This window comes from Clupea harengus, chromosome 20 (genome assembly GCF_900700415.2).
Source record: "Clupea harengus chromosome 20, Ch_v2.0.2, whole genome shotgun sequence".
NCBI classification, from domain to species: Eukaryota; Metazoa; Chordata; class Actinopteri; order Clupeiformes; family Clupeidae; genus Clupea; species Clupea harengus.
In genome coordinates, this window is record NC_045171.1 from 17,649,926 (window position 1) to 17,719,427 (window position 69,502).

At 42.6% G+C, this 69,502-nt stretch overlaps 7 protein-coding genes and 1 long non-coding RNA gene across 11 annotated transcripts in view; 3 read left to right on the forward strand and 5 right to left on the reverse strand.

Moving 5' to 3' along the window:
* Positions 1-4,728: 4,728 nt before the first annotated feature.
* LOC105906248 (vacuolar ATPase assembly integral membrane protein vma21) lies at positions 4,729-6,872 on the forward strand. The gene is made up of 3 exons (XM_012834365.3): positions 4,729-4,937; positions 5,213-5,322; positions 5,513-6,872. The coding sequence occupies exons 1-3, from the start codon at positions 4,876-4,878 to the stop codon at positions 5,656-5,658; spliced, it is 318 nt and encodes a 105-aa protein (XP_012689819.1). The 5' UTR covers positions 4,729-4,875; the 3' UTR covers positions 5,659-6,872.
* A 1,362-nt stretch (positions 6,873-8,234) lies between these two features.
* On the forward strand, positions 8,235-15,180 carry LOC105906224 (RING finger protein 148). Its single transcript, XM_031557857.2, has 7 exons — positions 8,235-8,855; positions 10,290-10,528; positions 11,753-11,824; positions 13,052-13,134; positions 13,919-14,006; positions 14,164-14,320; positions 14,733-15,180. Exons 1-7 carry the CDS (start codon positions 8,468-8,470, stop codon positions 14,834-14,836), a joined length of 1,131 nt encoding a protein of 376 aa, XP_031413717.1. The 5' UTR covers positions 8,235-8,467; the 3' UTR covers positions 14,837-15,180.
* Positions 15,181-16,916: 1,736 nt separating this feature from the next.
* LOC105906250 (gap junction alpha-3 protein-like) lies at positions 16,917-21,834 on the reverse strand. Its single transcript, XM_012834366.3, has 2 exons — positions 21,257-21,834; positions 16,917-18,602 (listed from the first exon to the last, which is right to left on the reverse strand). Exon 2 carries the CDS (start codon positions 18,576-18,578, stop codon positions 17,490-17,492), a length of 1,089 nt encoding a protein of 362 aa, XP_012689820.1. The 5' UTR covers positions 18,579-18,602; positions 21,257-21,834; the 3' UTR covers positions 16,917-17,489.
* Positions 21,835-21,949: 115 nt separating this feature from the next.
* On the reverse strand, positions 21,950-33,031 carry LOC105906252. Its single transcript, XM_031587135.2, has 9 exons — positions 32,604-33,031; positions 31,411-31,549; positions 30,112-31,327; positions 29,780-29,937; positions 29,426-29,592; positions 29,167-29,321; positions 28,810-28,892; positions 28,619-28,699; positions 21,950-24,218 (listed from the first exon to the last, which is right to left on the reverse strand). Exons 1-9 carry the CDS (start codon positions 32,709-32,711, stop codon positions 23,374-23,376), a joined length of 2,952 nt encoding a protein of 983 aa, XP_031442995.2. The 5' UTR covers positions 32,712-33,031; the 3' UTR covers positions 21,950-23,373.
* Positions 33,032-38,976: 5,945 nt separating this feature from the next.
* LOC116225182 (transforming growth factor beta activator LRRC33-like) lies at positions 38,977-42,190 on the reverse strand. The gene is made up of 3 exons (XM_031587137.2): positions 42,124-42,190; positions 41,151-41,326; positions 38,977-40,984 (listed from the first exon to the last, which is right to left on the reverse strand). The coding sequence occupies exons 2-3, from the start codon at positions 41,292-41,294 to the stop codon at positions 39,068-39,070; spliced, it is 2,061 nt and encodes a 686-aa protein (XP_031442997.1). The 5' UTR covers positions 41,295-41,326; positions 42,124-42,190; the 3' UTR covers positions 38,977-39,067.
* A 197-nt stretch (positions 42,191-42,387) lies between these two features.
* LOC105906221 (tumor necrosis factor ligand superfamily member 13B-like) lies at positions 42,388-46,148 on the reverse strand. 2 transcript variants are annotated; one of them, XM_031587140.2, is made up of 6 exons: positions 45,385-46,148; positions 45,166-45,214; positions 44,947-45,003; positions 44,613-44,725; positions 43,827-43,977; positions 42,388-42,679 (listed from the first exon to the last, which is right to left on the reverse strand). In XM_031587140.2, exons 1-6 carry the CDS (start codon positions 45,847-45,849, stop codon positions 42,564-42,566), a joined length of 951 nt encoding a protein of 316 aa, XP_031443000.1. In that variant the 5' UTR covers positions 45,850-46,148; the 3' UTR covers positions 42,388-42,563. The 2 variants fall into 2 exon arrangements, with proteins under 2 accessions (XP_031443000.1, XP_031443001.1); XM_031587141.2 differs by having other exon boundaries at positions 45,166-46,148.
* A 113-nt stretch (positions 46,149-46,261) lies between these two features.
* LOC105906220 (ectodysplasin-A-like) lies at positions 46,262-61,167 on the reverse strand. Of its 3 annotated transcripts, none has more exons than XM_031587139.2 (8): positions 60,564-61,167; positions 54,236-54,338; positions 51,530-51,568; positions 50,966-51,142; positions 49,578-49,612; positions 49,357-49,408; positions 47,935-48,056; positions 46,262-47,314 (listed from the first exon to the last, which is right to left on the reverse strand). In XM_031587139.2, the coding sequence occupies exons 1-8, from the start codon at positions 60,864-60,866 to the stop codon at positions 47,054-47,056; spliced, it is 1,092 nt and encodes a 363-aa protein (XP_031442999.1). In that variant the 5' UTR covers positions 60,867-61,167; the 3' UTR covers positions 46,262-47,053. The 3 variants fall into 3 exon arrangements, with proteins under 3 accessions (XP_031442999.1, XP_031442998.1, XP_012689789.1); XM_031587138.2 differs by having other exon boundaries at positions 47,935-48,065; XM_012834335.3 differs by having other exon boundaries at positions 47,935-48,065; positions 54,236-54,335; positions 60,564-61,166.
* A 5,064-nt stretch (positions 61,168-66,231) lies between these two features.
* The window catches only part of LOC122128557, a 9,147-nt gene continuing 5,876 nt past the window's right edge, over positions 66,232-69,502 (forward strand). The window contains exon 1 of the long non-coding RNA XR_006151437.1: positions 66,232-66,433. This is a non-coding gene — a long non-coding RNA (uncharacterized LOC122128557). The remainder of the gene's footprint in view (positions 66,434-69,502) is intronic.

Genomic DNA, 69,502 nt, shown 5'->3' on the forward strand with positions numbered 1-69,502 from the left:
GACGGCAACAACACAACATAATGCGGCCCGGGCCCAACGGCAAGTCTGGAGACGCAATTTGCAGAATTCACAAGAGTCTGATGTGCGAAGGAGCCTGCAGCAGTACTTTCTGCACCCCCACACCATGCAGGTGAGCCAGCCAACTCACTGCCTTTTTTCAGGCAGTCCTGGGAACATGAGTCAGTGGATAAATCTCCCTCAGCTGTCAGAAGGCATTCATCAGCCGCAGAAGGGGAGGAGGACGGATATGGAAGTAGGGAAGGGGGTGGAAGGTGAGGACCTATCAGTTACTGAGTGTCTGTAGACAGTGGTGCAATTCACAGTACTGCTTGTCAAGAAAAAATAAATAAATAATAAAATAAATAAATAAAGCACGGAGAAAAAAACCTGACAGGATGGCGCTAAAGAAAGGTCGCGAATCAGAGCCGGGCTTTCTGTATCGAATGAGTTATGGTTCATTTTTCATCGGCTGCAGACGGACACAGGTTGGAAATGGTGATTTAAAGGCATCCGGCTGACTACAGTTCCACTCTCAACAATGGGGCGTCCAGTAAATAAAGAGCCCCTGGGCACACACACGAAACAACAGAACAAAAGTTCACTTCCTCGTCCCACCGCGTGCATTTAGTTACCCTGGCTAACAGGGTGCGTACTTTTTTTTTTCATGCAATCACTCACATTACATTTGATCACAAAGTGGATGCTTTCATCCATAGATGCGCACTGAACAAGAAGGGCCATATGACTGCTCCCTGTGGGGTTTAAGTGAGTGCCTGACCTTGGCCTTGACTTTAGTACCATCCTCAGCTAGCTGACTAATAAGAATTTAATCCACTTCCTCTGCCTCCACCCTGCTGGAGAAATTGTTTTCTGGGGCCTTTAGTCTACAAATGGCTCCAGTTTCACCAAATCAGTCAAGGTGGCACGCAGAAAAATCTGCTGTCTCACTCTCTCTCTCTCTCTGACACTAAAGCAGAGTATGAGCGCCATCATAGGTTAAAAAATGTACGCTGGGGGAGGGGGGTATTGTTCCGATATTTTCTGAGATTATAAAGTCAAAGATTTGGAAAGGAAAAGACAGGGAAAAACTAAAGGGGGAAAAGTGTTTTGGCAAAGGACCACTTTGCAAGAACAACCTCATTACACCACAAAAGTAATTGTTAAACAGGAAATGCCACACGTACATGCTATTGAAAAGGTGCAACAGTATGGAACATGGTCAACAAAAGACTCTTGGCTCTAAATTAAATTGATAGTGGGTTATCATTAACACCCAAGGCAAAAGTGGATATAATAAAATACAATTGATATAAAACAGGACGCATGCTGTGTAGCAGGTTCCGTTGATTTTAAAGGGAACGTTCTGGCTATTGCTGCTGTGTAGCTTCAGTTAGACAGTAACTGTTCCATTTCCATCCCATTGGCGCAACTTGAAAATGCGTTATCAGCCAGAGTACCTCCGTCTATCTTATTTGCGCCACAAGTAGTTATAGTATGAAGAGAGTACTATGGGGAATATGTGAACACTGTCGTTCGGGGACACGTGTACGCAAATTTACGAGTTTTTGTCATTCTCTTACTGTCTCTCTCTCGATGTTGAAGTTGAAGACTTGCTGAAGTAGTGCATGCTTCACAGGAAAGGTGAAAAGTGGTGTTTGGCTGAATGTATGGCTTTAGAAGCAGCCCGAGACACACAAACCCATCAGGCCCAAGATTCTAAAAAGGAGCCATGATGCACTTTTTTTGTTTGCGCAAGAGCGTGTTGTTCCACCTTTGCAGTGCATAAACTGAATACAATCCCAGTAAAACAAGACCTCCTGAGGCTGGTCCCTCTAGGTGAGGGATTGGGACACAAACAGGAAATGGGAGCGTTGATTGTTTATATCAGAATGGGCTTTTTATTTTTAGACAAAACATATGCAGAGGATTAGTAACGATTTCCTATTGCTTGTGTTTACTTGAGAACCACTTCCCATGCTCTCTGCAAGCTCATAGTAACCTCACACTTGTGACACATAACTATGCAGTGGTCAAACCAGAAAATGCACATTAGCCTACATGACAAGCGATATTTGTGTGATTCTATTAGAAAAATATCGCAGCGTTTATTTTGACGCATATTTTACACAACTCAATATGCATCACAACCATCCTCGGCAACTGGCTGTTGGGTGCTGACTGAAGGATTGATCTGATGAGTGGGCATGAACGAATCAGAGGGGAGTAGGTCTACCCTGTCAATGTTTATTGGGAAAATAATGCAATTTTGAAACACATACGTTTTACTCAGACGTGACTGATACCCCTTCTGTGCTGCAAGTCACGTATTAGTGATAAAATCTGAACTGTTTCCCCAAGGTCGCTGCATTCATGAGAAACCCTTATAGAACCGCACAGACCCCTCTTGGAGCCTGTCCTAAATGTGACCCTGAAGACTTGGCGACAGATTCTTTACTCACATGTGCAATGGAAGTTTCCATTCACTCAAGTGGCGACTGGGATAGCGTAGCAGTACTGTGACTGTAAAAATAGTGTCCTCTTTCAGCGAGGGGAGAGAAGCGGAGGGCACCACTGCACCAGACACTCGGTGTGGCCTAGTGACGTGCGTAATTCATTGCCTGGCTGCAGCGCTCTAAACTAATTTGAAGTTTATTTCCATAGCTGAGAGTAATAACGGAACTGATTACGTTTTAATCCCGCATCTATTTCCAGAGAACAGAAGTTCGTCGTTAATTCAAGGATTTAAAAATAATCTATCTTTTGAACAACAGCGATGGTTCATTTATTTGAGCCCCGTATCTGTCACCCAGAACATTAACAAAATATAACGAGCAGAATTTATAATAACCTCTCTCAGGCAATGAAACAAAATAGGCTAAAATAAAATGTATTCGCATGGGTAAGGCTTGATAGAATTAATGCGCAAGATTTGTCTACAAAAACTTCTCCCCGAAGCCAAAATGAACAGAATTTGGTCTATTTCATAATTAAAGCTTTTTAAACACATCATTCAGACACTGGGTGAGAGTTATGGCTGACCACCCCTGACTGTCTCTTTTTTATGAAACAGCCTTTAAACCTGCTGTGCAGAGGGCCCGTGTGAGAGCGGACGCAACTGGAGCAGAAAGCGTCTCCGCATAGTACAGAATAGGTTTGCCAAGCAGAAACAAGCAGAGCCCACGGAGCTCAAACTTCTGCTTTAACACTTTTATTGGTTAAGTAGTCTGCCTCTTAAACATGGTCTTGCGACAATTAGACGTACAACACAGAGCAGGTGGAGAGTGAGGTTCGTAATGCATTCTTTACTGCATAAGGAGGCGGTCGTGGGTAGCCTAAAGGTAGGTTAGTAAGAGGGTTGTGTGCAATGTGAGGTCTCAGTCTACGGGAATATGAACAATTTGTTATTAGTCGAACGAGGTACACGCTAGAATAATAACTCGCAATCCAAGTAATTCCGTTTTCTAAAACGATGCGCATGGGTTTATAAATAGGCTTGTTGGTGCGGTGCACAATACGCATGGTCTGTCGCGCTTAGAAAGAAAAGAGGGAAGGAAACAACTGCCGAATGAATTCCCAGCAGTTCGCTTCGGTGAAACAAAGATTTGGAAAAAGATGTAATGCTTTTTTGCTCTAACGTGATAACGCAGTCACGCCCTATTAACCTTAGCTCACAAACTTTTCAGGCATGGCATTTCGAGTGCTGTTATTTCATGTATTTTGAATAGAAATACATGGGCCCTGGTTACCTTCAGGATGCATGTGGATAGTGAAATGGTCAGACAGAAGCCTTTTGGCTGGCTGCTGGGAAAAGTCTTCAGCCTCTGACTGTGCCTTCTTTCAGCCAGAGCTATTGAGGACTCGGAGGGCATTTACTTAGTAGGGCTAATTTCTGTCATGACATTCCTGTGCCCATAAGCCTTGGCAACCCTGGATATTTGACACTACAGATAATGTCCCCCTTAAGCACCTTGGCTCTTATTTTTTATTTTTATTTTATGTTTGTCTGTAGTATTCTAAATCATGCGCTAGATCACTGACCTTTTGGCTGTCAAAAACAGAAGCCATGTGATAGGCCTATGCAAGACACTTGCCTTGTAGCCTGGTCCGACCACTAAAGAATTGTGGTCCGTAAATATTCTGTTGAACTGCAGTTGAGTTAGCGGCTTAGCTATTGAGCGCTGATCCAAATTAGCCCTCTTGAAAATGATTGTATCAGCTGATGCATAATCTACCATATTTGCTATTAGTAGAAGCAATAAATCAAATATATCAGACCCAAGCCATATCATTCCCCTAAGGCAAGGCCTGTACAACATCCTGCTCAAGCTAAGCCTCACATCCTCTGAAAAGTCTAGTTTTTAGCTACTCATGTGCCAAGCATTTTTCTCACACACACACACACACACACACACACACACACACACACACACACACACATCCAGACACACACACACACACACACACACACACACACACACACACACACACACACACACACAGTATGATTCAATTCTCTTTTTAAGTGAAATCTCCTTGGGGTGATACTCCACAAGCTAACAACCTAACATAAATAGTTGTGATAGTTGGTTCTATCAGACTAGCCTAATGATGAGCTGCACTGTCTGGCGCTCAATAACCTGGATATCCATTGCTATTGCAGATGGTACTACTCCTGCCCTGTAGATGGCAATAGCAATTGGATACATCCTAATGGCTGGAAAACAACCAGTAAGGAAGATTGAAGCGGATCACATGAGCGAATACGGAAGTGGACCATCGCAAGATACATGTTAAGTTAGGTCAGTGTTTTCTGTGGATCTTATATCTTAAACGTACAAGGTAGCATCGGCGGTCTTTTGACAACAATTGCCCATAATGGACAACTACGGGAAATCTGCTCTGGCCTCACCAATACAGATGGCTCCAGACTTTAGAGGGTAAGATGTCTGCATGCGAAGGGATGCTCTAGCGTTAGCTAGCGTGACGCTAGCCATCTGAGCAGCCGCTCCAATAAACTGTCTTTGCAGAAAACATCATATTCATTATTTGCCATCATTTTAGTATATTGATAGCACAATATAATAGCTATCTATTCTCTTTCATTCGATATTTTCTTAAACATGTCAATATTAGTAATCATTGATGAATTACAGACACTGAGTCTGGTGAATAGGCTACTGACCTATACAGATTTACTGTTTCCACTATCCAGGAATGAGAGCTCCTTGGTATCCGCGTTGAAGACGCTTCTCTTCTTCACCATTCTAATGGTCACGTTACCAATTGGGCTGTACTTTGCATCAAAAGCATATATATTTGAAGGTAAGTCTAATTTTGCCCTCTAACACTATAGGGCTACTAATGGTTCACAGTTTCAATAAAATTCATCATCCGTTCGATTATTTTTGTTGTTGTTTTTTTCTTACAGAGAATATGGTATTTTGGTTAGTGGCACAGTGACCAAAATTGTTACTTTCACTTCTGTCCCCCCCCCCCCCCCCCCCCCCCCCAGGCTTTATGCACATGTCCAGTTCAGACAGCTACTTCTACGCAGCAATCGTGGCCGTGCTCGCCGTGCACGTGGTGCTGGCTCTCTTTGTCTATGTGGCCTGGAACGAGGGATCTCCTCCAAAGAGGAAGGAGGGCAAGCACGATTAGAGGAAGAGACTCGTCCTCTCACACACGTATTTAAAGACAGGGGTGCTCGAGAAGGGTGGGGAGGTGGGGGAAGGATGATATGCCATGTAGCCCCTTCCCACCCTGTGTTTAAGCCTGCCATAGGAGGAGAGAGAGAGGGGTGGGGGGGATTCTCAGGCAAGTCCCTATCAGGAGGGGATGGATTCCTTGCTGGCATTTCACAGGGATTTAACAGTTGGAAGCATAGAGGATTTTATTTGCTGAGGATACACAAACTGTGTGTGTGTGTGTGTGTGTGTGTGTTTATTTGTGTGTGTGCGTGTTTACAAGGTCTTTCTATTTTCTCCTGCTCAGATTGTGTGTTTGTGTGTGTGCGCGTGTTCGTGTATGCGCGTGCGCAAGCACATGTGTAAACCAGAGCTTAGGCTGGTAGGACTGTCAGATGATTACTGCTCCAAAACGTGCATAACCTTATTGGTGTGTCATTTCACAAGCTTCCAGCAAGTCTCAAGCCCGCCTGTGTTCAGTGCTCTGTCATCACATTAGATCTGTGTGTGCAAACCTACAGGGCCCACAGCTCCGGGGCACGGGGACCGCAATTCCACATTTGGTTAATATTTCTTTGTTTCCATTCGTTTACCATTTGTTGTTTCTCTTTTCTTTCTTTGTTTCTTCCTTTCTTTTGTTCTTTCCTTTTTTTTGTCACTGGAACTGAACTGCCCAGGGGCTGAACACACTGCTCTCAATTGTGTGTGTGTGTGTGTGTGTGTGTGTGTGTGTGTGTGTGTGTCTGTCTGTTGGGATTTGTCTTCATCTGTTCTTTGTTTGTCTGCCATTGTTTTCCGGCACACAACAATATTCCAAATCATCTCCCATAGTCCAAAGAAGGCTAATTGAAGTAGACATTTCAAGTCGTGTTGTTTTGTGTTTTGCTGTACTATGCTGTTATATTTGTCAATGTGTTTGTAGATGTCGTGATAAACATGTCAAGACAGATGGCAGTGGAAAGAAAATTAAAATACGAATTTTCCTAAACCCCTGATTATATGATCATTCTTAAGGCCTAATATTTTGTTTTTGTTTCTGCGGATCAAACATAAACACCTACACCTGTCAGAAAAAGCAGAGACTGTCTGTAAACTGCATTGCAATATATAGCTCCCTCTGGTGGTGATGCTTAGCCCAGGCACTGGAAACAATAAACAGTCAGTGGGCCATATGACCATGTGAAATTATTAAGGTCACTTGCTCTATCTGTTGTGTTTCGTGTCTGTGTGTGTGTGTGTGTGTTTTTGTGGTTTTTCAAGGTGCTGAGAGATTTAGTGTTTGTCATTTCCCTTGCACACAACCCCAGCAATGACTATTTTAACTCTTAACTTTAATATATGTTGGATTAAAATTGAATTAGATATCAATATAGGAATGTATTTTAAATGTTCTATATATTGTACATGTTGGATTCACATAGTGGGTAGTGTGGCAGTGGTTGGATGTGGACGTGTATGTGTGATGTTGCTCATGCATACATACATACATACATACATACATACATACATAAATGCTGCATACTGTAAAACAATTATGGTATTCTTTCATATAAATAAAAGGGCATGTAGTTTCCCCTTCCTCACTCAAGAATGGTTTTACTATACATTGGATCTGTCTCAAACCGAGCACTTGCGCACTTCGAAAACTGACTTTCAGTGCTTAAGGCGTTCACACCGACAGAACCAGCAGAATTCAGGGCACTGAAAGTACCCGGATTGCGCACTGAAAACGGTAAAAAAAACGATGGACACTACTCACCCTAAACTGGCGCCATCTTGGCTACATAGCGGAAGAGGAGGAGCCCTTTGGCAGCTTTTCAGTTTGTAAAATTGGCTGACTGACGCCTCGCAAATCACTTCAACCATTATTGCTGGTTACAATAGCTGTGTTATCTGATAAAACAATGTCGATTTCTCGGTAAATAAAAAAAATCTAAGCGAGAAAACGCCAAAAGATTTACATACAAAACACGGCCGTCAGCGGAGTTTGGTCCGCCATCTTTGTTTAAAATGTCCAGTTGGCCTGGAGGAAGCTGCCGCACAGATTTATGGGTAAAAGGCTCACACATTTGCATCAGTCAGTGTACCATTTGAGACAACACTAATCGGCGACAGAACGCACTACAGATGCAAGTGCACTGTATTGCAGTGCACTTCGTAAAGTGTCCGGTTTGAGACATAGCCATGGACACTTACTTTGCTCCTGCTTAGCTCAACCCTCTCCCCTCTTCAAACACATGTACAAACAAGCACACACTCAGAGGCACAGAAGCACGTTATATTTTTTTGGCACCATGTATTCCTTTGGTTCTCAGATTAAGACGCTTAAAAACGTTTAACCCCAATCAATTATTCTTGCCACAAACAAACGGAAACTTCATTTCATGCATTCTCAATCTATCTCTGAAGAAAGAAAAAAATATTTTTAAACGCACGCCCACCCCCCACTCTGAATCTCTTCCTCAATCTCTCTTTGACAAAGTCTCTTTTCTGGCCGCTCTGTTTGAGACTGTCAGAGCCCTGCCCTTGCTGAGAGAACATTGCCTCCACCGTTGTTCAAGGTCCACTGAGATAACGCAACCTCTGAGCTGACGTCGAGAGGTCTTGGGTTACCACACAACCCTATCTCGTTACCTTTCCACAGGTATCAGCAGCTGAGCCAGTCACTACATGGATTTGCAGAGTGACCGGAGCTGACGGAAAGGAAAGTGGAAGAGAGCTCTGAAAAAAAGAAGAAAGAAAACGCGGCCACAGCAGAACAAAAAAAAGGGAAAGAAAGAAGGATGAGTTGGAGTGGTCGACTATTTTTCGCTTGGGTCTGCCTGGTGGCTTGGGTGGCGGAGTGCTCCGGCTTGTCTGTGCTGTACTGGTCGGCCTACGTGAGCGTGACCAGGGGTAACCTCACCACTGGCCCAGGGGAGTATGGTCTGTACGGAAGGTACTCACCCCTGGACAGAGAGAGCGGCCTGGTGGTCCTGCCGAACGAGGACCCCCTGGGGTGTAACCACACCACCTACAACATCACCCAGACGCCGTGGATCGCCCTCATCAGACGAGGGAACTGCTATTTCCAGGACAAGATCGACATTGCCAAGAGGCACAACGCTTCCGCAGTGGTCATCTACAACATTGATGGCACAGGCAGTGAGATCAGTAACATGGAACTCACAGGTAGAGTATCAGCAAGCAGGGAGCAGGGAACACAATGTGCTCATTAAGAGACATGGGAAAACACTGTGTCTGTGTGTGTGTGTGTGTGTGTGTCTGTGTGATGTGAGATCTGTGTTTTCGCAGATCAAACAGTTCCCTACTTGCATATGGGAAAACTACTTAGTTTGGGCTTCACTGACTTTTAGAACTGTACAATTCAAGTTGCATACTTGTAATGATTACTCAAAGCACCTGTAAATCCATCCAGATAGCTGTGTTTAGATAGCTTAGCAACCAGCTCTAAAGCTCTAAATATGATTGTCACAAGCTTTGTTGTTGGCCATTCCAATTCACCCTCACCTTTAACATGCTTACATAAAAACTGTAGCTGGTGACACAGTGGCATGATATCAGTCTCAGAATGAGATAGACAAACCTTAACCAACACACCACTTTCTCTAACTTTAGGTTATGTTTTTAATTTTATGCTGAAACTATTTACAGTATGGACCTTAACAGTAACATTCGACCTTGAACCAGTCGATTGGCACTGAAACGGCAGCTCATTTTAAATGCAAACATTGTGCAACAAGTCTCTCTTTGTGAAAGCTTTGTTCATCAGTCCTTTGTTACTGCTATACATCTGATGTTTACAGTTACATTAAGCAATGCGGGGTCAGGGTCCTCTCAAGAATGTTGTGTAAAACTAATTGCTGGGAGCTCAGAGCAGGCCTACACGAAGGACTTAATGGCGTTATTAGCAGATGTCATATCTCCAACTCCAATTATGTACAAATGACAAGAATCCCTTTGATCATGGGGGAAGAAATGATTCATCAATTACTCTAATATCAATCACAGATTGCATTGCTCTGACATCTGTCTTGAGGGGGCTCCTTGGCACTGACCTCCACAGCGATAACGGATATCAGTAGTGATCTACAGCACTCGGTGCCAGAATGGGGGGGGGGGGGGGGGCCTTGTGCTTTAATGACATAACAAAAAAACTGTTTGTATTAGCAAATCATTTCAAATTACACATAAAGCAGAAAAACAGAACAGGGCCTAATATGCAGTGCAACGGGTGTGTACGTGTGCGTATGTGTGTGCTCGTACGCGTGCCCGCGTGAGTGTGTGTATGACTGTGCGCGTGCGTGAGTGAATGTGTGTATGACTGCCTGTGTGTGTGTGTGTGTGTGTGTGTGTGTGAGTGTGTGTGTGTGTGTGTGTGTGTGTGTGTGAGTGAGGGTGCGTATGACTGTGCCTGTGTGTGAGTGTGTGTTTCTTCAAGTGCTTCACTGATGAAGAGACTCCCTTCTACCATGGCAAGCATGTACCTATCTCATCTCCTACATATCCTTGGTCAAAAAGTGAAATGCCACTCATGACACAAAATGCTTCTCTGACCATCATGGATTCTTTCTGTACTTATTGTCTAATGCTGTGATTCCACAGGCACTATAGACATCGTTGCAGTCATGATTGGCAATATATTCGGCAAGAACATCACCAGTCTGGTCCAGGCAGGAGAAGAGGTCTTTATCACCATAAACCCTCACGGGTTCTGGTCAACCCCCATCTGGATCTACATCATGTCCTTCAGCTTCTTCGCAGTCACCGCTGTGACCCTGGCCTACTTCACCATCCTCACCGTTAAGAGGATCCACCATTACATGACACTGAGGAGAGAGCAGGTGAGGCCTATCGAGAGGGGACGGTGAGGGGCTGTCAGCGATTCGAACCCAAGACACATTTTGTCAGATTCAGCACATTGCTCCTCATGGTTATCTAGCTGTTTGTTCTGTGTGCGTGCACTCACATGTGCGTACACAGTCGTGATGGCTCGGACCAAGCCAAAAACAATTCCAGACGATCAACACGTTGTTTCAGGAGCTAAAATATCAACAACCCTTTTGCCAGAAGCTCAAACTGTACCTTTATGTCCAAATTCATGACCCAAATCTCAGGTGCTTTATCCCTGCCTGGCAACAGCAACCTTAAGGTCACTTCACTGTTGTTGTATGTGACTGACTGACAATCCTGATTCTCTGTGTTTACCAACCTGACATATAAATTGATTGATTATTATAACCTAAAGCTATATCAGGTAAGGTTACAATGAGATCATTTAAGTTATGAGTCATAAGAAAACTGGCCTGAAGACTTGAACTCAATCCACTCAATCGCAATTTTTTGGAGTAAAAAAAGGTGTAGTCGTTTGTCACGTGTGTACACCTCTCCACATTGTTTGGTGAGGAAACTATATAGTTGACAAAAACATGCTGAGATGTGTACTTACACACCCATGCATGAGCTGACACATTGAGGCTATATTTACGCCATTAGGGGGGGGGGGGGGTGATAAGGCTTCTTGATTCAAACAAGTGCATTTTTTACGACACTGTTTTCCAGTAAAAGTCATGAAATAGTTTCCGGATGGGCTAGAGGCAGGGCTGCTCTGTGTTTGCTCAGCCTAACACCTCCTGTGGTCGGTCTGACTGAGAGTGCAGTGTTCCTGGCTAAGAGCCTGGTCAAGTCCACTGCTTTGTCCTTGTAGCCATCCACTTCTCCAGAGTGTAACTGGCATAAAAGGCTTTGTTTAAACAATAGGGCTGGACCACATCTTTGAAATGTGAACCCTTATTGATTTTTAGCCTCTGATTTAATGACTTTATGGAGGAAAGGCATTTTTTTTGCTATTGCAAGTTAAGAGATTAAACTGCCTTTGATTTAGATTTTTTTTAACATTGTTTTTGCTTTGTTAAAGCCATTTATTTGTTTTTCATTAATTAGAAAATCACACAGTAACCAGTGCCCTAACTACGGTTGTGTGTGTGTGTGTGTGTGTGTGTGTGTGTGTGTGTGTGTGTGTGTGTGTGTGTGTGTGTGTGTGTGTGTGTGTGTGTGTGTGTACCCAGAGGCTTCTGAAATCTGTGGCCCAGAGAGCGATCAAGAAGTTACAGGTTCGAACTCTGAGGAAAGGAGATGAGGTATAGTATAGTACAGTATTATACCTGTTCACCACACCTGAATACAGTAATATACCTGTTCACTATACCTGAATACAGTATTATACCTGTTTATAAAACAATTGGGTTCTATTGAATTATTTAGCTGTTTCTGATTGGACGAGAGACGTTCCATGAGTTGGAATATCCCAGGACATCCCAACTCAGACTTTTCACATCTAATAATAAATCACTCCGCCATGAAACATTCTATAGCACGTTGATACAATTAAGCGATAACCGTTAATTCAAAGTTCTTATAATTCCAAAAGACGTTGACAATGGAACTATTTTTTTTGTTGCGGAGAAACAATGGCGAAATAAACCTTTTTTAATCAATAACTTCGTGTTTAAATGTTAATTGGTTGACTATAAAATTGTTTTATAAAAGCAATATAGTACTCGTGCGAGTGGGGTAGGTAAGGGATATTCCCACGGGTGATGTTGCCTGCGCCACTCGGCCTCCGGCCTCGTGGCTACGGCCGAACACCACCCGTGGGAATATCCCTTACCTACCCCACTCGACACACCTAAATACAGTATTATACCTGAATACAGTAATATAACTGTTCACTAAACCTGAATACAGTATTATACCTGTTCACTAAACCTGAATACAGTATTATACCTGTTCACTAAACCTGAATACAGTATTATACCTGTTCACTATACCTGAATACAGTATTATACCTGTTCAACACACCTGAATACAGTATTATACCTGAATACAGTACTATACCTGTTCACTATACCTGAAGGGCTGATGCCTTTTTTGTGGCATTCCTGTGCTTGACTTCCCCATGAAAACAAGTGGCTAGAGTAACAGTGCCACCCTCTTCTTACCTTACTAATTAAAGTAGCTGATTGGCACAGTAGTATCACTACCAAGAATTACTTGACAGTTTTGCTTTTCTGTTGCATAAAATCCCCACTCAATAACAGGGAACAATACTTCTTTAAATCCTTTTTGTTTTTGCAGTGAGTAAACAAAGAAAGCAAACAATGATGTGGACAGTCATGACAAGACAAATTATTTTAACTTCCTTGTGTGTGTGTGTGTGTGTGTGCGTCTGTGTGTTGGGTGTGTGTGTGTGTGTGCGCGTCTGTGTGGGATGTGTGTGTGTGTGTGTGTGTGTGTGTGTGTGTGGGTGTGTGTGTGTGCATGTGTGTGTGCGTGTGCGTGTGTGTGTGTGTGTGGGTTATTGGCAGGAGGTGGGGTCGGACAACCACACCTGTGCTGTTTGCATAGAGGGCTACAAGCATGGGGAAGTGGTGCTGGTCCTAACCTGCAGGTATGTTACTTTACATGAGCTTCACTTCTCAGAAAATATGTTGCCTACTTGTCATGGCATTGATACATTTTTATGGATATAAAAAAAACCATCTCATATGTTTCTCTCAATCAGCCCTGACATAATGCAGCAGATTACAAACTGTTATTGCCACCCATCTCTACTGAACATTGTAATACCAATGCAGGCATGACATGAGAAAATCACAACAAAGACATCATTCTTCCAAAACACAAATTACTCTCTTATCACATAATCATTTTGGGTTACCCAGTGAATGTCCTCACATGGAAAACAAGGCAAATGGCAATGTTACATATTCCCATCCTGTCATAGAACGTATTGCCCCTTGACCGGGGCCTTCTTATCTCCTCTCCAGCTGGAAAGTTTGGGTGTGTGGTTTGTGCCTGTTGCCTCAACTGATAGTCCCGGCAGGATAAAGTTACCTATTGTTGGACTCAGATAAGACCTCAGTGCCTGGTGGGGAACACCAAACACGTTTTCGATTTCTTTACTTCAGAACACTAAATGGGCCTTGTGACCTATACTTCTTATAACCCCCTCCTTCCTTTACGACAGAATTTTTCTTAGTATTCATTTGAATGCCACTCCATTCCTTCCTCCCTCTCAGAGTCACACCTAAGTGTCACATTATCAGCATGACTCAGCAGGAAAAGCAGGATTTTTGGTTTTTATTGTCATCATTATGGGGCCGTCAGTTTTATGATGGCATTAGAAGGGTACTGTGAGAATGACAGAGTAAAATGTCTGCTTCCTCCCCAAGTCACTTCTTCCACAAGTCCTGCATTGAGCCGTGGCTGCTGGAGCATCGCACCTGTCCCATGTGTAAATGCAACATTCTGGGAGTGAAGGTCAGTCGTCTCCACCAGACTATCGCACCAGCAGACAGCTCCATTGAAACAAATGTCACTGAAAATTATCTCCTTTTTCTTTTATTTTTTTAAAACAAACTTTCTATACCTTTCTAACTCTCCAAACTCTTTTGCTGTTCTTGTGTGTCGTTCCCAGACAGTGGATGAGGAGGTCAGTTCAGGGGCCACCTCGTCACCACTAGATGTCAGGTTTTACCCAGAGTCAGGGCCAGGCGCTCTTTTCGACACCCTGGACGAGGTGTCGTTGGCAGACCCGGAGGAGAACAGCCCACCAGCACCAGAGACACGGCAGGGTGAGTGTCCTCAGTCAGTCTTATTTGCTATAGACAGGTCCTTATGTAGTCAAGTCATGTGTAACACATTAACAGTCAATATCTCTGACGTATGGATAATGACTTATCCAGTATCATGGCAGCCAAGCACAATTTAATTTTCATGAAAACAATAGTAGTACTCCTGACAATTAAAGTTTTATTAAGATATTTAACTGTAACTGTTTAGCGTGTGGTGAAACATTTGCACCGATCGCTAGTGGTAGGGATTCAGATGCAGTGATTCCAGTGGCTTTAAGACAGGAGTTACAGAGTTCAGATGCAGTGAAGACCTTTTCTCCATCATGACTCATGGATTCAGCGCTGAAGCTGTTGCAGTACAGTTATGTGGTTGCAGTCTGATGTCCTTGTTCCTTTTGCTTTGTAACTGCAGCACTGAGCCTGGATGGACCAAAGCCGTGGCCACACCAGGACAAAGACCAGTTTCACGACAACCCTGCTTTTGAAGGGGACACAAACCACATGGATTTAAAATGAAGTGGAATTAATGTATTGTGCCGCTGGTGTGGGGGGGTGGGGGTGGGGGGGTCAGTACTAAATGTTGATTGTAAAAGGGAAATGTTCCAAATCAAGACTGATCTATGAAAAGATTTGCACTTTTAAGACTAAGGTCTTTGTAGTTCACATGTTGGTTTGGTTTGATTATCAGCCCATACTGTTTCTTCAAATGAGTTATTTTCCTGTTTAAATGTGTTACAGATTCTGAGAATCTACAGATTACCTGTATAAATCCGTGGAGTATTCCATACAATTTGAAGTTACATAGACACATAGACTTGATAATATATGAAATCCAAAATAAAGAAATGGAAAACAAGGAATCATAGTCTTCTGGAATCAATTCACTGTCATGAAACCACTAACCATGTATTTAGCCATCTGTTTAAATAGTCTGGGTTTCCCTTGTCTCATTTAGAGGTTAGCACATCAACATATAAATCTACAAGCCGTGTATTTAACTGGGCAATTTACATTCCTTAATCCTTAAATGTTTGGTTGTTGTTCTGAATTCGAGACGTCCAGGATTTATTTTCCTTAGGGAGATTATTTTAAAACCAACGGCATCCTTGTGGGTGTATCCATGACACCACGACCTTAACTATCTGCCATATTTATCCTTCGCTTCGTCTCAACAGTGTCATTTTTTCGTGACCCCAGTCGTCAATATTGTCCGGCGTGAAAATTGATACGGAGCTCAAAGAAATCAATTCAGTTATGATGACTGCTAACTTTTGCAGTCTGTTGACACTCTTACCGCAAGACAGACGGGGAACGAGACATATGCATTCTGCTTCCCTCCCTGTCAGTGGGCTAATTATAACTCGGTGCAAATCTTTGAAGTGCTACTCTGTGTAGGAGGTGCGAGCTGGAATGCGACTTAGAAATAGTTGAGAAGACTGCTAATTTTACCTCTTTGGGCCAATTGGTTGGACAGTGAGGATGTTCGCAGAAGAGATCCTCTGAGGTGAAAGACTAAGTAGAGTTCAGTAACTGCACACCACGCGGCATTCACTCACCAATTCGTAACGTATATTTTTAAAAAGACGCATCTCGAAGCTCACGTATAGGTGTAGGCTACGTGCCATGCCGGCTGACTTATCAAAACCAAATGTTCTTGCTGGTGTAGCACTGATTTATTAGTAATGATTACATAAGGCTCTTGGTAAACAGCAGTAAACAGAGACAACCTCAGATAGGCCTACTGGCAGGGTGTCTGAAAAAAAAAACACAGTAGACTCCCTAAGGGAACGTATGGCTGCTTACCTTACCAGACTTAGGCAACATTTATTTTTATTGATTTACCTAGTAATGACTAACTCAAATTTAAACGTGAATAGGCCTATAACAGATTTAACCAATTGGTTACTTTCTATCTGCTGTCCGCAAGTGCCTCTCTGCAATGTGAAAAATGAACCACCTCTCTACTGCTTTAGGCTACTTCTGTGAATTTTTCGATTGATGTGTCTGACACATGCACATGTCAGCCTCCCTAAACACTTTAGGAGTGCGATCGTAAGCATTCACCGCAGGCTACACTGTAAACAGACACAGTGTCTGTCGCAATGAAAATTTATCAGGTGTCAGAAAGCTATTTCAGTGTGGAAGAGACTTCTCACAACAGTATACAGCACGTCGGAAGTTTAACCTACATTCTACTTTCAAATCCATATATCCATATGAGTGGTCATACAATATCCTCTCTAGTTTACACTTTTCCAAATGTTTGACTATAATTATTTTTATGTTATACATATATATTGTTTCAAAGATAGAGACATATCGTTTTTTACGTTTTTTAAGTATAATAAGGACCTTTATAACATTTTGTGTAGTCCTGCTCTACGACCCACTGTACTACATTTACATTGAGCCATTTAGCAGACGCTTTTATCCAAAGCGATATAAAAAGGAGAAAACAATCAAGCTACGAGTAATACCTAGTGTAACAATAAATACTACTTTACATAAGAAATTAAAAGTGCAGGAATGTACTGTAGCCAGGGTTCCAAAAGATTAATTTGAAAACAGAGCACACACACTCACCAGTCTACACCTGTAAGTGAATTACGTCAAAACCCTCTTAAAATGGGAGAGGTCAGTTTAATAAAACATTTTCCAATGCCCTTATACAGACTTGCTGAATTTCAGCTCTCTGGTTTCTTACTTCTTTCTCAGAGCAGGTCATGAAACACCATACTGCAGAGAAAGCAACACAGGGTTGTTTAAGACATCAGGAATGAATCATATGCAGCATCTACACTGAAATATGCTTTCATACCTATGATGTTTTGTGGTATTATATCTACAACTGGGAACAAAATATGAAGAGCATGCTGTTAAAAAAGTTTAATTAACTTGTTTGTAGAAATTAAATATTACTGTAGATGTGTAGGTATGTGAAAGTACCTCTAATATTGAACCAAACGGGATTATATGCAGCACATAGGAACCTATTTTGTGTCACAAACACAAACAAAACATTAAACAACAGTATTCTAAAATCTTGATCATCGTAAAAAAAAAAATACAGAATACACAACGGGAATAAGATCACATTTGATCAAGACTCAAGAGACTATCAAACAAGAGGCTGCACATATAACCCCCAAAAAGAGACAGTTCATCCATTTCAGATTTTGAGGTCATCTATTCTGGTCTTGTGGGGGGTGGGCCGAGGGGTTCGAGTTGACTTGCCCTGACGGATGGAAGCGGGCGATCCCGGGACGGACCCAGAACCCTTTTTCGTTTTCAGGTCGCATTCCTCAGGTTTGCTATTTCTCTCCATGGCAAGGTTGTCCTTGTTTTGCTTGTATGCCGCCTTGCTGTTGTATGGGTGGAAGGATGAGTCCGATCCATTCATAGGCGTGATGCTGTACCCCGGGGCAGGAGGGTAGGGCGTAGGGTCTGGGTGGTAGTAACTGTAGCTGGGCACGAAAGGTACAGCTGTAGCCTCACTTGGCGTCTTGGAGGGCGCCTCCGATGCAAGTTCCACCTGTCGGTAACGGAGTCCCTGTTTGCACTTGGTGAAGCCCAAGTGGTACATCTCCACCAGGTTGAGCAGCAGCGACAAGCAGGCTACACCTAGCATGAAGAGGATAAAGATGGTCTTTTCTGTGGGCCGAGAGATGTAGCAGTTCACGCGGTTAGGGCATGGGGGCCTGTCGCATGTGTAGAGGGGCTTCAGCTCGAAGCCGTACAGGATGTACTGGCCCACAATGAAGCCCACCTCGAAGAAGGTTTTGCAGATGATGTTGAAGATATAGGTGCGCAGGATGTCGCCCTGCAGGCGGATGTGACCCTGCTCGTCTCGCACGGGCGCCTTCTTGGTCTTCACGTCAGCAATGACCAGCTGATTGTCCGTAGCGTGTTGATGGTTCAGTAGCTGTTTCTCCCTGAGCTTCTGCTTCTCCTCCATGCGCACCAGGTGCAGGATGTGGCCCAGGTAGATGAGCGTGGGCGTGGAGACGAAGATGATCTGCAGTACCCAGAAGCGGATGTGCGAGATGGGGAAGGTCTTGTCGTAGCAGACGTTCTGGCAACCGGGTTGCTTGGTGTCGCAGGTGAAGCCCGACTGCTCGTCCCCCCACACCTTCTCGGCGGCCGTACCCAGCACTAGGATGCGGAAGATGAAAAGGACCGTCAGCCAGACCTTGCCCACCACGGTGGAGTGCTCCTGGGCACTCTCCAGAAGCTTCCCCAGTAAGCTCCAGTCTCCCATTGCTGCATATGTGCTGGCCTGGACCTGTGGGTGAACATATTGTCATTCACTGAGCGTAAGACAAATGCACGGCAAACTAGTAACACAAGGTGTGGTTTTAACAGAAATGTGAAAATGGAGCCAAACATCAATGGAGGCCTCGCTTATTTGCTTCAGAATAAACTGTAAATTTGGAACAAATGTGCTGAAGCAAGTGTGCTTGTCCTGTTGATGATTCCCTTTCATTGACTTAACCTCAGATATGAAACACTGGAATCCTCTTTTTTGTACTGAAGCAACCTTTGTTTATGCTTCCATTCCAACTTTCTGTGTGGTCAACTTCCTGCATCTGCCACATTCTGAACACCTCATGAATTATTCGTTAAAAACAATCTGACTGGCTAACTGGAAAAATACAATTACTAACATTCCTAACATTTTCACATGTTTCACATTTCACATGCTGTTTTCAAAACACTATCTATCCACTATTCACAATGCAATTCATGACCATCAACACCAAGAAATGCACTGTGTAGCTCTGCAAAAGAAAAAATGCTAAATGCTGAAATATTGTTGCTCTAAAAATGACAAAAAGTGACAATTACCATCATGGACTAACGTTTAAGACCACTCCTGATGTTTTTCTTTGGAATGCAGTGATTACATGAGAAATGAAATCGATTGCATGAGACTGCGTCATCCTTATGTTGGCGTATTGTAGTCACTTCACACAGTAACCACATCATTATGTGTTTTGCCTTTTCTAAAGACACGAAAAATGGTTAAAAAGGGCACCTCACAGACACCCAGACTTAAATGGTTTTTACTGCTTGATGGTCAATTGAAAAGTGACTACTATAGTAAGGATGTCGCAGTCAGATGTGATCAATTTCATTGCTGATGAGGGCACTTTTCAAGAGTGGTTTTTTGTCCACGATAAGTGGACTGTTCAAATGGAAGTTTTTGGCATAATTCTCGAAGGTTTAGGGATGATAATATATAACCCATAATAAAGATGTTAACAGTGGTCTCTCATCACCCAGTTTACCCCATCCATCAGGCAACCCACAGTCAAAAAACAAGAGCAAGCGAGACTTCCCGAAGGAAAGCTGACAGTTATGAAGACAGACGAGTCCGCCCGCTCTACAGAGGACATCTGTATCCATTGATTCACTTTCTGCCTTTATCTTGTCGTCATGGAAGCGGCAATCATAACAGAACCCAGACCCTGCGGGATGCTCAGTGCTCTGCAGAGGCGGAATGTTCCGAGCGAGATGGGATATCCCTGCTGTAAATTAAACCAAGGCTGATGATTTAACCCAGACAGAGGCTGCTCTTCCATTGACCAGTGACATCTACTGTAATTCTATGGGCTTGTTTTGTAACTTATTACTTACACGTATATCATTTGGTTAATGACTTTGAGATAGTTGTCCTTTACATTCTGAGAGTGAAGAAAAAGCTGAAGGTCTTGCTAAATTTTCTCTGTTGCCAACACGTGCAAGGCTAAGATAGGTTTGAAAGGGCACTGTTTCTCAAAATGGATGTGTGGGTAAGACTGGGAGAAACAGGAGAAACCTTTGTGACCAGACAGCTTAGCACTGTTCTGTGTTTATTTGCACTCAGCTGGGTTTACCAGCAGATTTTCCAGCTTCTGATGTTGTTCCTCTTTGATCTGACACAGCTCAAAATGTGATTCTCTCGTTGATTCTCTCGTTGATTCTCTGTGCTCTCTCTCTTCCAAACTTAAAAAAAAACATTAATTTCATTTCTTCCACTTATGTTGGTGTTCTTCAAATGTTTTCTTTCAAAAGCACCTTGCCCATCCTCGCCTTCCCCCTTTGGTGAGACAGTAGTGTGCTGGCAGAGAACTAACCTTTTTTCTTCACAAAGCATATTATATTAGATCACACAGAAGTTAAGGGCAATCATTTATATATGTGACTCATGAAAGAGAAAGTGTTTGTTATGCTCTGACGTGTGTTTTCTACTCTTTAAATGTATTTTCAGTTCATGAGGACAACACGCTGTTTGCAAACAAATGGCCCCAGTTTTTTAATGAATGACCTACCTCCTTTTTATTCTAATCATTCCATTTAAGTTAGCACACATGTACAGCAGCTGAATAGTGTATTGCAGCATCATTTCTTAAAAAAAAGTGCTGTGAAATGTGTCCGTGAGCCATTTTGGAAGCATGCTAGTGTGCAATAACCCATGAACCTGACCACCCCCACACCCCCCCACACCCCCACCACCTTCCTCGTTCTTCCTCAACTCTAAAACTCGGAACCACACAGGCAGCTCAGGCTCTAGTCAGTGAAGAGCTAAGACCAAACAATCCTTCAAAGTGAAAGCACTCGCCAGGATCTGTTTGGATTTGATCCGTCTAACACTAAAGTCATCTTGAGCTGCTTGTGGTTGTTCAATTATGCATTTCCTGAACAGTTTCATGGAGGTTGGAATTACTTGTTTTTTGATCAAAAATGTAAAAAAAAAAAACTATTTTAAATGATTACCCTTTACTGTCATCATGCAATTATTAACAGTTCAACCAGAAAGTTTTAAGCTTAACAAAGGCTTTTTACGTATTAAAATAATAATAATAAAAAAAATGTGATCCCGCACAGCTCTCAGACAGTGCATGTGTGTGCGGAAGACCTGTGTGTGGAGCTCACGAGGCAGCTAGGGGGACTTACCTCGTCAATGCACACATCTCCAGCGCTGGAGGGCTGTCCAGAAGCAAGAGCCCATACGGATCAGTCACAGAGGCCGCACCGCCAGTCTGTCCACAGTGGCTGACAGATGCCCTTGAATGGCAATGACCGGACTCTTGTCTTGTCAGACAGAAAAAAAACTCACCACCACCACCACCCCCCCCTTTCTTTCCACTTTAACACAAACAAATCCACCTGGTGTCAGTCCAGAACCTGTGCAGTCCCTGCTCTCTTCAGAGGAGCTTCCGTGCCTCTGGAAACACAACCGGGGAAAGAGTCTTCTCCTGGCCACCCCAACAAACCCCCACTACCCCTGCCCCCACTGCCCCCTCCGTCCCTCTACCCAGGGTTAATTTTGGCACCAGGCACACTGCCTAATGTAAACTATCAACCCCAGGAGTCACTCGTGGTAGTGAGTGACAGGCGGGTTGGCCAATGCAGGCTTGGCCCAGCTGAACCCTGGGCAGAGCTAAATATAGTTTAGGGTCTCTCCTATCAGGGGAAGGGTGGTTTGGAAACGCATCGACATTCAGGCCCTGAAGCAACGGGTGGCATTTGGACAAAACTGCGATGCGGAATGGGCCCATTCATTAGTAATTATGGCTGACACCGAAGAGAATGAGTCTCAAGTGAACATCCACATGGCATAATCACACTAATGAAAGGAGGCAAAACTGAAATGGTTCTGCATCTTTATTCACAAGTGAACAATACATTATGTACCATATTTACAGTTTTAGTGAGAAACGGAGGTCTGTACTTCAGCATTAATAGCACTGTAAACAAGAGGTGGAGGAAAGAGACAGAAAAAAAAATCTGATAAGGAGAATGTTCTTGCTAACATCTTTTACTAACCGTGAAACAAATGACTCAGTGAATAAATATATTACCCTTTCTTTATTCAAACAGGCGTTCGTGATTGTGTGGCTCACTTGATGTTGCTTAAAGAGACCAACTTGATTACAAATACTCTGAGCAATGTTACAATGTCAAGTACAAAGGCAGTGCTTTTTTACAGCATGAAAATAAGCTAAACGAAATTCTGTTAAGTGAATGCCCCAGGTGAGAGAAAATGAGACACATACTGATGGTAATAGTGAGACATGCACATCAATGAAAAGATAAAGTGGGTACCGCTGTTATAGCCTGTGCTATTCATATGTTTAACCCACGTGACCTACTGTACAAACAACAGAGCTTAGTCATGGGTCAAAGGGTCATGCCGACTAGAATAAAACAGATGGATTAGCAAGTGATAACTTCTGACTTGTAAAGAGTGACAGGAACTATGAGCAGGATTTCCATTGTATCATTTTTCAACATGTACTTGCCATTTACAGCACTGAATATGCAGAGGAGTTCAATATTTTACACCGTTCAAAATCTTTACATTTAATTTCAAAAGGGATCTAGCTATTAGTTCAGACAACACCCAAACCTAATTTTAACAAACTCAAGTATTAATGGAGATCAAAATACACACTTGTGCTTTCAAGTAGATGTACAATTTATCCATGAACACTTGTGTATTTCATCTTTCTTCAACTTCCCTTACAAAATTAATCCCAATGACTCATAAACAAGCCACAAAAAAGTGTCCCTTTCTTGTTTTAGTGCTTTTGTTGTCAAAAGAGTCAGTACTGTACCTTGACAGCAGTTGGTTTTTTTTCCGGAGAAGAGCACACTGGAATCTCACCCTGAAAATAATTTACTCTGTTTTCATGAGCCTTTGATCCTTTCTGTTGATCTGCAGTTCTTCCACAGTAATGCTTTTTGACATGTCAGCGCTTTTGACAGGAGCCACATGAAAGTAATGGACATTCCCACAATATTTTGGCACTCTTCACTCCTGCAGTTTTTTTAAAACTTCAAATCGGCTTTGACATTGAGTCACAGTGAATGGTTCCTGCCACAGAAAAAAACATAGGTATCATCTTGCCCTTGTCAGTAGAATGAATGAAGTGAGGAAGTAAATACTGTCGTTTGTAATCCAGACTGATTAGCAGTGATCGGTTAGAGTCTTGAGAGAGAGAGAAAGAAAGAGAGAGAAAGAGAGAGAGAGAGAGAAAGAAAGAAAAAGAAAAGAGAGAGGTTAGAGGCTAGCAGGCAGAACACCTCTCCTCCTTCTCTGCTGGGCTCTTCCGACCCACGGAGAATTTGCCCTTGAAAGAGTGCTCTGATATCAGCTGATTGATCTCGTTCTGTTTGTAGGAGGAGAGCTTCTGCGTGATCCAGGCGCCTCTGACGTCCTTGTCGGACCCTTGGCAGAACCTCCTGCATGCCTTGCCCACCAGATACAGCAGCTCTGCAATGTTGAGCAGGAGGCAAACGCCAGAGACTGCCAGCATGAAGACGGTGAAGATAGTCTTCTCTGTAGGCCGGGAGATGAAGCAGTCCACAGTGTTGGGACACGGGTACGAGTCACATTTCACCAGACGCAACATGGTGAAGCCAGGGTAGATGAGATAGAAGATGAAGAGGAAACCCACTTCAAAGATGATGCGGAAGAGGATGCTGATCGTATAGGTCCACCACAAACCACCGGTGATTTTGAACTTCTGGTTCTTTATCTGCTCCAGATCTTTGGCGTTGCTTCCGCGGCCTGACATCCTGAGGATCCTCTTGTCGACATGGCGACGGTGCGCCACGTGCATTGCGACCAGCAGAGCCGGCGTGGAGACAAGGATGACCTGCAGCACCCAGAGGCGAATGTGTGAGATTGGGAAGAAGTGGTCGTAGCAGACGCTGTTGCAGCCAGGCTGCTGGGTGTTGCAGATGAACATTGCCTTCTCGTCACCCCAGACACTCTCTGCTGCCACCACCAGCACCAGGATACGGAAGATGAAGATGACCGAGAGCCAGACGCGGCCGATGCCCGTGGAGTGCCTATTTACGCCGCTGATCACGGCATAAAAGGTGCCCCAGTTCATTTTCGATTCCAGGTCTGGGTCGAGGGAAACATGACAGGTTAGAGTTTAGTAACATCAAAGGATATTTCCATGGACTGAGATGACAGTGGGTTACGCATTAAATTAGTAGTAATCATTTGTAAATTTCCCCCCAAGATCCAATACCTCTGGTGCCAAGAAGGTTTTAATTAAATTTAAATGAAAACCTTTCTTCCACCAATATGCCCCAAAATTCTATTCGTGGATGGACTACTGCAAGCACTTTTTTCTTCAACATGTTATTTTAACAAAAGCAGCAATCATACAGAGTATGAGATGAGCTAGAAAGTTTGCAGAAAACTGCCTGAACACCTAATTTAAAGGTTGAAATTGACAAGGAGTAAAAACAATTAAAATCCACCGACCTCATCTTAATCACATTTCTACGCCGCATCCACAAAAATAAAAGTAAGGTTGAATTACCAGGCTACGCCAGAGTTGTAAGCAGCTTTCACAGCATCAGCTGCTGGCACACCGACCCGGAGGTATAGCGAGGACATTGAGGCAGGTCAAGCAGCAAACCCAGGCAAGAGCTGCCCAGGCGCCCAACATCTGTTTAAGAGCATGGGCGAGGGCTTACAGCCACGCACGGTCACCTGACGAGGTCCGCCAAAGCCAATGGCCGCCAGTTATCGAACCCACGTGACATTTTTCCCCACATCTCATATAATACAGCAAATCAGACACCGACCAACCACTAACCACATCTCAATCACCTGTTAACCACAGCCTGATGCCCTGAGCTTACAAATACTCCTCTGCTTGGGTCCGTTTCCATTTCAGTAGTTGAACATTGAGGGAGTTTATTGGAGTATTTTGAGTCAGTCAAGTATGAATTTGTATTTATTTATACATTTTTTGCTCAAGCTCAGATTTTAAAATGAGCCATATTAATCTTGAATTTCATTAGAAACCAAGATTCACTTCATGAAAAGGAAGCATTGTAACTTGTAATGAAGGGGAAAAAATGGAGAAAGCCATTTACCTTCGGTTGAGGTGGAACACACACACGTCCAGAAAATGGGTAGATAAGCTTAGCTAAATGACTGGCTGGTTTAGCTGACAACACCATGCCTCTGAAAAATGCTAATCACTGCCATGACACTAGCCACTACCCTGCACCGTAGAAGTCATATGCTCTTTTGCATACAATGGAGGCCTTCACAGACCCCAACAAGACTCTTTAGAATTCAGATCAAACGCCTCGACTTCCGCCTACCCCTCGTAGAAGAAAGAATCTGTGTGGTCACAAAAGGTCTTGGGCAACATTATTTATCGTGCTTGGCAGGCCTAGGAGCTGATGGGAGATTCTGACTTAAAGCACACAAATTGAGTTATTTTAGAACAGTTTGCTTCAATATGAGCTACTAATGTGCTGTAAGTGGCAGTCCCACCAGGATTTTGTGACTTTTTTTGTTATGTTTTTTTTGTGTGATTTTTGCCATCAAAATGAGAGATGTTGTGGTGGTGATTTCCAAAAATTAGATCAAGATTTGGCTACCGATTTCAGTTATGTGTGTGTGTGTTGTTATGTCTTAATTTCTTGCACTAATTTTAGAAAAGTTATCTGATTCCACAAGTTCTGAAATGGTCATTTAATCAATACTAAAATGTTATTGAAATCAAATGTCATCAAATGTTGGTTGCTAGTACTAGGCCCAACCTTTGAACTGCATTCCAAAATCACAAGTTCTTATTAATATTTAAAACAGTAATAATGAGTAATGTTGCAGTTTTAAGCCTACTCACACAAATAACCCTTCAATATGTACGAACGTAGGAAGGTACTTTTATTTTGAAACGCCATCTTCGTGCAAGACTGCAACAATCTGCCATTTAACCGTCAATGACAACACTTATAGATCCAGCTATATAGTGAATGACATCTTCAAACGTAACCTGGTCATCAATCCATCACGCACTTTACACCAAACAGATGGGACATGAAGCAGTGGAAGAGAGTGAGGAAGAACCACCATTAGGAGGCCAGTTTAAGCAGTTCAATTGCAATCGAACATCAAGGTCAATTTGATGCGCAAGTTATTCAGTAGACTAAATAATAAAAAATATGCAAGATCTCGGAAAAAAATGGGTTGACTTGCCGATTTTGTGTTGAATTCTGTGTTCAATTTTGTGTTGAAAGACGAAAAACTGGAGGGACTAAAATGGGAGGTAACGTCATTTCTCATAATAAGACAATAAGCAAACTCTTGGAACAAACAAAGTTTTATTGGTAACAGAAGGGTTTTCACTCTTCACACGCAGGGAAGGCTACACAGTCAAGTCAGCAAAACAAATCACACAATCTTGAAAACCAAAATATACTAGTTCAAAATGATTCTTTGGCAAATCCCACAAAACACCAAACCCACAAGAACGGCACAAAAATACAGTCATCTCAAGGAAATTTTAAACATCAGAGGAGAATTCAACAGGCATAGATGCAACTAAACAGCCTGAGGGGGAGAAGCTTTTACTTCCGAGGACACGGTTAGCGCGCGGGGCCCATAACACACGTAGAGCTTCAAGCGGTCTTGTGTGAGCACCCGTTCAGGAACTCTGCCAAAGGGCAAGTAGACCCCCGCCTGTGCCCCCTCCCGTGACATCGGGCCTGCGTTTCCACTGCCGTTAGGTCAACCCGGCCCCCGCGGCTTCAGACGGGACAGTTTATTCAACTCACTAGTTCACGAAAACGCCACCGTACGGAGAGCAGAGCACGTCGCACAAAGATTTACAGTGCGAGAGGCAACACGGGGAACCACGGGGCTCAGCACAAAGAGACTGCTTGTCTTCGATAATTCCAGATATTTCTCAATCAGCGAGTTAGATTTCTTTGTTGAAGAGGGCCGAATCTGCCCGCAATCATTCAATGAATGGGGGAATTCTTGCCTTTGTCAACTTACACAACCTTCTGTAACGTATCACACACGCACAACGTCTAATGTATAATGTATAAAACTTAGATTTGGGCCTACTTCTGACAATAAAATGCAGATCGTGAGCACAACAATTACTTTTTCCTGGGCCAAAGCAAACTTTAAAGACCTGGAAACTTGTACTATTACATATTGGGACTAATGCTGCAATTCAGTTTTTAATGATGAAAACTTGCATTTCAATTCATTTTCCTTCAGTATAATCATCTATGATAAAAGAAAAACTAAATGCACCTCTTTCCCTGACTTAGCACCATACGACTTCTTTCATTTCCCTAAAATAAAGTCTGCACATTTCAAGTCTGTTTCAGAAGTGAAGATGAAAACGACAGAGCTCCTGAGACAACACACAGAGGAATACCTGCTGTACTGCTTTGATGAGTGGAAGACTAGACTATAGCAGTGTGTAGTTGCAGAAGTGGGATATATTGAAGGGGAAAGAAACTCAAATGAACTTAAAATTAAATAACAGCATCAGTCTTGTTATTTAAAGGCCACACATCATATGTATGCACATGCACAGCAGTTACTTTCTGGGTTTTGAAGTGGGCCAATAGGCTATGCTATAAACAAGCACAACTATACATTGGGCCCACAATCTGGTGATACACAATTCCCATGGGATCACTTCTTTATTTATATTAAAAACACCATTTACATCTTTCACTCTCATCCAGCTAGAGATACAGACGGCCATGTTCATTTACCCCATCTATTCCCACATGCCAAACAAAAGGACAAGGGTTAAAAAAAAGAAAAAAAAAAGGTTCAGAACTGTTAATTGAAAATAAGGTGCTAAAGATTGAGAAAGTTGACAGAATTGTAGCCTGAGCTTTAAAGTTCCCAATCCTTCTCCAGGAAAGACGCTTCCGGGGTTAGTTCCTCAGGCCTGTTTCTAGAGATGTACCTTTCTGCAGAGTTTGGATAAAGAGTTCATCCAGGAGCTCAGTCTCTCAGAAGCATTAGCCATTAGGTCAGGGGCGTTTGCTTATGGACAAACTCTGCTGGACAATCAATCACCATCAGTAGAGGTAAGAACCCCCATAACTACTTCAGGGGATTCATTAGAGCATTTGATTAGCTGTGCACACCTGATTTAGCTAATCAAGTTCAAAAGGACAAATTTAAAAAGTGGGAAATTAACATGTTCAAAATATGGGGGAAACTGATTAAATAAAGAAACTAATGAATAAAACAAATTTAATTCTGCTCAAACATAATCAAGAAACACCACATAATAGCCACAAATATAATGATTACAAAATTGGCTGACCCTCAGAACTGAACAAAAATATGTAGGCTAACAACACAACATAATTATTTACCTCCACTAACAACATGTAAAGGACTTGACTTACATGCTAACAGTATGAACAACAGAGGGAAACTGTAACTTATTTTTGATCCTCAGTGAACTTTATTCATCCATGTTTTTAAATCACATCACAGCAGGAAACTTCATTTCTTGTTCTGTGCATAGCAGGATATCAGATATTTCTCCCAAGCCACTGCCTCCTTCCTTGACTGCTCCTGAGCAAGACCTGAAAACAGAACACATCAACACAGCGCAGGCCTTTTTTCAAACCTCTTTCAAAGTGAACACATTGCCCTCTAGTGGTTTGCATGTCTTACTACACAAAAGAGCACTCACTTCTCTTCAGGCCAATGTTCTTCAGCTGGCTATGCTTGGCATGTCCATTCTGAGCCAGTCTCAAAGACAGTGAGGCTCCTCTTCTGCAAGGACCAAACAAAATACTTCTTTATATATTCTTTATAAATGTACCATACAAGGCTTGGGTTAAAGACCATGTTATACATCCAATGTCAGACATCCAATATCGACCCAATAAGACAGATGAGATCCCAGTACATACAGATGTAGAATGCTCAGCTATATCATTTTTCTACAATCAAAACTTGGTCCGGGGCTGGTTGAGATGTAGATGTTTATTCTGACTTATGAATAAAGCGCACACACACACACACACACACTTGTAAGAATACTGACCTCATGGCTCCGATCTTGCCCTTCTCCATAAATAGTTCTACCGTGACTCTGATCTCCTGACGGTACAACCTGGCGTACAGAGTCCTGTTGTTCACCTTGTTCTTGAACCAGCTCACTGCCTGACCTGTCCAGACCGTTCCATCTGCTGGACTCACCTGAAGGGAACCGTGACACATCATACTCTATTCCACTCTAGTATAGTGTTGGTTTAATGAAATACTTCTACTAACAACAACAATAATAATAAACTAATACTTACATTAGCTAGAGCCACCTGCAAAGCCTGTGCAGGGTAGGCTGCCACCTCTGTACTCAACTTCCTGAGGTCCTTCAGAGAGAGGCAAGCTGTATCTCCAAAATCAACTCTCTGCACTTCTACCTGAATGTTCTTGATGCTTCCATAATCGGTGGAACAATGAAAGGCATCTGTACAAAATGCCAGGGGTAATATTATACTTAGAAGACAAGACTCTACTCAGACCCTGAAGTCAATTAAATAAATACAACAAGAGTGATTCGATCCAGCAATATCTCCATCAAATATCGGTCTCTTTGAACAACATTTCATTGGGATGCTGCCATATGAAAATGCTTCTATGATTTTTATAATTACCTCCTTTCACCCCACATATCTTAGCCACCTGGACTCGGCACCACTCTTGTTGCTGGGGAAACCAACCAAGAGCGTAGCTTCCAATGTCAGGGACCCTGTCTATCTGAGCAAGAAAGGCATCGCATTTGTTGAGGCTGAAACACAAACCCAAGCAACAGCTGATGTGAGGTCAGTGAAAGTGGCAAACCATAATGTACATGGGCAGATTCTGAGCAAACTGTTAGATTAGTGCAAGTAGCCAATTGACCAAAAACATACATAGGCATATTCTGAGATAAATATAAAATAGGGAAACTCAAATTAGTGACTGACATAAAGAAAAAAAGACATACTCCATCTCAGAAGAGAGCTGTGTTAGTTTTGAGTTCTGGTGCTGGATGTAGAAGAGGCCTGGGTCCACTACGTGTGTCACCACCACGGCCATCTCCTCAAACTTGCGAATCTGAAACGGAGGTATTGCCACAGCGGAACCTGCATCGTTCCTCAAACCCTCGTCAACGTCACCACTTTCCTCCACACTTACTCCTTCAACCTGATGGGATGCTAGGGGTCTCTCTGGGTCAGGGCAACTTTCAAGATTCAAGACCTCCTGTAGAGATGAAGGACCGCTTCCCACTACGCTTTGAGACTCTGACGGAGCATGACTCACCCCTGTGCAGATGTCGCTGATATCCCACAGCTCAGTGCTGGTGGCAACGATGCAGCTGTAAATCAATGAGCCGTCATTTACATGTTTTACTTGGAAAATTGGCCCCTTGACTTCTGGGGGCCCAGTACCTCGTTTGTCCTTTGGAGGACTTGTTGTCGTCACCTCAGTCTTTGGTTCTGTGGCTGAACCAGTGTTCATTTGGCCAGATGCCAACATCATTGGGTACGTTTTGCCTCTTTCACAGGAGCTCTTGATGAAGGTCAACAGAGTCATGAATTGAGTTTTACGGCTGGTCTTCAGGAAGGCCATGAGCTGTGAAGAGGTTTGCTTTTGGTACTGAACCTCAGAGCAGATGTCCAATCCCACATCAATGAGGTGTGAGGGAAAGTTCTGGATAAGATTGGGATGCGTCTCCTTGGTTGTCTGTCTCACAGGGACACTCTTTGGAGCAGCAAACGTTTGGGTTACCTGGACAGCTGGAGGCTTGTGTTCATTCATTGTGACAATTTTTGGCACGACATCTTTGCTTGCATTAGGAGAGTGAGGCAGACAAACGGTCACCTCTGACTTCTTTGGCAAGACATCTTTTGGCATCTTATTTTTTGATATTTTGTTTGATTCTGCAATGTGAGGTGAACCCACAACGGTGTTGGAGTCAACAGCTGACAAACGTCTATGTTGAGAAACCTCCCCAGGTACCTCGGGAGTCTCAGGCAATGCGGTCTTCTGCTGGCAGGACGATACTGTGTCAATAACCTGAACAGCTTTGGGGATGGTGACAGCCACCGGCGTGTTCTGCAACATGGGCTCACATTTAAGCATCTCGGAGTTCAACGTTCCTTGTTTCTTTTTCTTCATATTTGTCAGCTTGCCAATGTTGTGGCTTTTGCCATTTGGAACTGTGAAAGCAGAAATACAAAGTTATAACTTGCAGACACCACTGGCATACAAGTGTAGTGTGTAATGTGTGAGCGTATCTCACCGGACTGGATGTCTTTAAGCACTGTGGAGAGTAGCGTGATCGCTTCATATTTTGCATCCAATGTTTTCATAAGATATGAGTATTCCTTATATACCTGTGTTAGAGGCGATTTCAAATAACCTTCAAGGTCTGCATAGGTCTGTAATGGAAAAACAACAACTGTCCACATTTGAATTATATCTTTCATTCCTCACAAATGTACCTTTCCGCAGTTGTAAGCAGCAGTGTTTTTGGTGTGAGAATCTTCAACTCTCCTGGACCCCATTTTTTTGCCGCTCAAGTTTCAACACAGTCCAGACCATGACTAGACCAGCTAACCTCCAGAGAGATGAGCCGGTTCGTGAGAATTATTTTGTCATGTGCACAACACATTTACAAGAGGTGGACTTCTATGATGATCAAGTCTTAAGTAAATTAGCAAGATATTCTAATATCGTTTACAACACTTCTGACCTGTAAGGTTATGCCATAACCGTTATGGTAAAATAGCTAGCTTGCTACCTGGCTAACATGCGGCTAACATGGGTCATAAACACTTAGACAATTCATCAGCTGTCCTTGATTACATATTCGCTGCAGTTGGTCTTATTGTCTGAACATTTTATTGTGTGGACAATTTCTGTATACCTAAATAATATGACTGACCATTTGTGACTGCATCTGACTTTTTAAAAACTTCCCTCGCCGGAGGCTAACATCAGACAGGTAAGTAAGGCTTGTAACCAGGTCCAATCCTAATTTGGTATATGTTATTTTGTTACCTGTTGTATGCCGTCTACTGCGTAGATGTTGGCTGCCAAGTCGTAAGAATTTCGCTGCGCTGAAGCAATTTGGTGTATGCGACAATAAACACTTTGACTTTCCTGTTCATAATGCTGATACATCTGACGCACCAACTATTCCTGCCATGACGAGCAAATGAACACGTGTGGAGCATAGGCTAACTAACTACATCTACGTTACCACTAGCATGTTTAATGAGTAGCTTTAGCTCATAACAGTTGTAATAGTTTATACGATAACATGACAACGCACAGGGGAAAACACACGCCAAATCAACACCAAAGTGTACGAACGTTACCTAACTTAAATTGATTTAAATATGGAGGGTTCTCCGGGAGAATAATTCGTTCAGACACCAGAAGGCTGAACACCAGCTATTCCCCGATAAAATGGAGGTTAAGTTGACTTACCTTTAACGTGAACATTCGGAGTTCATTATCGAAATTATTTCTAGCTTTTTCAAAGAAAAAAAGCTTTGTAAAAAGATGGATGGGGAGGTATATCGGATGCGGTTCCATTTCCCCTTCTTCTGGCAAACAACCGAGGGAATAAGCTGTTGTGGCAATATTCAATTTTTAAGCTGAGTTGCACGGTTGTATCTAATCAGTCAAATGCTGCTGCATGGCTCTGTGGTGGTTGATTATGGAAATAGGTTTATGCCCTGTAGTAGCCTAGTGTCTATGTGATTAGTTCACAAAGTTCAAGTGCAGGCTGGGCAGTACTTCTTCCTGGCTCTCTGTTTGAGCGAGCGAACGCACTCGAAGCCAATACTGAACCTTGTGATTCGTCACGGGGCATCCACGACTGTCCCTGAACACGTCTTTGTTAAAGGCCTACAGGAGGCAAGGCTATTTAAAGCGCATTTTGGGGAAAATAAAAAAAAATAAAAAGTCATGCTAGCGCAAACCTCTACAGGTGGGTAAATACCCATTCAATCTTTAACCTCGTTTTAGGCACTTTTAGGTTATTTGAGAGTATTTGGTGATTTTCACATTTCATCAGTGGGATAACTTTCCCTTGGAACCTACAACTTTGAGGTTGGCACTGTAAGTTTCTGTCATGCTTTGATGTACCTCTCTTGGCTTCTTTGGCTGTACTCATGCCCTTAGAACTGAGCCTTATCCATTCATGCACTCTTTTGGTACATATTCAGTAACCTGCTCGTCAATCCTGTTTTTTTGCCTCTCCTGTGAGTCAGACTCTGGGATGTTTCACTTCATAAAACTTGATCGTAGCAGTTGCTTGTCCAGACTTTTCTGCCAGGGGTGGTCCACTCCAGACAAAAAAAAACAACCCTACCTGTGGTGTGTGGTGGACAAGCTTTTCTCAACAGCACGAAACCAAGGGATGGTCATGTGTTAAAAATATGTGGAATATGTTCAGACCTCTTACAATTTCATAAGCATTTGAAAGAGAAAAAAAAAATCTATCTTGAACTAAGCTGTGTCTTGAACTCAGGCCTTGCTGGAACACACCGGGATTGTATATCACATTTAACGGTTGCCCTATGAGGGTCAATCAATAGTCCTTAAAAGCACTCTTTTTCTAAACGAGTAGGACCTATTTTTTGCTTTGCTTTAATTGCTTCAGTTCTATGTGTTCAGCTCCTCACACTAAGAAACTTTTCCTTGTTCTTATTTGCATTCCTAACTGATATGACCACCCGCTTCACTGACATGTTTCAGGCATTTTCCTCTGTCACTGAAAAGTCTTAATTTTGTTTCCTGTGTGGTCTCCCAGTTCATGAATTGCCTGTCTTTGAGGATGAAGTGAAGGCATGGACAAACCTGGCTTTTCTCAGTTTGAATTAGTAACCCTAGACACATAACATGGATTATAAATGAAAACAACATGAAGTTAGGCTTTTACATACACCCTAAAAGCCTAAGGGAGTCTCACTTGTACAATTCTGAAGCCAGAAATGTAAGAACTTGCCAAGATGCTGCTAGATGACTCTATCCACTGACTGAGGCTCTAGTGTAAGTGAGATCTGATATATGGGAACCTTTTTGGGGGGGAGGTTTTGAAGACGCGTATCAAAGCTGCGTAAATCTGACTACAGCTGATGCTGTGGAGTGACCTGTCTGCACCCTGTCTGAGTGCTCATAAGTGTCGTCTCACTATTTGTTACTTCTGAAGCTTCTGGAGCTCTGCCATATGAAGTATCCTTCAGCCAGCCTCATCTTTTCTGGCGGGTTTATCTGAATGTTTGTATGGCGGCAAGTCCTTTTGTCTACCTCAGCTGTATGTTCCTGTTAATTATATTTATCTGAAACTGGATATTGCAAGTGGAAATTAAATGTAAGTTAATTTCCCCTTTTTTTCCAATTCACCTTTTCTAACAGAAAACTGTTTGCCATCATTGCTGACTCACTGCATTGTTGTAACCTTCTGGTTAAGTGTGATTCTCCCATTAGCATATTGTAGCCTATTAATGGATGTATGCTTATTAAAGCCATATGCACTTCATATTTGATGTTTAAAAAATCTGTCTGCGGAATAGCAATCAGCACTGTTTTCACGCAATCATTCCATTGCACAATCCAGCTTGTCCGATTTGTCATTGTTCATCAAAACTGCAATAACTTAATTTCTCTCTGAGGCTCGTGTCTGATCACATGTCTGTCACAGCCATAGAATCAGCCTAAATTTCCATTCCCAAACGTACAATATCTTTCAGTCCTACCTTAAGTGTATTGAAGAATGTCTGACTGAACTCCACTGGAGCTCCATGTTGGTGAAGCTGAGGATGGGGGGGGGGCAACCAGGCTAACAATGAGCAATGATAAAGATTGCTTGGAGGAAAGCGGGTGTTTTGGTACAGTTCTGTCTTACATAACCAGGTCCTTATGGGCTGGAATTGTCTCCCAGACTTTAAAGGGATAGAAGGTTCCAATTGTTGGATGGTTTATAGTGAAGGGAGAGCGCAGTCACCCCTCCCGACCTTGAACCCAGATCTAATGGGTACCAAACCTGCATCCTGACCGCAACGCCAAAGAGCCAGGGTCATTGGTATGGCAGTCAGAACACATACTCAACCATAGTGACGGTACTCAGTCGTATGGCCATAATCTTCTATGATGTTCAGAGCATCCATGTGCATCCTAGACAGATATACTGTATTTTTTTTTATTTCCTCTTCTAGGAAAGGACATTTGCACCAAGAATCTTATGGCAGTGGGCACAACCCTTTTCAAGGCCTTTTTCTCCCTGCCAGCCAGACTGCTGTGATTTGTGTTCTGTGTTTTGCCTCAATTGGCTGCTGAGCCAAGAGGAAGGAATACCGTGGGAAACATGCCGCCGGACCTCCCTGGATTTCTCAGGTTGACAATTGTATGCTTCATACTGCTGTCACTGGACTGTGGACTACTGTAACATTTTTTTTATTTCAAGTGTGTGGATTGGACTTGAGGATGTAATTGGTCATTTTAAGTCATTTACCTTTTGATCTGCACGCAAAAGGAGGAAGAAGGATAAAGAAAGGACGTCTCTTTTCTTATTCACCAATGAAAGGCCCTTTGATGAACAATACTGGGCGTTGTTGTGCATTGTTGTAGCGAGTGTTTTGTGGGTTTTTGGTCCTTGTGCAGCCAAAGCATGCATTTGGGATTAATTACTGCGGCTGTTTCCTTTAACCAAAGCACTTGTCTCAGAATTAGCATTGAGTGACGCTGTGGCTGTCTAAGCCCATCGCTTGTAAGATGTTAAGTTAAATCACTCCAGTGGTGTCCAGTTCTACCCTATTCTATTGTACCATATTCTATTGCATTTTATTTTGTTGTACTCTATTCTATTGTACCTTATTCTGTTGTTAGCATATTCTATTATACATATTGTACCGTACTGTAATAGCTACCATTTCAGTATTGATTTAATGCATCACATCAAGGCACATGGATAGATCTGCTCTGTTGCAGTTAGACTTTTTGGAGGGGTCCAGCTGTTTAATGAGAAGTATAAGATGGGAAGGCTCGTCCTCAGCTGGCAATTTTAAGTGAGCAATATATCCAACTTTATGTTGGGCTGGATTAATCAAAACGTCTCTCTTCAAGACCTGGCAGAGTAGGTTGTCTAATCAGTAAAAAAACGAAAGACGTGAGTGTCTACCAACTTTGGATCAAAATGATAAACCCGGAGCTTTCGCTGATCAAAACCTCAGGCTCCTAATTAACATGATCAGGCACTGGAGTTTTCCTTTTAAAAACAGTTTTCTTCTTTGATTCAGCATGACCGAGGAACAGGGAAATCACACATTTTATGTGCTTCAAGTCTAACTTTAAAGAAAGTTCACAATCTGTCTTTTTTTTTTAATGACCCATTACTCGTATACAATGCAGATCCATGACACTTGATAACGCAGGCATTATGATTTTGAATAATTTTGCACAACAATGTATTAACATAACTTGTATGGGAAAAATAAACAGGGTCCACCGATTATAATATTATAACTGTCATTGAAAGGTTTAAGCTTTTAATGCATTTATTTAATAAGCTACTTTAAAGAGATAACAAGCAGCTGAAGTGTATATTTTATGTAGTCAGCTTCTGTGGCTGTGCTTTATAGTGTTGTATACTTCTCATGACGTTTACTGTGTAGTTTTACAGCCATGTGGTGAATCAAGATGTAGTCTTACTACAAGTGCCAAGAAGAATGTTTTTGTTTCTGTGTTTGATAAAATGTTTTCATTCAGGTCATGGAAATTGTGAAATATTGGTGGTGTGCTCTGAATTAAAGATAAAATGCAGAGCCAAGGCAAGGCTGAGTCAGCCATCAAAGTCTTTATCTGTTTTTCTCACTGCCTGTGTGACATGATTTTAGAGGAAAGCTGCATTTTTTCCCCCTGCCACTCCTGACACTATCCATGATCTAAGAGGCCATTAATGAGATATGTCTCTCAATCCAGTATTTAAGACGTGGGGTAGTTTATTTGGAGCTGTTTATTCGTGCAATGTATGCAGGGAACACGCTTTGCATCTCCTAAGCTTCTTTAGTCAGTCGTGTGTGGGTAGAGTGAGGTGACCTATGGGGAATAGTAAACTCCATATTGAAGGTGACTTTAGAGAGCAACATAATCAGCACAGGACCGGCACTTTAATACTGTCAACAGATGGAGAATAAATGCATGTAACAGATCTGGCTGTTCGTTGGCTTGGCTCAACTCCAGTCTTGATGTAGAAACAAAACGGTATTTCTTCATTCATTCAAGGGGTAGCGAAGCCTCCGCACTGCGAAAGTAAGACTGTGGGAGAGAATTTTTTAAGCTCTACCGGTTTCTGTGTTGCTTTACATTGTCCATCATGGCTGAACTCTGCCTGATTCTTACACTAGTGTGAATGAGATACGTGCAGTGTGAGAGACTGTTGGTAATGTTCTGATTAGCCTAATGTGTTAATGTTCAAACCGAGAATGCTGCGCATGTTTCCCTTTAGCGTCTACTGTTAGCATGTTTGTACTGTTATCATTTTGTCTATGTGCGTTCTGCTGTTTATTCCTGTGTATTAGCTCTTCTGTGTTAGTTAGCGTATCTGTCCTCCGTGATGGTGTGTGTGATTGTAGTGTAAGACCTGCCTCCAGGTAGACGCTGACCTAGAGTCAACCGCTTGGGACTGATCTATGTTGTGGGCGGCCCACCTCCCCCAGCCCCCGCCTGTGAGTGTGAGTCTTATTTTCATTTGTTGATAGAGACTCATTATTCACAGGTGTTCATGTACCCCTTTCTCAGCCCCATTCCGCCTCCCCTCTCAACCCCTTGCACACCTTTTAGCATTTTTCAAAATGATGCAGTGATTTGAGTTGAAGTTACACTCACTGTGCACTCTTGAAAGTGTATCACTTTTGGTAATGGTCCACATATCAGGCACGGTTTATCAAATAATTTGTTTCCGTTTCTTTATTGTAGTGTATAGGATTGTCACTGTATTAAGTTTACTAGAAATGTTTCAAATATATTTTCCTTACCCAGATTACTGTCTTAGGCTGTTTTCACGGCTTGGTCCAAACCGAGGGTCATGTTTTTGTTACATTGTTTACATTGGAAAAGGTTAGTTTTGGTTTCACCTTGCAATTTTGCGAGTATACTAATGAACTTTGCGTGACATACCTACATCCTGTGATCATTACTTAGGTGGACTGCGTCACCCTGTGTTTGGCATTGATTGGTTTGTAGATGGGCTAAATAAATGGGTAATAAAAAGGAAAACTGTCCTTCTCATTTGTCGACGCAGTGCTTTTTCAGATGGCATTGTGCCCCTTTATCTACTGCTGCCGCATTGTCTTTATATTATTCTCCTGTCCCCTCATGTCTTCTCTCTCTCATCCTCTCCGAAAATAAGTTTTTTCCCCCCAAGTTGACTTTTGATTATATTACAATGAAATATCTTGCCTCTTCCTCTCCCCATGTGCCACCGTGGCTCATTACCTGTTCTTTTCTTGTTCTATTGTTTAATGGGTGATGGTAGCCTTTCTCAACTTCCTGTAATTGGTCCAAAAGTCTGAACCATCCAAAAAAGTGTTTTCACACTGCAAACAAACCGAACCGTGGTTCAGTTTGATCCGGGCCGAGACCACCTCTTTTGGTCGGACCAAATTTTGGTCCTTTGGTCTAGAGACCGTGGCACCTCTGAGGCACCTTTCACACCTGCTATTCTGGTTCAGACCAAACTGAGAAGTCCAAAGGTCTGGACCAAACAATGTAGGTGTGAAAGCATCCTTAAACTTAAACTATATTACAACACAAGGATCTTCTCTTGTGTTGTCTTATACCAGTCAGACAAATGTAGAAGAGTGGTTGAAGACTTTATTGACCATACTATTAAATACTTTAGTGCCTTATCCGTTCTTACCATAATCCCACATTTTCTGAATTATAAACTAATCTGTGACGAGATTCATAAGGGAAATACTGCCAGCACCAAAAATGGAATATTGACCTACAAAATGGCTAGACTTTTTCTTTAGTGCATAACCAAGTACTACAATTAATAGAACTACAAACATGATACACAGAATAATTATGTACTGAAGGCCATAGTCCCTTTTTGTAATTTTATCAAAACACACACTGGTGGAATTCTCTAAAACATGAAGAGTAATGATGCGTTCAGTTTGATGGAAACACTTGGTTCTGTCCAGGTCTGGAATTGTTACATTGGCCTTATGTAGATGTTGAAGCCATGTGGTCTGACAACAGTTGAAAGTATTGCCGCTTATGTAAATGATAGATAAATGAGACCTTGTCATATTCTCTAAAGTAGTCAAGCTGTTATTCCTCACGTCCAACTCCGTCAGGGGGGAGCAGGCAGTTGTACTTGGAAGGCTCTTCAGGTTGTTACCAGATACATTCAGGATTCTCAGTTCCTTCATACACGCCAAATCAAATTGGGAATCAGTCACATTATTCTGTCCAATGCTCAGAGATTGAAGGGTATTCCGCAAGTCCTTAAGAGCATTTTTGGCAATGGTTAGGTGTTTATTGCCAGCCAGATTGAGGGAGACCAAAGGGCTATTTGCAAATACACCAGGGAGCAAGATCTTTATACCATTTTCCTGGAGGTCTAAGTGCTTTAGTGTTCTGATGTTACTGAAAGACACACACGGCATGTCTGGAGTTAGATCAGATATTCCAAATGGTTCTGCAGGGCAGGGTCTTACCCTATTACTTTGAAGGGTCATGGTCTCTATCTTAGGAAAAGTATTGGAAAGGATGGGGGACAAATACTGTATATTATTATCCTTCAGATTTATGTGACGCAAAGATGGCAACGAGTAGTTATAGAGATCTAACTGACTGTCTTTTCTAAAGGCATTGTTGCTGATATTCTGTAGGCAGTTGTCACTGATGTTCAGGATCTCCAGAGACTGTAGATCTCTCACCATCGTTAGAGGGAAGGATCTGAAATGGTTGCTGCTCAAGTCCAAGTGAACTAAAGGCATGATTTGCCAGTCAGAATATACACTGTCTTCATTCTCTGTTCCGGAATGCTTGCTTCTAGTTATGTCCTCATAAAGATGATTTGCTTCTGAGGCTGAGTTTGCCATTTCTATGACACCCAGTCTGTTGTTTTGGAGATGGAGATATTTCAAGTGGTTGTGTTTTGGCAGAATGGGGAAGTAGATAAGATTGTTGTAGCTTAAATCCAGAACTTCTAGATGATACACGTTTTCGTTATCATGTGTTATAAAGAACTCTATGGAGTTTCTGCTAAGGTTTAAATAAGTCACCTGGTAAAGTTTAAAGTCGCAGATATAAGCCAAATTATTCTGGGCCAAGTTCAGTTTAGTAAGCTTTTTCAGGGGGTTAAAAGTTCCTTCTTCGATTTTTGAAATTAGATTGTTCTCCAAGTTAATGACTTTCAGGTTTTTGGTGTTTGCGAAAGACTGGGCTGTTAGTTTTGATACAACATTTCCCGTGACTGTCAGGTAATCCAGTGAAGATGAGTTGCTGAGGTATTGTTTTACCGCCTCCTCATCCAGGTTGTTCTTTGAGATGTCCAGACTTCTCAGGGTTTGGAGGTCTTTGAAGGCTTGACTGTTGTTGATTATGTTGTTGTTTAGCGAGTTGCTTGCCAGGTTCAGGTTGTGGAGCCGGACCAAGCTTTTGAAAGCGCCTTTGTATATAAAACTCAGATGGTTGTAGCTTATATCCAGTCTCTCCAGGAATTGGAGGTTAATTGTTTTGAATTTTTGTATCACATTGTTTGACAAATCTAGTTCTATCAGCCCCTCATCCAAGCCCAGGGGAACAGAGGAAAGATTCCTGTGGCTCCAGGATGGCCTCTTAATCATTTTCTTGAACATTTAAAAATGCAAAACAGAGAAATATTTTTGTTTAGTTGGCAAAGAAATTAAGAAATAACAATTGCCTTGCATTTCTACAATATTTAACAAATAATAATCATCTCAGTTATCAGTTCAATATATATTTTGTGCATTATTCTTTTTTTATTAACCTTACCTTCAGCCCAGTATGTTTATCCTCCCTATGTTTGTTGAAGAGCCTATATGAGTCGCCATACAAAGCCATAAGCATGACAATAATCAGCCTTCGTCCAGCCATTCTCTCCCGTCTCTGACAGGGCAGTCTGTGGTGACTCTGCATGCTGCAAGCCTGGGCTTTTATACTGTTGCATGCTGTCAGAAAAAAAACACCGGGCAGGAGGTTTACTCACTGAGGTAATCCCTTTATTTGTCAACACATAGGCTGTGACACTTCTTAGTGCACGTGGGAATAACAAGAATTGTCACACACACACACTCTCTCTCTCACACACACACACACACACTGATAGACAGATAGATAGATAGATAGGAAGTTATACATACACACATAAATTATGTATCTATGTATCTACAGATATACAATATCCTTACATGTAATGAAATATGTCTTTTAAAATATCTTAAATGAATGAATGAATGGCCTCAGTGCACTTCAGTTCACTATGTTGCAGACTGTTAGCTTCTCATTTGTGAGTGTACTGCTGTGGTCAGAATATGTAACCTCAGTAGTAAACACAGACCCTTTCAGTGAGCTTTCAGTTTACAAACACGTGACACATGTTTTCCTGATCGTCCATCACTATGATTCATCGCGATCACAATAATTATTCCACACCATGGAGCGAAAAAAATACAGCGCGTACAGGCTCCCCCCCCCGCAAGCTGGGCAAATCTCTCTTTTGTTTGTTCCTGATATACTGTGCCATCCTGGGACATGGAAACCTCTTTAAAATAGAACGCCAAATAAACACGACACCGTGTGTTGCCGGTACCGGTGGTTGTGGGATGAAGCCGGAGATAGCAAACAAAGAGACAGAAATAGACCTATTGACAGAATAGCAGGGCAGAAAAAATCATAAGCTCTACAGAGACGTGTGTAGGTGTGCATGTGTGCATGTGTGCATTTATAGTAAGATGTAAGGAATTACCATCCAGTGTGGAGCACTTATAATATAACTGTCTAATCAGATCTTTGCTTAAGCCTCAGCTTTGTCTTCTCTTTTTTTTTTTTCCGGCAAGAATATCTCATCTCCGTTTGCTCAGTGTGACATAGTTCAACATCCTGTTTCGGGGAAGCAGTGACAGTGGCCTGTCACAGTTCACACTCAACCTTCCTGGTTTGAGGTTATCTGCTGGTCCCAGAGCCGGGCTTTGTCATCCATCAGCCTGACATTGGGTCTTAGTGATTGCACAGAGAGCAGAGCCTTCAGTGTACCTATTTTTGTCTTGTCAACTGAGTACAATAACACAGGCCCCTTTTTTGGTCAGATGAAAAGAGCACTGTATACTGAAAATCAAGTATGCAGAATATATTCCAGCCCATTCTGTGGTTGTCAGACAAGACATGTTAGGGGGGGTGTTCCTTTGTTTATTGCAGCTGAATGATTCCAAAGAAGGTTGATTCCGTATCCATGGCTACTTGTGTGTGAGGCCGATCGGGAATGACCAACTCCAGCTGGTCGTTGCGATCAAGCTTCACGATCCCTGTTGGGCAGAATACAGTGAAGTACATTATGACCCGAGGGCTGCAACAAAGGCATAGGTAACTTCACTCTCCATTCATGAGTAGTTCCTTCAAAAGGGGTCAGTTTTTTTCAGCTGAAAATAGGGGTCTCGTAGAGTTCCTTCCCTTTACCATTTTCCCCTTTACCGTGGTGTGGTCATCGGTGTACAACGCCTTGGCCAAAGTCTAGAGCTGACAGCACAGTAGGCACAGGCTACTGATGAAAGTTACAGTGTTTTCTTACAGGCAAATACAACAAGTTGTTTCTGACTTTGTGCCGTCAACTATGTGTATATATATATCTGTACAATATGGTTAATACAGCTTTGGACAAAAGCACCTGCTAAATCAGGAAATGTAAATGTAACAGTTAAGATGAGACCAACCAATACAACAGCAGTTTAAGAATGAGCTGTAGCAGAACTAGCCCTCATTGACAGAGCACCAACTGCTTTTAATGGGACTTCTAATACATGGACTTCAGTGATCGTATAGACTGTACAAAAGGATTTTTCTACTTTCATGTTGTACAGTAACTGAAATTTAAGCTACAGAAACTATAGAAACAGTCCTTTTCTAGTTTCTTCACAGTTTTTGAGGTAGACAGACACAGATCTATCTCTGTAGGGATCTTTTCCATGTTTCCATTCCGTATAATGACATTATGAGAGCCTGTCAGTGGCGAAAAGAAGTGGTTTACTTTGACACAGATTTGACATGGGATTACATTGTATAGCCATTTTGCGGTGGCCAGTTATAGCGTTCTAACTCAATACTGGGCCGATTTCAATTGTTAATTGTCCTTAGTAAAAGTTTGGATTCAACAAGATCTAAAAGGTTGAAAAATCCTGAAGTTTCCCTTTAGTGGGACTTCTAAAACATGGAGTTCAGTGATTTGGATGGAGTGGAATCTCTGGGAATTCTTAACACTCCAGCTGCATGGAACACCTATGTACCAGATGCAAAACATAGGACTCCAATAAAACTTTACTGCATATTGCAAGATGATAGAAGCATAAGTAATAGGCAGCGAGTGGTAGTAAACGAACGACCGTCACTGCCCTAAACCGTATGGGAGAAGAGGGAACAGTCCTGTCAGGTTAGCATGTGTTTACCATGTTGGCCCACCTGCGGTGTAACATGTGTTTGCGCTGTTTTCCGTAGGCATCTCCTGGAGGCAGCGGAACAGGTCTCGGTACCCTGTCTCGGTTCCAGACGCGTTGGCTGGGTGCTGGCGGATCAGGTGGCCCATAATGGTTCCTTGGTTGTGATACAGAACCTGGAAGATGTAGATGTTTTCATGTGTCATCGTAGTTCTGTTTTCTTTCTAGTACAGCATGACATTATTTATACAAAGAGTGCATAGGCACAGCTGATGAGAAGTCTTTGTTAGTGGCTACATTCTCAGATTTCTAACGGCATACCATTGCCGTGTTTACATTTACCCTTAATGTATTCCTAAAACCTGCAAAATGTAGATGTCTTTCTTCTGTATTTTTTTTAATTAAGCCTTTGTTAGTTGTCAGTTGTTCCCAGCTTGAAGAAGCCATACCAGCAAAGCATTTGCATTAACAGGTAATGTATTCCCAGTTACTGGCAGTGGGTAAACTATAATATTCAATTTTCTTTCTATTCAAGGAAGTACTTGATATCACATCTGATCACACCTCTGAAATTGAGATGAAGTGCCATTGCTTCATCATAACTAAGTATCATGAATCGCTATGGTGACATCTTGTGGCTGGTATGAAAAAGTGTTTTGTGAAAGATTTCACCCATTCATGATTCATTTGGTTTGAACTCTGAACAGCATGAGGCTATCCAATTTCCCTGGACCTCAGCCTACTGAATGGTTTTGACGGAGTGCAGTGCACGAATGCGCCAAGAGAAGCACAGTGGTATCATATACCCTACCTGGCCAAACACCATGAAGTAACTGTCTTGTTGGACGATGATTTTGTTGTCTGATGCAGTGACAGCTGAACCTTGGTGGATGGCAACCGTCCATGGAATTACCGTCACATTACCTAGGTTGTAATATACATGATGAATGATTGTGTGGGTATGTGTTTGGTAGTTTTGGATGCCAAGGAGATTGATACTAAATATTTATTTTTCCCTATTTTCTTCCCACAGTAATGTGTTACACATGTGCAGTAAGTGTATGTGTGTGAGAGGGAAACAAAGAAGGTCTCTGGGTGGTGGGAGTCTGGGATCTGATCATATAATAATTTTTTTTTTTTTTTACCTCTCTGTATGGGCTTTTCGTTTGCCATGGCTGTCATCTGCAAGAATGATGCCTGAGCTGAGAGAAAACACTGCTGTCAAAGTGTCACACTGCCTTGTTATAGTGTCTGTTTCAAGCGTTGGACATATGCCCTGCCCCATAAAATAACTTCAAAATCAAAATTTCTCATAAAGCATGACGCATAAATTGCAAACACATGGCCGCGGCGTTGGCACTTACTGGTCCAGACGTCTTGCTCTCGTTTGTTCCGAGGCCTTTTAAACGAATGCTGCCGATGACCCGCCAGTTGTTGGTAGGGTTGTGGGTGTTGGTGGAACGACACAGAATGACCTTTAGTTTTACCCCCCACCAATCATGTCATAGCATTAAAAGAAACAGCAAGTCCATAAATTCTGAATTCTGCCATCAACACTTAAACGGAATAATCAACTGACATACCTCCCACATGCTAGACATAAACAGTCCATAGCTGAACTCTTTCACTGACCGATGAGCCAAGGGGGAGTGAAGGTCTCTTTTAATTCCGTTGAGATCTGTTTTTAAAACCCTGACCTCCTGGATGAGGACGATGCTCAGACACAAAGTCACTACTGTGACTGAGACGAGAAGAGTGCAATAACTCATAAGTAGGCCTAATCCTGCGGCAAAACCCAGACGTTTCTCAGCAAAAACTGCCGATCTAACCCGCTCTCCTGTCCGTAAATGTGACAAAATCATAAGCCCAGGCAACGTTTCCTGTGAGATAAATGAATGTCGGCCTATTGCAAAAAAAAAAAAAGAGGAACTCTTTCTGTACTTGTGCTCTTGTAGGCTGCCTCTTACTTCCTCTTTGGTTAAGCGATCCCTATGTTGATGGCTAAGCATGTTTCCTCTATACCTCACAGTAAGGCAATTATGGCACATATTTCAACATCGACACGGCCAACTCCCGGTGTGCATAAATTGTCCGACGACACAGGAATTTACCATATTCAGTCTTGCGCCCCAGGATAAATTGGGGTCCAGCCAGAGGTTAGTTTTAGTGTTTGAGCTCGTCAGTCAATATGACTCTGTGGCAATAACACTGTAGGCTACGCTCTATTGTCAAAATAAAACCAGCCGTTGTGATCTACACACACAATTTGTAGAATTAGAACCACATTTAAAAAAAAGGATCTATATTTCATCTTTTGAGGAGATATATATTTTTGTTGACAGATAACTGGACATGGGCAGAAATTCGCAGACATGTGTCCAACCTGGCCCCCATTGCACAGATGAATTCAGCTTTTCAGAGACATCCAAAAGACAAGTGAAACACCCTCTGAGGATAACATTAGATTACAAATGAAAACGTATTTAATGTCATTGAGTCCATTCACAGCAAAAGTATATCCTATTTTATGTACATATATACAAAGTGTAGTGTAAAGGAGAACAATAACTTCTAGGAGTCGGTTAATCCTTCAGATACACCCTAAAGTCACTGTAACTGTGTAGAAGTGTCCCATTAGTGCAAACGTGTTGGCGTGCACAGTTTTCTTTATGGCAGACGTTCAGGTCAAGCAGAATGGTAGTATTGGTTGGCCAAAGAGACTTGAGGCAGGATTCTGTTCGACTGTCGCTACAAACAAGGCGTGTGTTTGTATGTGAGTGTGTTTGTATGAGAATGAGTGTGTGTTTGTGTGAGAATGAGTGTGTCTGTGTGTGTATTTTTGATTGCAAGTTCAGAAGACCTGGATTAAAGTGATCACTTTTCGGAAACTGTTCAGCGTGCAAGCTGTATAGGGTTACACATTTGGTAGTCCTCCAGAGGATGCCTTGCCCAGGGCACGGTGTCGGTTTGCCATTGTGCAGTCTGTATGTGTGAGTGTTTTCCTGTGTGTTCTGTCATGTGTGTGTGTGATTTTGTTCACTGGTATGTGTATGTGCGTTCAAGATTGTTCTGTGCGTATTTGTGCCTTCTAGTCAGCATGTTGGACAATATGACGGTGTGGTGGTCAAGTTTACTATCAATAAGTGTGTGTTTGTGCTCAATGCCCATTTTTGGCCCTACAGTACACCATCAATGTGTGTGTGTGTTAGCCTGTGTGAACATCTGTGCTTGCTCAGTTGCTGCGGTGCCCATTCATGCTTGACCGGCGGGCGGGATGTCCCCCAGCCGCACACTGCCCAGAAAGGTTGTGTGGTCAGTCATGCTGATCAGCGTGTCCTCGTACACCATGCGGATGGAGATGCGCTGGCGCGCGCGCAGCAGGCTCACGCCGGCCGTGTAGCACGTGTTGAACTTGCGCTGGCCCGTCTCAATGCTGCAGGTGCAACGCAGGAACGGCGTACGGTCCACCAGCACCTCGTAGCTGGCAATGTCCGTGAAGTTGAGGTAGTAAATCTGGGAAAGGAGAGACAGCGCAGAAGGATGGGAGAGAGAGAGAGAGAGAGATGAAGAAGTGAAAGAGAGTGATGGAGAAAAGGAGGGAGAACAAAGGGAGTAAGAGGGTGAAAAAAAGTGACAAAGACAGATGGAGAGACAGATATGGCATTAGTTGGAGAAAGAGTGAGAGGGACGAGATAATGAGAGCAAGTGAAACGGAGGGCGTGAGAGAGAAAGAGAGAGATGCGGGGAAGGGTGGGGGCATACCAAGACATACCAAAAAAAGAAATGTGTTTTCAATGTAATGATTAATTGGTCGTCGTGTCCATTCAAGTCTCACTCCATCACGGCAGCTGATGGTTTTCATACACACATTGGAATTCAATCAAGCAATTTGGAAGCTAAATCCAATCCATCTCCAATGCCTGTGCAGAAGCCAAATTTCCTCACTGGACCCCCCTCCCAACAGTCAAGTGTGAATGTTTAACTATGTAGCAATTCTACACTGCGGCTGTTTGGAAGACCTTGGCTGGAACCCCATTGTGTTTCTCTGACAGGAGAACACAGACACAAAATTGACATGCAAGGAGAGAGAGCAAGAGAGAGGGCGAGAGAGAGAGACCTAGATGCGTACTCACTTCTACCTGACTATAGATGAAGTAGATGCCATCCACCAGCACCTCCAGCTCGCCGGAGCGTGAGTGCATCTTGAAGACCTTGTGATGCACGGAGATCATCTTCCAGTTTTTCAGGACGCCCTCTGAAAGATCTCAGTGTGAGAAAAGGGCTGTCACTCAACACCGGTCAGCAGCGCAGCACGCAAAACAGTCAATTCAATGCAGCTCTTTCAACACACTGATCACGCACTGCATGGAGCTGCCAATGGCGGACATGGCCAAGTAAAGCCAAGCCAAGCCAAGCTAAGCTAAGCGCAATGCTAATCAACACAGCTTGTGCAAACTCAACGCTAATTTGCCCAGCCCAACTCACAGCAAAGATTACTCGCCACATTAAAGTGAAAGTGAAACTGAAACGCATGTACACTATACACTGTGGCATATCACATAAAACATCCTAATGCTGAGGTCTTGAAAAATCACACTGGAGGGTGGAAAGCATTCTTATTATTTTCTATTGTGTATCCCAGACGCGTTACCCATTTGTAATTGTGTAACCTTTAAACTGTATATCAACCACATTATTTTTGTGTCTTTCACTGAGCCTCCTAGGTAATTATTACTGACAGATTACAACCACTGATTCATGTTGGCCCCTTAAGATCACAAGATACTATTTCCTATGCAATGGAATAATTTACTGTGTAACTGATTTATTGTCAACACCTGATTTATTTATTTTTTATGCGTGATACCTGGTATCCCCCTAACAGAATGTTCTCTTAAGGACCAAAATATTCTTTTGAGTTGAACAAACAAAAAATGCAAATAAACCCAGCAAGCACACGATGGTCAACACTGGCCAGCTTGGCACTCAAAACATCAACACGTTGATCAGAACATCCCCTAATGTGCCAAACCCAATCCTGATCGGCACATCCCATCCAAACCCCAACAGATCTAGCCTGGCACAGGCACATTTAGTCACACTCAGTGAAGAGCATGTTCTCCATGAAAGACGCTGATCCAAACTAGTGTCAATCAGATCCTTCCATCCAACACTTTAGTGCAAATTTTGACCATTCAAACTGAAAACGCTTGAAATTCGCACAAAATCTTCTAAATTCAGGGGGTGGATTATCTCACAATTCGCATAGGAGGTAATGCAACCAAGGTGATGGAAATATGTTTATTCAGACCAAATTGCATTTCTGTTTAAATTGCCCTCGCAGTCTCAAGTTTTAAACCCACAGCTGTTCACAACTCCTCAATTGAATAAGAGAGCGTCCATTTTTTTATTACATAACTTAACTTTAATTGCATAACACAGTGGCTGGAAAACGCACACAGACTCGCACTTCTTTTAGACGGATTTACATGAATGTGCTTTAAATATGCAAACCCAGCTAGAGAGACAGCATGCATCAGGGATTTGACTCTTACCTTCTCTAACTTGTATGGTTGTTTCCTGGCCCTGCAAATGCACCACAGCAGGCTGCAAAACCACAAGGGGATATTAAATGAAGCACAGCCTTTCAAGTCCTGTTCACCACTAAAATAACCCACAACATCACCACAGATACAGCAGAAAATCTGAGTGTGTGTGTGTGTGTGTGTGTGTGTGTGTGTGTATACTGTGCATGTGGGTTTAGTTTAGTGTATACCTGGAATTCTTTTATTTTGCTCTTGTCCACAGCACCTGCAAAACACAAACATGTTTAAACAATTACTGCGTTCACTGTAAAGCTTTAAAGTGAACTGAAAAGATGAGAGTCTTTAAAAGGAACTCTCCTCCGAGGAAACAAAGGAAAGGTGAAGTGTGCGTAGAATGTATTCATCTCAGTGACTTCTCACTCAGTCATGTCAGATAAGGGTGATGGTAATGGTGTCCGACATCTTATTGGCTAATACCAAATGGGGAACGTTACTGCCAAACATTGCCTACACAGCTCAGACGATTAATGTCTGCCCTTTCATTGTATCGGTATTTAATGGAATAACTATTCACCAAAATTGTCCAAAAGTTTTGCCCAGTGTGAAAGGTCTGAGTAGACTCTGCAGAGTGATGCTATCGATGACTAACAAAGGGTTTGGTGTTTCTCTCTTTATGTGGAAACAACTTCAGTGTGCATGTCCCCCAACCCCCCCGCATCCGTTCTATCCGGACCCATTGCCATTCATCCTCCTTTTTTACATCGGAAGACGTGCCTTCCCTGGAAAGTTTTCATATTCCCAGAGCCAAATATAAACCATGAATGAATCATTGTGGAAAACACCCACAACTGATATGATGTATGCCTGCTACAACCGAAGAGATTGACAGCGGAAACACCGCATGTTGCTGAGTCTAGGCATAACACGTTGGACGATGTTGATGTTAGCTACCATGCTAACCACAATTATGTTTTACTTTCTAAGCAATGCCATGGACTGGCCTCAACCCGTTTCTTTAGAATAATTAAATCATTCAGGCCCCTAGAAAACATCATACTGTAATTACAAATTCTGCATGTATGCTATGTAAGATGAGTGGTCCTACTGCCTTGTGTTGTCTACTGTTTTCACTCTTATTGTTTGTTTGGTTTGTAAAAAATTTAGATTATTTGGCCCTTACAGCATGACCACAATGATGCATGTCTCTGACATCATTCTAACCATACTGTGCCCACACAGCAACAGAAACACAGTGCATGTCATCAAGATGGGCAAACCAACCCCCTACATAACTGTGGAAAAAGTGTTTTGGCATTTGTTTCACACTATTATTCTTTCATTCTGCGGTAGTGTGCCAATATATTTAGATTTCCAAACATTCTTTGTTTGCGGTTGATTGATAAGCAAAACTTTTTTAGAAAGCATCTCCACTTCACAGCGTGGTTTTAAATGTGCCTATGTGTTTTGCAGTACAGTATATAGCAAAACAGTACTCTATATGTGCCCCCGCAGCCACCCGGATGCAGTGCTTCTCGTATCAGGGTGGGCAGACCAACCAACCCCCACATCTGCTAATTCTGTTCCTTGGTTTCTGTGAATGTTCAGGTGAGGTCCTTACCTGCTGGCCCCTGGGGGCCAGGCGGGCCCTTTGGCCCAGGCGGTCCGGGTGGTCCACCCGGCCCATGGGCATTGGAGCCTGGGATCCCCGGAATACCGGGAATTCCTGGGGGACCCTGAGGGCCTGGGGGGCCAGGAGGGCCTGGAGGACCAGGAGCCCCAATCTGTCGCCTCCTGCCTGGGAAGGGATCGGATAAAGCCCAACATGTATTTAAAAATATTACAAGGTAATGGTCTACAAAATCTTTAGCAAACCATGTAAGGATGGGGTTACAGACTTGTATAAGTAGAGATTGTCTTGAAACTGAGAATTTATTTTTAAAAGTCATCTTTTACAATAACTTCTACAATCCATGCAAGGCCATGGCTAGAATGTGTTTGTGTTTCTTCACAGTGTTATGAACCAGAACAGAGAAACCAGACTTAAGCACAAGTCCCGAACAAAATGTGCTCTTTTGGATAACCAGCGAAAGCAGGATAGGGGGGGAAACACACACACACACACACACACACACACACACACACACACACACACACACATCATGATTCAATTAAAAACAATTACCTTTCTTGCCTTTATCTTTCCGTTTACCGGAGGAGGATTCTGAAACAAACCAAACAAAATAATAAGCGAGACTTTTCTCCACAATATAATTTAACGCATCTCCAATCCCAAGCTTCCTCTGGTCCTTCACACACAACCGATCTCTCTCAGAGGGGTCTAATTGTCTGTAAATGCCTCGCATTCCTCAGCCTTTTGTAGTACAGACGAACGCAGAAAACGTCACATAGCGTTCATTTAGTACCAAATAACTTCTAATGAAGCCTGTCTTTTAATGATGTGATCAGAGACTGCGGCATGGGCAGGTATTCGGGGATGCCTTGGCCCTCTCGCAGAGTCTGTGAGAGCAGATTCCCGTATACTGTATCAACATGTGCCTCGAGCGTTACCCGGCAATGGAATACGAGAGGTTAATTAGAGAGATACATTACCCTGCCAAAATCCTTTCTTTTGAATTAGGCCCAGATGGAGAACGTAGATGAAAGTGTGTGAGTGTGCGTGTCTGTGTGTATGTGTGCAGAGAGTTGTTGGGGCATCACTGAAATGTCTGTCGAACTTGTAAACTACACACACACACACACACACACACACACGTGCACACAGACACATGCATACTCTCACCCAGGCGCACACTAAAATATGTGCACTACATAAAAGAATCCTCTTTAAGTGCCGTCTTTCAGGTTATGCATATACCATGTCATTACAAACTACAAAGAACGCTTAACCTTAAAACACTCTCTGTTTGAGTCTTCCTCCCCTAAAGACATATGGCCAATGTTTTGCTTTTTCCCCCCCCTAAAACCTCATCTTCTGCTGGCTAAATAACTGGATGCATCCACATGATTTTTTCCTAATGAGCAACCTATCTGAAATCTGGTCCATGTTATGAGGGTGAACGTCTGAAATACTGATGGCTGTGTGATCTCGGGCAGAGATTACAAAAGCCTTTGTCTGTATGGTCCTTGCATGGGGCTGGGAGTAATTATTGTTTAGAGACTCTGAATTTTTACTGATTTATGGCAAATGTCTCACAAGGTGGGGCTTTTTTTCAGTTTAAACACAATCACTGGTCTTTCCTGAAGTACTCATTGTCACGCAATGTAATTGTGGAATTTTTTTATTTTTTTTGGTTCGCTCTACTCCCGCCTTTGAGATCACAGCACTGCACAACACTTCTCTCTCTCTGTCTTTCTCTCTGTCTGTCTCTGGCTGTGTGTGTGTGTCTCTCTCTCTTTCTCTCTGTCTGTCTTCATGTCCTGCCATCTTTCCCTTTCTCTCCATCTATAAAGATGGAATCACTTGGGGATGTGAACGATTATTAAAGTGTACGAGTATTCAGGGATTTACATGCATTCAAAGGACAAAAACATCAAACGCATATTACAGCGCATGAGGCATATGGATTACTGTTTGAGACTTTGCAGTGCAGAAAGAAATCAACAAGTGATCTTGGGGCCAGCAGACTTTCCAAACAAGGGATCAACCTGGCCTCACAGACAGAGAGACAGAGAGAGGGAGAGAAATGGTGTGTGCAGATCCCGTTAAATCCTATAAGGCTAGTGCTGACAGTAGTGGAGAACATAGGATAGTGAAAGCTGGGACTGTCTATAGATCCGTCTGAGGATAGGCCTGGTGCAAGCATGCATCGCAAGTGTCTCCAACACTGACATTCCTGAATTGGTTTAAAATGATGAACATCAAAGACACTCCATATAACACTGTCATCATTATGGTTTCTTGTCTGTCCTGTATCACAATCTCTCTCTATTTTTCTTTTTTAAACCACTGTTTGCTTTATTTTTGCACGCAAGACCCCCCCCCCCGCCTTTCCAAAGACCACACATAAATCCTGCACATCAATTCTGCCCTTGGACACAGTTCTGATTGTTTTACACTGTGGGAGCAAGACAAAAACAGAAGTTCATAACTCTTATATTCCGAGGTTAAAAAAATGATTGTGCACTGGAGTCTGGTTTCCGTGCGTACAGCATATTGACGGGCTGTAAATTTCACATGAAGCTGGATCCCTGTCTTATTTATATTGGGTTTGATTTGACCATATTTCACAATAACCTCAGCATGGGAGTCACTAGGCTCAATCCCTCCCAAGTGGATCTCACCAGGGAAGGGCAAGCAGTCCAGGAAGAACATCATCACCATCAACATGGACCACGCTATCGCTTGGCAAGAGAGCTTTATGCAGAATAAGACTTTTGGGGGGGGGAGAGCGTGCACTTCAAAGGCCCGGGATGACGTGCTTTTAAATGGAATTAGCGTTGCTGTGTGCAAACTGAATCATGCTTCACAGCCCTATCTGCACTGCAGCTGGGATGACTGGAATCTATCTGTGACTATTGCAACTTTGAGAGGGGGAAAAAAAAAACAGCCGCAATAAAATAAATGTAACCAACTGGCTAAATAAATAAATAATGCAAGCAGGTGCACAGGGGCGGTTGCAGACATTCCCTTGCCATTTGATCATTTGGGATTTTCTGGACAGCTTTCAAATAAGGGCTTTGAGGGGGAAAAAAAAGAAACTAATCAAGAAAAATGGAATGCAAACATTATGCTGACCGACTCTTCAAAGCACTTTAATCATGATGACGGTGGTTGAAATTCCTGCATTTCAAACAACTGCATCCATTTCAGATTGTTCTAAGCTGCCTTCCTTTTGTGGTTGCTGGATTGGCACATGGGGGCTGCTACCTGAGTCATGTCTTCGGTTGGTGCCGCGTTTCGTCCGCCAAAGTGTGCTGCCAGATCCCCCCGTCACCTGGACGCGTCTCTCCGAAATCCCCTCTGGTGTCTGCTTAGGGATGAGAGAGAAACAGACGACATCAATTAAAAGATGAAGAAAGGCTCTTTGGTTACTGCCAATTTCCCCAAGTGTGACTGACAATGCGCCTTTCAAAGTGAGCGCAAAGACTAATTGTCCAAAAGCGATTAACAAAAAGGGTGCCAAGTTGCAGCAGTGTTTATTGGATGCAAACAGGCAAAAAGAATATGTTTTTTTCCCCCCCAAATTCTTTGTTAACTTGCCATGTAATATGACACAGGAGAGATGAGGAACTCCATGACCCAACTGTCTTTGACCCCAACGCTGTGTTCTAATGTGTGCGGATCAAACAATGGCAATTTGTACAAATTCAAAAGCTACAAGGGTTGCGAGCCAACTCGCACAATGGGGGACAAGTTCAACAATTGTTCGCCTCACTGCTATGGCCCTATCCTGTAACCCGAGTAATTTCTGTCTGCCTCCTTGCCGTTGGATAGCCTCGCATGGGCAGCCCTGCTTTCAATAATGTCACAAAACACAGGAGCCAGAGGCCAACTTTTACAGTGACACCTCCGAGGAGCGTATCCATTTAGACCTCCCCTGCTTTTCGTTCTTTTCAAAAGTAGCCTAAATGACCCGGTACCAGCCAAAAATGAACTGGAAGCGCGGTTCTCGAGTGGCAAAGGGCGGATGGTAGAGGCTCATGCCCACAAGGAGGAAATATCACGTTTTATTCTTTCCACTGGGTGAAGAAGGGACTGTTGAAGCGGAGACCGTGGATGTTTGAGGGGAACGCTACAGATACAGATATTTATCAGTTGCGGTAAAATGGTTTACGAGTCTCCTCAGTAGAAAGTCTTTGAAAAAAAGTCCTTTAATGCTATATTAAAGGTCCTGTAGAAATTACCAAGGTAATGTTTTAGAGCAGTTTATTTATTGTCATTATCAGAGATGGTCATATTTACTTTAATGTCTTTTGAATGAGGTAATTAGCTTTGCAGAGAGACCATAAGTACATGAAAACAACAACAAAACAAACAAGCAAATAAACAACTAAATAAAGTGAAGTTTTTAAAAATGTCTAAACATGGAAAATGCATAATGATAAACAACTTGTTTGGTATGTTTGAGATTGAGGCCCCCAACAACTAAATTTAATTGTCATCAACATTCAGAAGTTAACAAAGAAACCACACTAAGGGATTACTAAGAACTTTAATTCTCAGGATACTAACCTGTTCTCCTCAGAGAATAGGTTACCAGAGACCTCTTTGTCTAGACTGTGCAATATGATTCTAAGGCTGCACCATGCCTTTATAACTCCACATACTTATGGAACCAGTCTACAATCTCTCATCAGTATATTTTACCACCAGTCTACAACATCCCATCAGTATGAGACGTGGAGATAGGTGTTAGAGGCTTTGTACCTTTGTACTTGTAACACTCCTGTTGGATTTTGGTTTTCGAGGACGGAGGGCCACAATATGCGGCACGTGTTTTGCGGCTGTCACCAGCCAATTGTGCATTGTTCTTGTATCCTGCTGCACATGATCTATGTTTGGGCAGTTACCTTGGTAAGGTTAGGTTGTTGGGCATGAGTTCTTGCATGTGACAGTGAGAGGATTGTCCGCTGTGAGAAGTCCCTAACCAATAGCACAAGGAACTTAACATATTTTCTTGTGTAAAACTACAATCTGAAAAGCCGGCATTTAACGCTCAAACTTACTGCATCGTGGGTGCACATGGGGAGCTCTTGTTGGGCAGGGGTACTTACACACGAGACGGGCCAGCTCTCGCGGTGAGACTGATGGAGAACAGATTGCGAGTGTGCACGATGGAAACAGGGAATGCTATGTTTGTAGGTGCCTCGGGCAACGTTTCTGTTCTAAAGTAAACCTCGGAAGGTCACCCCGTTTAGAGGCAGCACCAGCCGATGCTCTGAACTCTGTGTGTGTGTGTGTGTGTGTGTGTGTGTGTGTGTGTGTGTATGTGTATGTGTTTCTGTCGGGTTTGTGAGCGAGACATTACCTTGTGTCTGTTGGAGCTCGCCCAAAACTAACCGGGTTAAGGGGTAGACTGCTTGTGCTGGTCTGTGCGGCGTTACACAATTTAATCATTCAGACTGGCGTGATGCACATCTGCAATCAATTTGCTCAAAGGACACCAGTCGTTTGATGACATGTGAAGCAGTCTGGGATGTTAGCTTTGTTCGGATACTTAAACAGATATCATGGTGAATTTTCTAAATAGCCGTTTCCAAATATCACACGATAATAATATTATTATAATGTGATATTTGCGGTATAACATTTGCTCTCCTTCCTAGAGAGTATTTGTCTGAGAGATGAGCCAGACACCAAAATGACTGTTTACTTTTGTGCTTCCCCTACTTTACTCGACATTTGTACAGTTGAGAGGTCTCTCTCACTCCACGGGGAACAACCTAAGCTGTCACTGGCTTTCCCTGTTATGTTGTTCAGCGCCAACAGCAGCCAGACCCGTCAAGCAAATGTCAGCCCAGGTCCTCAGACAGCTGGCAAAGTGTTTGACCTCGCAAGCTTGAGATTGTGGCCCGCGATACAGCAATGTGTAGTGAGAGCGCACGTTCCCAGATGTTCCCACATTCGTTGGCGGCCCCGTTCATTTGGTGCGCAGGTGTCTCCACAGCATGCGTGCAGCTGTTGGCAGCCCAGGGTCTTCCAGTCGATGAAGTGTCAATGAACACTCAAACACATGGTTTTGCGACGCTCTTTATGGCCAACTTTCATGCCTGCTAAGTCGTGGAAATACATTAAAAAAAAAAACTTCTCAGCTGCGCATATTGATGCTGCAGTCTATTTTTTTCTTTTTTCTTTTCAAAGCATTTGGTACAAATTATTCACCATATTAGACTCATATACACACTGTTAACACACAGGGCCTTATTCTTCGGGAGTGCTGTTCATTTCTGTGCCTTTATGGTACATTCCATCTCATTAAAACCTGGCAGACAAAATGGCCTGATGACAGTATGCGATGGCAGGTGTCGGTATGCCATCAATTAAGGGACGCACTTAAAAAAAGAAAAGAAAAGAAAGAAAGAAAGAAAGAAAGAGAGAGAGAGAGAAAGAAAGAAAGAAAGAAAAACTATTAATTAAAGCAGTCTTAAATCTTCAAAGCTGAGCTGTCTTGCAGCTTGGTGAGTGAGACAAGTCTATCACAGGCCACATGCTCCTGTTTGGCCTGCTATGTAAACTGCGGTATTCTGTAATCACGGTTGTTTAATGCACACATCTGGATCGGACAGCATCACTGTTAAATATTTACAGCTGCACCAGAGTCCTCCACCTCACAGAGAATTATCATCTGGTCCAGATACCTTCGGCATTTCACAGTGTTTTTTACCGGAAGGAGCATTTAAAATAACAAAACAACAGCTCCAGGTATTCAAAGGCGGCAGCTCCTTTCAAGTACAAACAAAGATGTGGCTGCATTAGTTATTTTCGAAACGTGAATCACCTTCACAAAGTGAAGTAATCACCTTACAGCGCGGACACAGAATGTGTAGTAGTACTGAGTGGGAAAAGAAAATGGAAGGGACCGAGCTGGGAGGGATTACATTCTGGACAAAAGAAGCATAAATCTGAGTTTAGCTTTGGAGAAAGGAGGTTGGCAAACATAGCATGTAGCATGAAACGCTGACTGGACAAGTGATTTTATGTGAAAGTCAATAAAGAACCAACCAAAGCCATGGACTTAATTGCCCCACCCTGGAAGACAGTCCCTGTGAGACAACCATATGGTTCATGAGCACTTCTCTGGACAATGAAAGGAAAAAAACACTTTATGGATGAGTTATCCCTCCCTAAGAGCCAGACAAAATGAGTTTCTCAGCACGTAGTCTCCGAGCTGACACTACAACTGTTCCAGTCTGAGATCCCATCTGAGGATGACACCAGAGAGAGGGGACACGGGGAGGCTGTGGGACTCTGAATGTGTTTCTCACTAAGTCACAGCGTGTGATCTCACCCCTGCCGAAGCGCTCACTCGCTCGGCTCGCAGCCCAGCGGCCAATGACACATCCAAAGCCGGAGAGAGTGGGAAAGCAGGAGAGAGCGAGGGAGAGAGAGGGAGGGAGAGAAAAGGAAAAAAGAGAGAGAGGGAGTGACAATAAGCACTAACAGGAGGTCGAGTCAGTGCGTTAAACCCCACAAAAGCCTCTCTGGTCCACTGACCCCCTCCTGACCTCCCCGTGCTGATGACGAGAGGTGAGTCCTGGTAACAGGGTCATGTAAACAGTTCCGTACCTGGGACTCACATCTGACTGCAACTAAATGGAGGCAGACCTCAACGTCTCCTGAAGTTCTCCTCTCCTTATGAACCCCAGCCTTTTACTCTCCCTGCTACAGGTGCAGCTTATGGATGCAATGTTGTGAGTGAATAACAAAATGCATTAAATTAATATTTACCATGGATATTTGGCCATGATGCTACTGTTACAGAAATTTGACTGGTTCCTTCTCCAACATGTATTTTCTTCTCACGTTTCTGTAGTCTCTCATGTTTCTGCACTATGTTGGAATCTCAATTGAAAGGCTGAATAAGAAATCTGAATGAACGTCAACCCTGCATCTAACGGCCTAAAATGGCTTTGCCTACATTTGCCTTTTTTATCACGAGGTGGTGAACTCTTTGCCTTGACATGTGTCTGAGACCTGTCCTTTTTGGATTCACAATAATTTACAGATTAGAAGCGGTGAAATTGGACAGAGAATGAGACCAAAGGTCAGGGAGGTGACAGACAAAGAGACAAACACAGAAAACAGATTGAAATGGCAGAGCATTGAAAAGGCAATCATCTCATACCATGGTGGTCAGAGAAGGACCAGTGTCTTATCAGGAACTGAACGTCATTATGTTCCACCTTTTCCTTCTCTCGCAAAATATTACATCTAGACACTTTACAAGTTCAAAGATTTATCTTGCAGTTGAGCAGAAATATAGTGAGGCTGCATAGGGTATCTATTGTTCATAACCATGGCCTAATATTGCTCTCTTATTAGAGAGTACATTACCGTGGTAGCTAGAACATTTACATCATCCAGATGTGCTTCGCTACACACAGCCAACGGTTCTGGTTCCATTTGGTTTCACTTAGTACTGGGGAGGTTCATCAAGCTCCTATTAAAAGCTGACCTACATATTAGGGCAATATCATGTTGTCTTAATAACCTTGTAGAATAATTTATGTGCCTTTTTCAAGGGAGGCGTACATTCTTGCTGTGATCAAATATCTGATTCTGGCCTCATCTTAGGATAGGCTCTGATTTGTATTGTTAATGCATCCTTCTACTGTCTGGAGCTTAACAATTCAATCCCCAGGACTAGACTTTCAAAGCTTGACACTGCAACCGAATCACCGCATATCAAATTCAGGCTGGCACGTCTCCAAATTCCCAATGTTCAATCCAAATCCCAATAAATTTACACAAGCTGCTGCACCTGTTAGCAATTTGGCTAATGTTTTTCCACCTGCTACCTCACAGTCAACCGTTCATCCAATACCCCAGATGGCACGTAGTCTATTCATTGTGGATTGAAATATTTTCCAATTTGGGACGACTATAGACACAGATGAAGCAAAGCCCTTGTACTCATACCCGCACATCTGCTTTGCAGCAACTGAGAAGATTGGCTTTTCCCCACTCTGTCTTTTAAGTATATTTGCTTTATCACGCTCCAGTTGTTAACATTCATGTGTGACTGGTCCTGCCCTGTCTTTGAAATCCAGTGGCCTTTTTTCTTTTGCAGTGACCACTCTAAGACTGACAAATCTCATACTGTTCTACAAACAACCCCTTAATACCATAAGCTATGAACAATTTTTTGTTGGATTAACATACTCATTCTAGACTGTAGTGACGAGTATTTCTGACCTTGTTGCCTGTGGTAGTGTTTGCCCCCCCTCTACTGGTTTGTACCAGAGCAGCAGGTGCTGCACCAATGGGGATTTGTCAGGTTGTAGTGCTTGATCTTATCACAGACAACCATCATCATGTGCTTTCAACCTGTCCACTCTATCTGATCACTCAAATTAGTTCTCTAAACTAAATAGTCATTACCTCGTTGTTACAGTGACAAGACATTTATACCGTCATAGTTTAAGGTAAGATAAGTGTTTTAGTAAAAAGGGATGTCATGTATATAAATAACATATAAGGCAACTAAAATATATAATTTCATGACAGAAATACTACAACAGACACCAACTATTACCTCAGGCGGGCTGGGTTCAGGGGGGATGTCCTCTTCCGAGTCATCGGTGTGGTACACCTTCATCTGGGAAGATCCGCCGACAGCTGACGCCGGCTCTCGTTTCTTCAGTGCAATCTCCCGCTTCACCTCAGACCGTAGGTCCAGAAAGCAGGACAGGGTTATAAAGTGTAGCGCCAGAGACAGGATGAAAAACCCGAGGAATACGTTGCAATTGTTGCACCTCTTTTTGCACGTGCAAGGCTGATGGAGTTGAGGTCTTGACGCGCTCTCCATGAACTTGTCCACTAAAGATTCGCATGCCATTATTGACAGTCGTAGTAGTAGGATATTGCTATCTCGGCATAATCAGTTGGGCAACTGGTTGCAGTCGACAGGTAGTCATTGATCAATCTCAACTCAGTCGCGGGATCTGAATGTCGAAAAACACTTCTCTGACTGTAATGACGCAGTGACAATCGCGCACGAGTACTATATTTGCGGTTACGCCTTTGTGGACAAGACTGTGGGATCCGCCTCTATTGTTTCTGATTGGCTATTCCACTTCAAGAACAGTTCCACACTATCAGAGTCACGGACTCATCTCACACGCTAAATAAGCATTCATACACGCGCACGCCCCTAACTTTCTATGTTTACTTTGTTATGACGTAGGCTATTTTAAGGGGTTACGTATCTCTTTTGCGGTGTGAGGCTACGTTTCATCTCTCAGTTTAACAATGTAACAATAGTAGTAACACACATACTATATATTTTTTCATATGCTATTATATTTGAAAATGACATAATGCTAATATTCAGAAGGCTTAAAAGTTTTGATATATGCAATTAGGCACATGTAGCCTTGTTTATTTTCACGACACGAATCAATCACAGGGAAAGAAAACGGAAAAAAGTTCACATCGTCATTAATGTAACCACAAAGTTATCATACATTTATGACTGCGCCGGTCCACTGATGCAAACAAAAAGTAAAACTGGTGCATGATCTCTCCCCTGAAATTATACCAATTATACCTTGTTTCGAACATTTGTTGCATTTTAGCGACATCTTTTGGACAAAGATGCGTACTACAGAAATATCAACAGTTCTCTTTTTCAATTTGCGGCTGAATGAATCACGACCTACAGAAACAACTCTTTCAGAATATGACATAACATTTTAAATCTTAGCTATTCCATTTATCCTACATCATAAAAAAAAAGATTTTGTAATTTGTAAATATGAAATGAGTAAAAAGCATTGCGGTGTCAATGGTATAACTGTTATATTGATGTTCCTCACTGCTTGTGTTTCTTTGATATGTTGATTGATGTAATTGTGTCCATATTCGATGGACTACTGTGTGGTGATTACAAAGCCTGGTATTTGGCCTTTGTACTAAAATAGAAAGCAATGCAGGCAGGCCTAAATCACAACACAGATAATTAAGGTGCATGTGTGTCTGTGTGTGTGTGTGTGTGTGTGTGTGTGTGTGTGTGTGTGTGTGTGTGTGTGTGTGTGTGTGTGTGAGAGAGAGAGGGGGAGAGAGAGAGAAAGAGAGAGAGAGGGAGGGAGAGAGAGAGGGAGAGAGAGAGATCGTCTGTGTGTTTAAAGTTTTTGCATATAAGAGCAGGCTTCATATGTTTGGTTTGTAGTGTAAATATCACTAGCGTTGCCACAGGTGTGCCCGGATGTACATGTGCCCTCTAAATCTAAAGCTGGCACACCCAGTCAGGGGTGTCACGACAGGGGGTCCCCGAGGACAGCTGGTTACATTAGTCCACAGGCCATACATTAGTGCAGGCCATAGAAGGGGAAGAAGAAAAACAAAACAGTGGTTAGTGAGAAACAGTTACGTTGACTGAAGTAGGTATGGCAACGGTTTAATTTGTCCCTGCAGATAAATGGGCTGTCAATTCTAACAACAGCTAGGAAGCATATATTGGCCCACTGGTGGATTCTGGTCAGCACCCCACTGCTGGTGTGCCACTTCTGGTCCGCTCTCAGACCACCGTCATATTTTGTTTAACTGGGTGTGCATTTAAGAAAATAACATAAAAAATTCCTGGAATTTCTAAATGGTTCTTGGCATAGTAGTCTATTTAAAATATCAGCCGCTAAACAGGAGTTGTTCATGCCACTTGAGGGTCTCAAGATGAAAAATGACTAGGTCAATTAAAGACTTATGTCAGGGGCTGGTAACATCTATAACATGTTTAGGGTTGCTGAAAATTAATGAAGAAGTATGAATAAATAAAGAATAATAATTCAAAAACAAAAAAACTTTTTTAAGGCCTCCAGTGGGCCTCCAGTGGTCCGATGGCCTTTTGCTATCTGGGCAGTAACTTAATAATGAAAGTACGCTAGTTAGCTCACTAGGTGTTTTGTAAGGCTGCTTGTTCTGGCTGCTATGGTTATTTCCTACACTGTCTTCTGTATGATAACTTGTTTTAATGCGTACGCGGCAGATAGGCCTATTCTATGTAATATAGGTTGTTCAGGTCTGACAGTGTACAAAGCTTTAGTCCAACCTAGGTTGTAGCCAAGGCTTTGGATTAAGAAATTCATAAAGATCTTTAAAAAAAGGCGTATTGGTGGATGTGAACTGTGCTGTCATTGTTCTCTTCAAACCAACAGAAATCAAATCAAAGCTAGCCCACCACATACAACTATGCTTTTTTCTCTGACAGACATTTGCTTAAGTTGCTTAATGCATCCCAGTAAGTAGACCTACATGTCTCCACAGATAGGCCCACTAAAGAAGGGAGGATCAGTTTATCCCAATATGAAGATGGCATTGACTTGCCTTCCAAAATATCTTCTTACATTATTCTGTATAAGGTGTCCACACACATTTTTAATTGATACAATTAATATCTAATTATATAGACAAGGTTTGCTTGAACAGATACCCTTTGTAGGCCCAGATGTGTAGGTTGCAAAGGTCAGGGGTCAGGGGATAGGGTTAGAGTCCCTAGATATGCACTTATTGCATAATATGCATTATCTTAAAAAAATGCATAAGTGTGTATAATGTATACATTGAAATATTATTTCTTTCACTGTTAAAATGAATAGGAAATAAGTAAACTAATGGACAGAGAGACCTCCCATCACTTGTAATGAAAGTTCAAAGTTCAAATCAGTGAGGGGTGGCATTGGATCAGGCACCTTCTTTATGCCCTTCAGTTTGCAGCCAGTGACCGATCACGTCAAGCTAGCTAGCAAGACATTTAAATAAAAATGCAAAAATGTCAAAAAAATGCTGTCTGAGTCTAGACAAGATGTTAAGAGCCCATGCATTGAGAAAGACGACAGACAACGGCGGTCAGGAAAGAGCTGTCTATGTTTGTGGCTGTCTTATGGATGAGTGGCCACCCTTGTTATTACAAAAACTGATCTGATGTGATGTAGTTGCCTGTTCAGTGCTGCAGATGTTCAGTGAGTAGACCATTGCTATATTAGGAAATCATTGTAGCATTAAATGAATAAATAATGCTGCAGCTCGCCTCTGCCACCTTATTTCTTGAAACTATCTCATGTTGCTAAGCAACAGTAAACAAAACAAGTAGCCTGCTGGCAATGCAATGTCTGAAACTGATAGTCCTTATAGGTAAGTCTGGCCACTTGGCAGCCATCTTGGCAATGCTTCCCGGCAGCTATTTCGGGCAAACAAGATCAGGCTCCTATCTAAATGAATAGGGAGATATCCGTAACTCCACATAGGATACATACAATACATTATGCGAATCCACTTTTAAATCTGACATGAACAGCATTTTCTTTTCCCCCAAACACTCAAATATGGCTAAAAAAAATACTTTCTTTATGTTGACTTACTCACTGCACATGCCATGATTGGCTCTTTATAATACAGGACAGGACCTCCAGTTACAAATCAGCCATGTTTAGCATTACGGACTTCACCCCTAATTCCCCATTCATTTTCCCCTCAGTGATTTTTGTCCTCCCTTATAAAGCCTCTGCTAATACTCTGAATAATGTTTTAATGCGATCTTAAAATAAGTGTAAAAAAAATGCGTATGGTTGATCTACAGGTCACTTTTTGCTTTGGTTCTTGCACACCTTATACAAGGCCGCAAGCCCACTTAAATTAATATTTCTGCCTACGCTACTGATAAATGTGTGTACTTGGGTGTGTAGGTTATCTCTGAGTTGTATATGAGTGTACATAAGGGCACATTTTTTGTTTAATTATTAAATGTGGAACAAGTTTGTGTATGTTTGTATAATGTGTGTGTGTGTGTGTAGTTTTGTATGTGTGGTCATAGTTGTTTCTGTAAAGTATGTGTCTAATAGGGACAGTGTGTGTATAAGAGAGAGTGTTGTGGGTGTCTGTGAGTGAGAGAGAGAGAGAGAGAGAGAGAGAGAGAGAGAGAGAGAGAGAGAGACAAAGAGAGAGAGAGAGTGAGTGTGTGTGTGTGTGTGTGTGTGTGTGTGTGAGTGTGTGTGTGAGTGTATGAATGTGTTATCATAAAAGCCGGTTTGGCAGAGGATGAAAGCCGAACCCTTTTCCATTAAGACCAGCTGAGATCAATGCCGTTCTCATTCTAATGATGTCATTACAGGTTGGGTTTACAGCAGCTCTTGTGAATGTGTGTGTGTGTGTGTGCGTTTGACATTTGACAAGGTTTCTCATAAAAAAAACTCAGTGCTTTTTGATGACAAGAACAAGTGCTGTTTTACAAAGACCTGCCTTGTGCTCTGGGCCATGAAAACAGCCCTCTGTGTCTACGGCCTGTCTATTTGGAGCTCACATTAAATGGTTTGAACCAAGGTCACCAGCTCTTGGGCAAACTACTGAGCACAGGTGGAGAAGGCTGGTGTTATGGACATCAACATGTGAGCACTCTTACTGCTCGCAGACATCGTAAACAAGTAACAATTACAACACTTAGCACAGCTGAAGTGAGAAAGATACACTTCTTGGGGTGAGACAAACAACAGGTTGAAGTGAGACAAGTCTAAATTAGATGACACATATAGACACAACTGAATAGTCTAACATATTGTATGCAGCTAGTGTCAGGATGATGTTTTTGTAAACAATTATATACATTTGGACAGTGGCACAGTCAATTCAACTCAAGAGGAATGACAGGTCATGTATTGGGTGTCACAAACACCCGTCAGAATGACACAGCTGGCTGGGCCTATTGGGCTCTACAAACTTGTAAAAGTTGAATTACTTCTACTTTTAGTTTTTTTAGTCTACTTTTAGTTTTTGTTTTTGTCACACAGGGATTTGTGTGAGTCATTTTAATCTTCTGTTTATTTTTTCAGACAGGGTAACACTTACCTTTTATCTGCATTTCATCTGGATAAGACCCTCTATCTGTGCTTCTATCTCTATCTGGCCTTTGGAGGACTGCTTTCTGACAGATTTTGACATGTGTCATATCAAACTGGGTAGTATGCTTTGATGTGGTGCACTCAACTAAAAACATACTCCCAGAAAGCCACCAGCCAACTGCAAGGATTGGTTCAGGGATTGAAACACTTCAGCTAATTGTAATGTCACACCCACAGTCCCAGCAATGACAAGGCATATCAGGGCTAAGCAGCACCACCAATGGATCCATCTTTTTAAAAAACCCTCTTTTGGGATTCTCTCCAATTCCAAAAATGCTGTGCTGGTGCTGGCTCTACACGAGCTTTAGGGAGAACGAGTAAGCCCAGCCCACAGTTAAAACTTCTGAATCGGGTTAATTGTCAGGGTCATCCTGATATTAGATTCACTGCAGGAAAATCCACTCTGGCCCCACGTGGGATGCAAGATGGGTCATTTAATCATTTATGAACACGTGCTCGCTTCAGTCTCTTGGCGTTCGTGGGCCTGGACTTGAGCCATGAGCCGATGATGAGATGGGTAATTATTCACTACCTTTCTGTGTTTGACGGATTCCGCGTGGCACCGTTCAGGAGGGGGAAAAAAGAAAGCACTGGCATTTTTTCTCCGAGGCCATGTTGTGTTTCGCCCCCAAACGATCGAGCTGGGTTGAAAAGGTTGCAGATTACAAATTCACCCAGGCTAAACATGCGAACTCTTGAACTGACACAATATTGATAACCGAAATCAATTACATTCCGAGCTTTACGCAAGATTGCAAGAGTTGCTTTGGACTGTTCAACCTGCTGAAAATTAATACTATACCTATTTAGAGGCAGACCTAACCTGGGAGAACTAAAATGACCAGACTTTGCCAGTCGTCACAGACAGACACATCACGCTGAGTTTAGATTGACAGTGCGATAGTGGCCAAGAAAGGGAGGTTAGGTGCTTGGAGAGTTGCCTAAAAAAAGCGAAGAAAAACAGAACGTGACAGAAAGAGGAGGATTAGCTTCCGTCATCCGCGTTCAGTGCTGACAGGTCCTATTGTGTGCCACATCGTCTCATCACCTGTAGCCCGCAGTGCTCTGACAAGCAGTCATCCTTGGGAGATCAGGATAGATAGCGATTGTCTGTATAGGTCACGGGGCTAATGCCGTTGCTTCGATCGAAGTTCTTAATGTGAACTTTCACCTGGAAATGAAATGGCAGCACGGATACGTTGGAAATCACGTCTCAAATAGCCTCTCGTCACAAACGCATGTAATGTATGAAGGCAGAGACCGAAGATGGCACAAAGATAGTGTGCACAAAGCAACTTGATTCAGCAGTGAGAAGAATGCTTCTTCATGCCAGTGTAGTGTTTTTTTCGTCCCATAAATGGGTCATAGTCCAATCCTGTATGATTGCACTTGATTTTTTAAGAGCTCAAATTGGCACCAATATAAAGAGGATTCGTCAGAGGATATGGATAGAAGTAACTCTATCCGCTGTCAAATGATGAACTGTGTGTGTGTGTGTGTGTGTGTGTGTGTGTACCATAGCATACGTTTTGCGTATTATTAGTGCTCTAAAAGGGTCGTGATGATAGAAATCTTTGGATAAAAGAATGTAGTGAGGTATGTGGGTTAACGCCATTTGGGCTTTCAGGCTTTGGTGGTGGGCTACGCGTTGTGGGTTTGTCCAGGAGGTTGGATCCGATGTCCTTGGTCTGGGGTGACCTGGTTTGGACAGGTATGTGATAAGGAGACCCCCCTACCCCCACCCCACCCCACACACACACACACGCACACACACCCCACCACACACACACACACACACACACACACACACACACACACACACACACTCACACACAGCCCTCTCTAGCGACAGATGGAGACACTTTGAATAGATGGAGTCAGGTGACGGGAATCCACCCCAGTTGTCAGATTTGGCATTCAGCACATTTTCAAAGAGGAGCTTGAGTGGCTGTAAGCTGGCTGCAAAGACATGCTCCCTGGCCTACATTCCTGATGGCAATAAAGTCTTGTGCTTCTGGACATCATAGACACATTGTTTTATTTGTTTATCTTGTATAGTTCTTTTTGTTGTCCATTTTTTGTTGTTGGATCTTGTTAGGATTCCTAGCCTGACAGTCTGTAAAGAATGAAGGTGTGATATTTTTTGTAGCAGTGCTGCCAGCTCGCTCGTTTCTGTCACATGGGTCCGCATGGAAATCCTCCATTGGTTTCCAATTTGGCTAGGTACTAATCAGCGCTAAAAAAAAATGATATCAAACGTGACTCATATCGAAAACATTTAGGACATTGCAACACAAGGATAAATAGATTGTAAATATAACCTATTGAAAACACTAGGCAGATAATTTTCTCTCAAGAAAGGCCTTTGTGACCCCCATGAAATTATACCTAACCTCAGATAAAAACAGGTACAAACACAAAGCCTCTCTGCTGACCTCCTCAACAGAAGCCACATTGTTTCAGTCCGAGTTCAAATAAAGGCGTTTCCTCTTTTGTCATCACCTCAACCCATCCACTCTATGGAAAATGCAGTCAAACAAGCTGCTCTCTATGGAACATTTCAAGACTCATAACGATAGCATCTAGGCTGTGCCAGGCTAGCCTTGAGAGAGTTTATTCAGCGTTGCTCAGATTTCATGGACACAAACACAAAAAGCAGATGGTAGTTGCAGGGACCACATACAGAGCAGTTAGAAAATCCATTATTATTTATATCTCAGAGACACACGAGGAGCACATGTGAGTCGAGGGTACTGAGGGTACTGAGAGTCGTTCTCTGGTCAAGGTAGCCTTGAAGATATGCTTCAAAGAGACTCCATGTGCGAGCTACATGGTGTGGAACTGCTTACAGAAACTGGGCCTGAATATCCATGTACACGAAATCTTTCAACATCTCAGACCGAAAAACCATGTATCTGCCAAATATTCTGCCCATTTCCTATTGAACTACAATATTGCTTTATTTGAATCTTTCCTATTTGCTGACATTGAGATCAGCTAGTTTCATATATAAACTCAATGTAATTTCCTTCTCATTAACCTGCAGTCGTCATATACACAAAGAAAGGCCCTTGGTTAAATGTATTTGGCAGTTACACCATTAAACAGTAATGTGTTACCAGCTTTATTGGAGGCATGCAGAATAATATGGCCTATTTCAACATGTTTTAAAACTAGTCATAAAACAAGCTGTAAAAAAAATCTTTTTTTTGAAAGAGCTTTGTCAATCTCTGCCCCCCTCTCTCGCTTTCTCTCTCACACACAAACACACACAAACAATCATCTTTACAGGAGAAAATCCATGAATTCAAAACCCAAAGTTAACAGGCTTCCCACTGACACACACAGTGGGATTTAAGCCAGCCATAGGCCTCCCTCCCTGCAAACCTTTTTGGGGCGAATCAGTAATCACAAACTTTGAAAAGTTCCATTTACATGACAGAGCTGCCACTGATTTACATTACAGGAGTGCAAATGACAGCATCGGGGTCTGGAGGGAAGTCGTGGTGCCAGTGCGCCTCAGCAAAGCTGCACGTCTGAATAGAATGCAAACACATCAGCGGGTGTTGCTTTTACAGGGAATGCG

Coding starts and splice junctions, on each gene's coding strand:
- LOC105906250 (XM_012834366.3), bottom strand. CDS start 18,578: ATGGGAGACTGGAGCTTACTGGGGAAGCTTCTGGAGAGTGCCCAGGAG.
- LOC105906220 (XM_031587138.2), bottom strand. CDS start 60,866: ATGGCATGCGAATCTTTAGTGGACAAGTTCATGGAGAGCGCGTCAAGA. Junction 54,339..60,563: donor CTGAACCCAGCCCGCCTGAG/GTAATAGTTGGT, acceptor CTCATCCCTAAG/CAGACACCAGAGGGGATTTC. Junction 51,569..54,235: donor CAACCGAAGACATGACTCAG/GTAGCAGCCCCC, acceptor GGTTTGTTTCAG/AATCCTCCTCCGGTAAACGG.
- LOC105906224 (XM_031557857.2), top strand. CDS start 8,468: ATGAGTTGGAGTGGTCGACTATTTTTCGCTTGGGTCTGCCTGGTGGCT. Junction 10,529..11,752: donor TGACACTGAGGAGAGAGCAG/GTGAGGCCTATC, acceptor GTGTGTACCCAG/AGGCTTCTGAAATCTGTGGC. Junction 14,007..14,163: donor GCAACATTCTGGGAGTGAAG/GTCAGTCGTCTC, acceptor TGTCGTTCCCAG/ACAGTGGATGAGGAGGTCAG.
- LOC105906221 (XM_031587140.2), bottom strand. CDS start 45,849: ATGTGCCATAATTGCCTTACTGTGAGGTATAGAGGAAACATGCTTAGC. Junction 43,978..44,612: donor ACTTCATGGTGTTTGGCCAG/GTAGGGTATATG, acceptor TACATCTTCCAG/GTTCTGTATCACAACCAAGG. Junction 42,680..43,826: donor AAACACATGTTACACCGCAG/GTGGGCCAACAT, acceptor TCTGCCCAACAG/GGATCGTGAAGCTTGATCGC.
- LOC105906248 (XM_012834365.3), top strand. CDS start 4,876: ATGGACAACTACGGGAAATCTGCTCTGGCCTCACCAATACAGATGGCT. Junction 4,938..5,212: donor ATGGCTCCAGACTTTAGAGG/GTAAGATGTCTG, acceptor TCCACTATCCAG/GAATGAGAGCTCCTTGGTAT. Junction 5,323..5,512: donor AAAAGCATATATATTTGAAG/GTAAGTCTAATT, acceptor CCCCCCCCCCAG/GCTTTATGCACATGTCCAGT.
- LOC116225182 (XM_031587137.2), bottom strand. CDS start 41,294: ATGCAGAGTCACCACAGACTGCCCTGTCAGAGACGGGAGAGAATGGCT. Junction 40,985..41,150: donor ATAAACATACTGGGCTGAAG/GTAAGGTTAATA, acceptor TAAATGTTCAAG/AAAATGATTAAGAGGCCATC.
- LOC105906252 (XM_031587135.2), bottom strand. CDS start 32,711: ATGGAACCGCATCCGATATACCTCCCCATCCATCTTTTTACAAAGCTT. Junction 31,328..31,410: donor GCTTAAAGACATCCAGTCCG/GTGAGATACGCT, acceptor CTGCTTTCACAG/TTCCAAATGGCAAAAGCCAC. Junction 29,938..30,111: donor CAGCTCTCTTCTGAGATGGA/GTATGTCTTTTT, acceptor ACCTCACATCAG/CTGTTGCTTGGGTTTGTGTT.